The sequence below is a fragment of the Cervus elaphus genome, chromosome 30, assembly GCF_910594005.1.
Source record: "Cervus elaphus chromosome 30, mCerEla1.1, whole genome shotgun sequence".
Classification (NCBI taxonomy): Eukaryota; Metazoa; Chordata; class Mammalia; order Artiodactyla; family Cervidae; genus Cervus; species Cervus elaphus.
Window position 1 is genome coordinate 18,804,068 of NC_057844.1, and position 72,089 is coordinate 18,876,156.

Sequence of the window (72,089 nt, forward strand, 5' to 3'; positions counted from 1 at the left end):
CCAGCCTCCAACCTCTTACTCTGAACAGATGGTTTATTTGTTGAGTATTGCTGATAAAATCTGAGGCAAGATGAGGTTTTTTTTTTTTTTTTTTTTTTTAAGATGAGGTTTAAGCCAGAGAAGGGCTCAGGTCTGAGCGGATTCTGTCCGTTGGACTATCTTTGTGCCTTCTTGCCATATCTCTCATTTCCTCTCTGTCATTTATTTTTTCAACTTGCTTTTCTTATGGTTTCTTCCCACCCCACCCCCCCGCCCCGCCCTGTGTTTTAAATGTGAAGACTCATATCCTTAGCATGAATGGACTTGATAGCCAGGCTTTGGAGGAGGGCAACAGACAGATGGCAACTAGAAAACTAAAGCACTGGGAGTGGAACATACCTACTCTTCTCACACTCAAACTGAAATACTGTAAAAATGTCAATGCCACAGTCAATCGAATCAAAAGAGAACTACATTTATAAACAAGACAATTCCCAAAGGGTTGGCGTATTACAGGTTGACTTCCCTAGTGGCTCAGAAGGTAAAGAATCCGCCTGCAATGCAGGAGACCAAGGTTCGATCCCTGCGTCGGGAAGATCCCCTGGAGAAGGAAACGGCAACCCACTCCAGTATTCGTTCCTGGAGAATTCCTTGGGCAGAGGAGCCTGACAGGCTACAGTTCATGAGGTTGCAGAGTCAGATATGACTGAGCGACTAACACTGGCCTATTACAACACCCCTAAGAACTAATTTAGTTCATCAGGGAAAACAGTGACATGGTATAAAATTAAAAAATTGGAAAACATTTATAGGATTGAGGACAGGAGGAGAAGGAGGCAACAGAGAATGAGATGGTTGGATGGCGTTGGACATGAGTTTGAGTCAACTCTGGGAGACAGTGAAAGACAGGGAAGCCTGACATGCTGCAGTCCATGGGGTCACCGAGTCGGACACAACTTGGTGTGTCTGAACAAAAACCACAATTGAGGTGGGGAGGCAATAAAATATATAAACTTGGGAGGTAAGAAATTTAGAAACAATAAAGGCTATCTGAAGTACTGCTGGGGGAAATAGCAACAACCTCAGATATGCAGATGACACCACCCTTCTGGCAGAAAGCAAAGAGGAACTAAAGGGCCTCTTGATGAAGGTTAAAGAGGAGAGTGAAAAAGCTGGCTTAAAACTCAACATTCAAAAAAACTAAGATCATGACGTCAGGTCCCATCACTTCATGGCACATAGATGGGGAAACAATGGAAACAGTGACAGACTTTATTTTGGGGGGCACCAAAATCACTGCAGATGGTGACTGTAGCCATGAAATTAAAAGACGATTGCTCCTTGGAAGAAAAGCTATGACCAACCTAGACAGCATATTAAAAAGCAGAGACATTACTTCACCGACAAAGGTCTGTTTTGTCAAAGCTATGGTTTTTCCAGTAGCTGTACAGATGTGAGAGTTGGACCACAAAGATAGCTGAGCGCCAAAGAACTGATGCTTTTGAACTGTGGTGTTGGAAAAGACTCTTGAGAATCCCTTGGACTGCAAGGAGATCAAACCAGTTAATCCTAAAGGAGATCAGTCCTGGGTGTTCACTGGAAGGACTGATGCTGAAGCTGAAACCCCAATACTTTGGCCACCTGATGCAAAGAACCAACTCATTAGAAAAGACCCTGATGCTGGGACAGATTGAAGGCAGGAGGAGAAGGGGGCCACAGAGGATGAGATGTTTGGATGGCATCACTGACTCAATGGACATGAGTTTGAGCAAGCTCCGGGAGATGGTGGAGGACAAGAAAGCCTGGTGTGCTGCAGTCCATGGGGTCACAAAGAGTCGGACGTGACTGAGCGACTGAACAACAACAACAATTTTGAAATTAGGAAGGAGTGAGGAAAACAGTGCTTGCTTAAGTCTAGAGAGAAGCAAGTAGATGCCTTCACCTTTTTGCCTAGAAGAAACACCTTTAAAAAAAATAAATAAAAGCTAAGACAAAGCCACAAGGTGTTCAGCTATAGTCACACACTGGGTTAAGAGGGATGTTGTCAAGAACACATTTTAAAGGGCATATTCAGGGATGTTGTTTCACTAAGGGTCCTATATTTGCAAAAATGTTTTCCTGATCAACCTGCTAAATCTGAAGGAGAATGCACAGAAAGTATAAAGATGTAAAAGAACCCTGGGGCAGGCAGGGGTAGGGGGTGGGGCGGGGAGGGATTTGGCCCACCGAATCCCTTTCCAGCACATCACACAAATCTAAATGATCTAAGATCCTTGAGTTTATTTTGCTGACTCTAGTTTGTCCTCCCATCACTCTCTCAAAATCAACATGGAAAGGGAAGACGGAGGTCTTCCAAGACTTTCTTTACGTTCAGTAGTTAGTGGTAACTTATGACTATGTTTTCAACTTTCTTCTGTTAAGTCATTGACTCCTCCTCCCCCACTCTGTTTCCAGGGTCATTGGGCAACCCTTTATAAATCACAGGACTGGATTTGCTTTGTTTGGTCTTGTTCCAGCTTCTTCATTATCTCTTCTGTTGTGTACTACACAGTTTTGTAGACACACCGGATAAAGTGGAGAAACAAAGCCAGATTAGTCCCAGACTGCTTGCCAGCTGATTTTAAACTATTGCTTGCTGCTGGTACACAAAACAAGGAATAGTGTTTTATTCCTGAATTTTTAGACTAGAAATGGGAGGGGGTAGTTAATTTTTGGTTCTGTCAAACATCTTTGTTCTTTCTTTGCCTCAGTTTCTTAATTTGTTTAATAGTGCTGTTCATAATTTTGTTTTCTTCCCTAATTCTCTATAGTGCAAAATGCCTTGGGTATTTTTCCACCATTCTAGTATCATTAAAAGAGGAGCAGGAAGGATATATGTATAACCTTTTACAATCATCTAGATCTTGCTTCCAGAATTTCTTGGTCTTCAATTGTAGAGTTTCAAGAAACCTCTGAAACTATGTCAGTTCACAGAGTCAGCCCCACAGAGTTGATCCCCGGACTAGGGAAACCCAGGGAGTTTAAATAAATCACTGCAAGTCATATGGCTAGCTAGGGTCAGGACATGGCAGGACTTGAACCTAACTCTTAGTATTTTCAACTGAACACATAACTCATTTGTACTCGAATTTCAGGATGCTTAAGCAGACTCAAGGTTTGGGCTGGATTTCTACCTCAGTCCAGGATGACTCTTGTAAATATATGATCTGGAAGATTCTGAGATCTTGGTATGATTGCAGGGAATTATGGTCTGATTATGGGCTTCCCAGGTGGCCCTAGTGGTAAAGAACTCACCTGCCAATGCAGGAAACATAAGAGACCACATCTTCCATCCCTGGATTGGGAAGATCCCCTGGAGGAGAACATGACAACCCATTCCAGTATTCTTGCCTGAAGAATCTCATGGACAGAGGAGACTGGGGGACTACAGTCCATAGCGTTGCAAAGAGATACGTCTGAAGGGACTTAGCACTCACACATGGTCTGATTCTGTGGAGAGTCTAAGAGACCTAACCCCCTCCTTGAACAGAACCAAATCCCCAGAACCTCACACTCAACCCACTTTCTTCACGGTTGACTCAGAGCAGAGCTGACACAGCTGAAACATTCGAGAGTACGCCCACATCTCTGGTTTACTGTGGACAGAGTGGAGTGAAACAAGGATTCAAGATCAACCATTCGTCCAAAGGGTCGTCTGTTGATCATCATTAACAGTATCACTGCAGGCCCGTATCCTCTCTCGAATTAGTTGTAAGTGAAATCACTTCAAAACAAAATTTTGCTTTATCCATATTTTTTTCTAATTTTGCAGAAAGCAGCTAAAGACTCATCAGCGAATATGAATCACAAATCAGCCCCGTGTGCATGTGGGTTTTGTCCAAGTCTACACAAGAGGGGAACATTTTGTTTTAGAAATGTGAGATGTATGAAATACAAATCTGCCAAGAACCTTCCTCCGAATTGCTCTGGGACTAGGCAGGGCAGCCTGGGACCTTGCGAGGGCGGGGAGGGGGGCAGAAAACAAGGCAAGTGTGAGTCAGGTAACGCCCTTGGGTGGGGTCCGGGGAAGATAAAGAAGTGAGATCATAAGGACAGAGAGCACTGAACTTTTGTGTTCCACTGAGTCGGATCCATAATAAAGTTAGACAGTGGAGGTATGGAGGCCCCCAGAGTCCACAGCCTTTAGGTTCACGGTGGGGGCAACAGGCAGGGAAGGGTCGACCTGGTTCTGCCAGAGGTCAACGCACAGTTAGGGCGGACCCAGGAAAGTTCACCTGATTTTGCTAAAAAGCTGCAATCCTGTGCACGGAGGTAAACAGGGTTGGAAGCGAAATCGGAACTGCAAAATCCAGGCCCTCGCCCAAAAGCACCTCCCCTCCCCCACGCCTTTCCTTCCCTGCCCGATCCCCTCCTCAGACTCGGGATGAGGGCAGGGGTCGCCGACCCCCCGCTATCGGTTGGTCACTTGCGGGGGTCAGACTGCGGGACCCCGCCCATATGGCCTCCGGCCCCGCCCCTGGCCCCGCCCACCTCGATCGGCCCGCCCCCGTTGGGGAGAGAGCCGTCTCCGCCCTCGCCCCCGAGCTGCGAGGCTGCAGGACTGGTGCCGCAGTCGCCGCCTCGGCCACCGCGCAGCTGCCGGTCCACCTCCGCCACCGCTTAGCCGTGCTCGGAGCCCGGCCGAGGAGGCTGCCGCCGCCGCCAGGAGCCCGCAGCCTGCGCCCCGAGCCCGCCGCCGCCGCCGCCCTCCGAGGGCGCCCCAGGCCGCGCCATGGTGAAGGTGACGTTCAATTCGGCTCTGGCCCAGAAGGAGGCCAAGAAGGACGAGGCAAAGAGCGGCGAGGAGGCGCTCATCATCCCTCCGGACGCCGTTGCCGTGGACTGCAAGGTCCGAGGGCCGGGGCTCGGGGAAGTGGGCCGGCTGGGGCCCCGGGAGAGCTGCGCCAGGCCAGGGCGGCTGTGCGCCCAGGGCTGCGCGGGGTGCGCGCGGGACGGGGGTCCCCGAGAGGGCCGAGCGCTCCCTTCTCTCGGGCTGCTCCCCGTTCTTGTCCGGCGCAGCTTCTTTGTAAGAAAGTGCGTGTGCAGAAAGCGGTGCCCGGCGCGGGATCGGGGGCTTGGGGGGCTCCGGGGGAGGAGGGTTGGAGAAAGGGGCCGAGTGCACGGTGCTGGGTGCAGTCGAGGAATGTGTGTGGGGCCGGGCCGGGGTTCGTTCCGCCTGGAGACCGGCAGCGACATGCAAAACGACAAAACAACAACAAGAGTTTGGCACGTCCTCCCAGTATAAATAATGTCCCTAAGATGGCTGACATCATCACAAGCCTAAACCGCAGTTGCTTCCTTACTTTCGTTTCCAGGCTGAACTGCACTGGGACTAAGTCCGGCTCCTGTAAGCCTCTTAATTTTAAAAGCGTTTTTTTCCCTTTAACCTTCTCTTTCTTCGCGGCCCTTTGGTAGCGGTAGGTGAACTTCGCCGTGGGGTCTGGAGAGGGAGGGAGCGGGCGAGGGGAGAAGGCAAGGTGATGGTCTGCTCAGAGTAGGTTCTGGCTGTTCACTTTATAACTGAAATATTCCTGGTAAAGGTTACTAATTACTATCTGGATGTTAGTGTAAAACCGACAGTTCACTTTTAAATTATATCAGCAACTTTACGAGAACCCCTTAAGCTAAGTGAAACTAAACAAACTTGTCCTGCGTCTCTTTCAAAATTGTCCTTCATCCCTTTTAAAATTGTCCACCGTCCCTTCAAAAACTCTTCTTTATTTTACAAAATCCCCCTTTTAGCCCTAAGCAAAAATCCGGAGAAGAACTATTATCGTGCCACAGTAATACTCATTTAGGATGTGATTGTAATTGTCTCAGAAGTTGAATAAACAGGAAAGGTTCACAACCTTTCTACCAGATCTTCAGGCTGCAAATATTTAATCCTGTAGAAATTAGTTGTAGAATTATTTATGTTCTGTAACTTTTAATTTTTTTGTTAGCATTTTTGAAGACCTGCTGTAAGTAGGATAAACTTAGTTTTAACTCTGAAAAACCCAGTAACTTGTGCAGGTATAAACACTGTTTTTTAATATATTACTACTACTGGGAAACGCAGTGTGAAAAATGTGTGAAAATACAGTGTTAATCTGCACGTGCCTATACTGGGTTTTTGGAAATGTTCTAGTTAAAAACACAAATGTCAGGAGTTGATTTTTAAATGACTGTCTTGCCTTGAAATAGGAAGTGGACAGATTCCCTAAAAGGATTAAGCGTTTTGGTATTGGTATTTGTTTGCCTGAATCCATTGCAAAGTCTAGGTTTTAGAGAAAATGTTTGGAATCCACAGAGGATAATTCCAGCCGTAAATTATTATCTGAGCTCTGTATTTGTCTAACATTCATTGTACCTAAATTAGATTGATAGTCAAGTACCCTGTCATAACAGACTGAAATACATATATAGAGATTAGGTAGATTTTAATCCTATTACATATCTTTTTAAAAATCCTATGAACAAATACAATTCCTCTCATTAAAAAAGAGAGGAAGAAAGGATCCGATGATGTCACTTCAGATAGCTTTTCCCAGTTCCTGTTGTGAAGGAGATTTGAAACGCTGGACAAAAATCAGAAATAATTTGCTGGGCAGCTGTAAATCTGATTTTGGACATTTATTGTCAGTTCTGAAATGATGACTGTGTTTTCAGATTCTCAGAATTTCTCACAATTTCACCATATTCAAATATTGTGGTCATAGCAGCAGTAAAAGAAAAAAAAAAGTAACCATTCCTAGCTGTTTTCTCAGATCCCCATATCCAAAGAAAAATGCTAGAACTAAGCTGTGAGGGCCTGTCTTCCTTTATAACCACACAGCAGTCATGGATGAACTGGCAGATACAAAATGACTAATTCTTTTTCGAGCTGTGAACTCGAAGACCTATTAAGTGAGTGACAGAATATTGCTGTATGTTAGGAGAATCATAACCCGTCAGTCACTTAACAGTAAATGCAAAGCTTGCTTAGTAACAGGCATTTGCAGACGGTCTCTTAGAGCTCGGACGGTGGTTACATAATGTTCTTTGACTCCTCTGGTGACTGTACCGTGACCGCTGAGTCTGACTCCGACCGCTGAGTCTGACTCCGAATTCTGCACAGAATCTGTCTTCCTGTGTTTGCCTCGGGCATTTCCTTGCCTGGTTGGTCAAGAGGATCCGGTTTAGCTAGTTAGCAAAAACTCCTGAATAAGAATTTTGAGTATCTTTAACTCCCCCAGACCACGGTGTCCTGAAGGCCATTGTTTCTCCAGTTGTACCCTTAAGGATCACCTGGTATCACCTGGGATTCTGGTTTAAAAATGCAGTCTTCAGACCTTCTGCAGTAAAGAATTCTGATCCCTCCAATCGGCTGGCTTATGTAACTCACATTCCAGTACTTTTACACTGCTCCTGTCTTTTGTTATTTCTTTAACTCTTTTCTCTGGAAGCTGTTGCATTGTCCCGTCTTTCAGATTTGTCTTTTCAGTGGCTATTAATCCCAGCAGCCACGTCTGTGGATTGTATTGTCTCAACTAGCTTGCTGTTTATTATTCTTTCTCTACATTTCCCCCTAGGTTTTATGTAATAGAGGTGAATTTGAAATTATGAATGTTTTATGTGAGAGGCAGCAATTCATTCATGAACTTCTGTGTTTTTACTTTGAACTTTGAAACATTGTTTGTTATATACGTGTAAATATCAAAGAAAATACTTAATGTCCTGAGTCAGAAGTCCCAGTTTTGTCAGTACACAACTGCTTGATCTTGGGTTTAAGTTTGTTTTTTTTTTTTACGAGTTCTTTATGTGTAAGATGACAGGGTAGGACCAGATGGTCTATAGAGGACTCTTCCAGTTTTAAAATTCTATGAAAATGGCAAGAATTACATAATTATATTTGGCAGGAGTCAGATTGTTTTAGCTGTGAAAAATAATAGTTCCCCTCTCACCCTAACTAGACTGTTCCTTTTTTTCCTCCCCTTGTTCAGCTTGTTACATGCCTTCCTCTTATTAAGTAGCTGTGGGTCACGGAGAAAGGAGATGGCTTAGAGGTATTATGTAATAAGCTAAATTTTCATTTTGGGTTACCTCATTGTAGAACAGTAGCTGTCAATAACTCCTCTTGTCATGCCTGATTATGAAATGCCTTTCCCAGTATCAGGCCTCGAAGAAGCTCAAGTTTTCTTCGTAGATAACCCTGTAAATTGTTTTGCTGATAAATAATGTTGCCTCTTCTCTGCAGTGCATTGTAGTTGTAGACATCCTTAAAAGGAAAAGTGAAATGCTTGTGGAGGGGAAAGAAAGGGCAGGATGGAAGCCTAAGTGAAGGACTACTAACCCAGTAAGTTCTGAGTCCACCCATCACAAAACGGCTATCTCCCTCCTAATTCTTTTCACTTTCTGGCATTTCTCTCTGCATAAAACAGGACTGGTCATTTAGCTTTTTGGTGATGTTGGTGTTCATTTTATTTTTTGTTCGGGGAGAGGTAGAGGGGAGGAGGAACATAAAATCTGATGCCATATACTAAAATGTTTTGGTCTTTAGAGAAGGGATGGGGAGCTTGGTTCCCTTTAACAAAAGTGCGTATCATTACCCCGTTGTATAATTTAGTGTCAGTAAAACATTGGCCAGCAAAAACTTTACAGTCACTGCATTTTAGTTCTTCGTGAGGGTATTGATATCTGAAGTGAGGATTTACTGCTGGGAGATAAATTAATTGCCCCTATGCATACCAAGTGACCTTGGCAGGATCTTGTGTGTACACAGGCCTCATTGGGCGGCTGCTGCTCCAGAGGGTGGAAAAAGTGTACGTTGTGCAGCTGGAAACTGCCCCAAGACCCTTTTTGGGGTCTTCCCAGTGTCACCTTAAACATAATCATCTTTGGACTAGATAGAACCGAGTATATTATCCTTGGCAAAATCATAAACCTGTAAGACATTTTGGAATTCAGCTCAGCCATGTTAGAGATTTAGGTGAATAGAAGTATTACTTTAACCAGAAACATCTCTCGGAACACATGGTAAGGCCTATTTAAATTGACTTAGAATTTAACTTTAAAAGTTTTCAATATGTATTGCTAGAGCTTGATGTAAGGTGGGACATTTTATTTCTTATTTGTTCTTTCATACTCTAACTTAAATACCTGGGATGTCTATTTAAAAGGCATTTTTTTTTTTTCCACCAAAAGGAAAATGCTTTCTGAATTCATGGCATAAATAAAACTTCTTGAACTCTTTTGTTTATCACAGTGTCAGCAGAGGGAGAGCCAGAAAAAAAATTTGTGTCTTTTCAAAATGACATCAGTGAATCCATCCTCTTAAACTTTTTGGTAAACTTGTCACTTTTTATTAGAGCTTCGACTGAAGGAGTTAAGGACTCTGCCATCAAAGGACTTTTTCAGGCCATAGCTACTGCCTGTTAAAAATAAAGGATTTGACAGTGCTGAATTTCTGAATGTGGTGGTTTTTGTCAAAATGCTATAGAAAGCAATAACACTGGAGTTATGTTTTCAAGAAGCTTATGTGTAAAGAGTTATTTCCTGTCTTTCCTATTTACTTTGCACGGCTTAACAATGAAAATTTTACAGGGTAGACAACTGAAAGTTGAAGATTAGAAATTTTGTTATAGATATGACCCTAAGAATATCATTAAAAATAATTCAATTGTGATTTTCCCTTTTAAGCAGTGTTTATGATACATATACTTAGTAGCTTTAAATAATCCTATTTTATGTTACCAACAATTGAGCAAAATTGTTTGTAAACAACTGAAGTTTTTTTGAACTCTTGAATTGATCATTGGGAAAAAAAGAACTTAATAACTTAATGAAGTATTTCTATAATTCTGTCATCTCGGGGAAAAACAAGTAAAATGAACATAGACTTATGCAGAAGAATTTCCAAAAAATGAAAAAATTACTCTTGTTTTTATGATAGAGGGATAGTCTAATTTTTCATTTAATATGTATCAATATTTATCATTGATAAATGATAATATTAACATTGATAAATTTCTAGCAGTAATTATATGAGCTCGAGCTAAGATATATTTGTCAGAAGATAAATTAATGTTGAAATTAAATTTGCACAGTTTATAAATCCTAAACATTTTCAAATTAAATATATAGGGAGTTTATTTGGGAAATTGATACTAAGTGGGTGTGAGGTATTTAGTACTTTTAAGATTCTGAAATATTTGCATAAACCTTTTTTGGCATAGTTGAATTTCATATTTTAAAAAAGAAGGTTTAACGAAGTTTTGTATGTTTGAATGTTTTTAACTTTTAATGCCAAAGTTAATCTTGGATTGTTTTCTCTGCTTTAATTATGATTATGATGTTTAAAATTTTGTAATATAAAAACCTAAAAGGTAAGTTGCATTATTAAGTCACTTACTGCAACATCCAGAAGAGGAATCATCTTTATGCTGGGAAAAATGACTTTAAAGGGTCAGTCCATCTAGGTCTGCAGTTTTTTTGGGGGTGGGGGTGGGAGGACTCTGTGTGGCTTTTGTGGGATCTCACTTTCCCGACCAGGATTTGAGCACCGGCCATGAGAGAAAGCCTGGAATCCTCACCACTACGCCACTAGGGAACCTAGTCTTCATTTCTTAAAATTCATTATTTTTTCAGCCAGCCTCTCTAGTATTTCATTTCTGCTGTATATACTATGGCAGTTTTTTTCATTTTTCATCTTCTAGCTTTCTCTTCAGTTTATTTTACCTTGCTTTCATGCTAGGAAGAGTTTCCCAATCCCATCAGTTTTAGCTCGAGCAAAAATTAGGAATGTTAAGCAGAGATGGCAAACTTAATGCTCTTGGGCTCGAGTAGATATTTTAGTGAAGCTAAGCTTTTTTCTTTTTTCTTTTTTTTTGCATATTAAGCAACTTAGAATATTCTTCATTTTCATTTAAAAAGTGAAGGATCCAATGTTGCTTGATCCTCCAGGTTTTAAAGGCAAGCTGGAAGCAGTTTCATTTAAAACTTGATTTTTAAATATTAACAACTAATTCATACAAGAATTTCATGCAGAAACACGGGTGACTGACACAGGCCACCGTTTTACAGTCTCCTTTACAGTGGAGAGCAGAACTGGCAGATTATGGCCTACTGCCTGTTTTTGTATAACCCATGAGCCAAGAATGATTTTTTAAAAATATATATTTTTAGATGTTTGGGGAGAAATAATCAATTTCCCCCATTTGCTCCAGTTCCCTCACAATCGAAAAAAGGGTATCGTTTGGGGAGCCACACTGTCTACTTATTGAGAACTCAGACTATGCAGTTTTAGATTCTGTCTCTACCATCTACTGCGATACTTCGGGTAAGTTACTCCAACTCTCTGTGTCTTTCTGCATCAGCTAACTAGGGAATGAGATAATTTGTAAAAAGTGTATCACAATACCTGGAACAGCGTATGACTCAGTAGATGCTATTATTGCTACTACAGATTTTTTTTTTAATGATTCAAACTTTTATTTGGCACTGCTGCTGCTAAGTCGCCTCAGTCGTGTCCGACTCTGTGCGACCCCATAGACGGCAGCCCACCAGGCTCCGCCGTCCCTGGGATTCTCCAGGCAAGAACACTGGAGTGGGTTGCCATTTCCTTCTCCATTTATTTGGCACTGCTGCATCTTAGAGATTTCTGGAAGTAGACTTCAGGGTGGATGTGGCTGTGTGCTCAGTCATGCCCAGCTCTTTGCGACCCCATGGACTGTAGCCCGCCAGGCTCCTCTGTCTGTGGGGTTTTCCAGGCAAGAGTACTGGAGTGGGTTGCCCTTTGCTCCTTCCTCTAGGGGATCGAACCTGAGGCTCCTGTGTCTCCTGCATTGCAGGCAGACTCTATACCCTCTCAGCCATAGCAATACACAGGTAGAAGTAGAAAATTAATGAAGCAGGGCAGTTACTCATTTTGTACTGTTTTTTATAGATTAATACCTCAAACTCAACACTGTTTTCAGATAGTGTCAGAGCCTACTGGCAAAGATTAATATTATTACCTGGATCTGGTAACTTGGGCAAGTCCCACAACCTCCCAAGCCCCAGTTCCCTCACTTGTAAAATAGAATAATGGCACTGACCTTAAATAGTGTTCTTGTGGTAGAATTAACAGTCCCTGGTACATAGAAACTCAGTAAATGTTAGCACTTTTCCCCAGTCCCCATCTGTTAAAAGTCCCATTTTTACCCCCTCATCATTCTTTTGTTGGAATGTTACTTCTTGTGTTACTATTATTGCTTATCCCTACCTCACATGTCAGTTAAATTACAGTATTGTTGATAAGTAACACCCTGCTCCCCCTAGATATTCTGCCAAAGAGTCATTCCTGCAACATAAAAATCCTTAGCATTCAGTAGCTGTGTCCATTTTTGTATAGAAGTATTTCTTATTACAGAATAGAATGTTGATAAAATTTTATAAATTTAATTGGGGGTTTAACCAAAGTAATACTTAGTTTTAAAATGCAAATAACTGTCCTGCCCTATCTCTGAAGAACGCACCTTTTTTGGGAACCCACTTTGTACATTAATGGTTCTCAAACTTTTTGGTCTCAGGACCCCTTTGTACTGTTAAAAATTGTTGAGGGTCCCAAAGAGCTTTTGATTTATATTGGTTGTATATATTGATATTTACTGTATTCAAAATTAAAACAATATTTATTGATTTAAAATAATACAAAACCTATGTTAGCAAAAATAACATTTATAAATAAAAATTTCCATATAACCAACAGATTTTAAGAACAGTAAGAGCAACGTCGTTTTAAATTTTTACCCTTTACTGATGGCTTTATAGAAGACAGCTGAATTCTCCAGTTAGCTTCTGTGTGTGTCACACATTCAGCTTCTGGGAAACTCCACTGCACACTGTCCAGAGAGTGAGAATGGGGGGGAAGTCTTACTTTTATTACGAAATTGGTTTTGACATTATGGACCCCCCTGACATTGTGGTGTCTGTCCCTAGAGCACATTTGGAGAACTTCTAAATACTTGCTATTTCATGGTTTTTGTTTTCATTTGTGTTTTTTGCAATTTTAGATATTACCTCCTGGCTTCCTAAAATGGGAAGTGACTATTTAGCCTTTTCTATTTGTTTATGTAGTATATACATAGTCTCTTCTGGTGTAGTTATAGTAATGTCTGGTTAAATTTCTGGCCCATGCTTTTATTGTAATTGACATGAAAGTTACATCAGAGTAATGTAGTATAACTTTTTCTACTTCCTTTCTTGTACAAAGCCATTTTTATTTTCCCTGAATTTGATAATTGGCTTCTTGAGTCAGAGAGGGTTACTTAATTTTCTGTGTATTGCTAGTTCATCCTCAGTGTCTCTGACAAACTTTCAGATAATAAACTTTCATATCTACAGACTTACCAGATAATTTACCGAGTTTTCAGTTTTTCGTGGTGATATTTCACTTGTCATTCTTCAGCCTTTCCACCCAGATGGTTGTACTCTAGGTATGTGGCTGCACAGATGTCCTGAGAGTAATTATTATCCTCGAGTTTTTCTGCCTTTTCCTCCATCCTCCGTTGGCTCTTCAGTTTTATAAATCCAAGAAACAGCATTTGAGATGAATTTTTTTTTTAACCTGTCTGAGAATCTTTACTCTGTTTTCACATGTAATTGATAATTTATCTGGGCATAAAATTCTAGGTTAGCTGTAATTTCCTTTCAGCATTTTAATGGCATTGCTCCGTCTTCTAGTCTGATGCCATTCTGATTCCTGGTTCTTTGAATATGACCACTTTTGTTTTACTTTCCCTCAAGAAGCTTGAGATTTTTTTCCTTATGCTTTCAGCTTTTAAAATTTCTATTGACATACTTTATCTTCTGTCGTTTCCATTTTCTGGCTTACGGTTTATTTGTTGATCCCTTTACAATCACTCTGTCGAGCTTTCAGGAGGAAGTAAAGATGACTGTTTAACTGGAAATCAATAACAGGACTTCCAACTCAGCTGTCTTCATAGCTTTAAGACTTACTAGATCGTTTTATTTAACATTGAAAATGGACTTTTAATGATAATAATAGATAACAATAGGAACAGTAGATAATAATAGGAAACCATGTTCATTTTTATTAGCATCAGTTTAAGGTCTGACAGGATAACCTATAGAGAGGCATTGACTTGTCTCCTTTTTTAATATTCCAAAATTGTCTTTTCATGAGTAATTTTAGACACAGCTCCCTCACTGCCAACCTCATGATTTTTGCTTTGTGACTTTATTTCTCTGACTTTACTAGCTTCATTTTTGTAATAACATCTTGCCTTTTTCATCTTTGAAATGTTTATATCCTAGTGAGCCTGAGTTATTTTCCTTCATTGTTCTTCCTTCATGTGCATATGATTTAAGTACTTTTTGTTACTATACTTTGTGTTAATTCGATGAATAATAGAGAAAAATTCTATTAACTTTGTCAACACATTAATAACAACAACACTACTGTTGTAACAGTTAACACATTGTGCTTCCTATGAGTGTGACTCAATTTGAGTAAACCTATTATGATGGGGAAAAGCTGTAGAAACTCAGATCATTTCTGGTTGGATATTTATCTGTAAAATGACGTATTGGACTAAATGACCTCTCACGGCTCTTGCATAGAGGATCATTTCTTTCTAAGAGCTATCTGTATCTGTTTTCACCAAAGAACAACCCTCCTGGATCCAAGAGTGAGGTGAGTAGTAGGATAAGGGAGCGAAATCAAATGACTGCTGAATGTTTATACTGTACATGTATTTGGTGCTAGGCATAGGTTCAAAGCACGTTTTACATGTTCACTATACAGATACAAATATCTGTGATCTCAGGAACTGGAATTATTTTTTCTAATAGTCATTTTGTATAACTTCCAAATTTCTGAACTTGGACGGAAGATATAGCTTTCCACCTTCGAATTATTTTATGCTTTTAAAAGACTATACTTGGAGTTTTCTTGTCAAAAATTCTGCATTTTAAATGGAATGACTCATAGTTGAATACAAATGTATAATTATCTTGTTGAATGACGTTAAAATCGAAGATTTATAAAAAAATGAGTCCAGAACAGGTTTGCTTTCCCCCCTCTAATCTTGACACATAATTCTATGATGAATTATGGAGTAGAGCATTCCTATCATACTTGAAAATTTTTGGAAGATGGTTGATACTCTCATTAAGAACAGTATGAACTCATGACTCAGTCAGTAGCAGAAGAAATCTGTCGTGACCAGTCTGTCTATCCCTCGTAAAGACTGTTACTCACAGTAAATGTCATGTGTATATTATAGTGTTGTTTACAAACATCTGTCTGTTAGTGCTCTAGGTTTTTCTTTTGACTACCCACTACCTTTATATCTCACTCATATGAATTTGAAAACCTGATGAAATATTACACTTCTCTTCAGTGTAAATGCAATAAACACTACATAGAAATGGTCATCTTTTAAAATAAGTAGATAAAAGAATAGAAGATTTTAAGGTATTCCTATATGAATATTCTGCTATGTACCAGATACTCTGCTTGCTCCTGATGATGTAAAAAGTGATTAAGTGAGAATCCAGCACTAAAAGCATTTACAGCCTGATCTTTTTCTTTTTTATAGCTCTGGCCTATTTTTTTGTTTAACCTCGGCCTGTGCTAAGTTTACATAAAGCCAATAATTTGGTTCAGATTTTTTATCTCTCACAGTAGTTAAATTGTTATGCAGTGGATTTAAATTGTTAATATTTTAATTCCTGTTTTGCTGTTTGTGTCATAGGATTTGTTAACAAATAAAGGATGTTAAAGAGAAATTGGTTTTGTAGACATTATACTTTTAGATTAGTTTCTATTGTGAAAAATCTCTCCCTACTCAAGTGTAAGATAATGCAATAACCATATTATCCATATAATGCCAATCACTTGGAAAACTGCTCCCTTTTTGCATCTAATACACAAGATTTCTCATGTGGACTTTCTCACATGGTTGAGATAGTAGCAGTCTTACTTACTTGAAAAGTCAAATAAGAAGATAAAATTCAGTTTTACTTATTTAAATGAGCAAGAGAAACTGCAAACAGATGTTTGGTGGCTTTATAGATTTTTTAGCTTCTTAGCCATAGATTTTTGTGTTTTACATATAGCAGAATATATTTGGTAACCAGTTAATGCTGTTAATGGTGAACAGCTTGCTGGATCGTGTCTTTTTGATGCTTCCATGATGGGAAAGAAAGCTAATGTAGAAGCCAGGTGACTAGAACAAGTACCAGTGGTAAATGAGTGACACTGCTATTCTACATGATAGTAATCAGATGGAGCAATTGCCTGTGTTACTTCAGTGGTTTGAAGAGTCTAGTTAGGAAATTATTTTGGAAGTATTTTAAAATAGATCTTAAGTGATGATCAAGGCTTTTATTTTTATTTCTTATTGGAGTAGGAAGTCATTTTCTTTTCCTCTCTAGTAATGTCTTTTTTAATTGGCTTTTTCAGTACTTTGTGTTCAGTCGCTCAGTTGTGTCCGACTCTTTGTGACCCCATGGACTGTAGCACGTCAGGCTTCCCTGTCCATCACCAACTCCTGGAGTTTGCTCAAACTCATGTCCATCGAGTCAGTGATGCCATCCAACCATCTCATCCTTTGCCATCCCCTTTTCCTCCTGCCTTCAATCTTTCATTTAATGGGGTCTTAGGAAAAAATCCTCTCCTTGCTCCTCATAAGCTGGGAAAGGAGAGGAATTCAGATTTATTGGAGTATTATATACTGAAAGTTTCAGCCCCTCGAACTTTATACAGTTCTGTTAATTTTGACCAATATATGCAGTTGTGTGATCATATCACTTTGTAGTTTGTTCCAGTTTTCTGTTTCTATAATTTACCCTTTCCAGAACCTCATTCCGAGGGTATTATACCGGGAGTGGCTGTCCGTCATTCTCATTGTTCTTGTCCTGAGAACTGGGCGTCATCTCGAACATCTTTGATGCCCACAGTTCTTGGACCATAGCTTTCTCTGAGCTTAGCCGATACCTGGCTCCTCTCTGTCACTGTTTTTGCTTATGCCATTCATGCTTGGATTTATTCTTTGCAAAAGAATATCTGTTCCGTCATTTAAAGGATTAAGATGCTTTATTCACCATATTAATCTAGTCTCTAAAACCCAGAACTCTAAATCCTTTTATGTGGAGAAGTGGTTTAAAATTAGATACTCAGAAGGAATCATACATACCTAATCATAGGTATGGAAGTGAAGATTGAAGTTCAAAATTAAGTGACTTTGTAGAAAAGAACTTAGTATATTTGGCCTTCACTAGGAAGAAAAATACGACTGAGCGACTTCACTCTCACTTTTCACTTTCCTGCATTGGAGAAGGAAACGGCAACCCACTCCAGTGTTCTTGCCTGGAGAATCTCACGGACGGGGGAGCCTGGTGGGCTGCCGTCTATGGGGTCGCACAGAGTTGGACACGACTGAAGCGACTTAGCAGCAGGAAGAAAAATGATGAGGGAGAAGTTGAGAAAATGAGAACATAGATGAGAAGTTTATTTATGAAAATTTGAATTATTAGATTTTTTTAAATGTTGGCAGCTAATTCTATATTTTGTAAAACAGTATATAGGCTAAACAGCACACCCATGGGCAGCCAACCTGTGCATCCCCATATTTATCCATATTACTGAATGTGTTAAAAAGTACATATTTTGAAATAAACTAAATCTGACGCTGCTCTGAGATGAATAAATTGTATTTTTTCCCCTGTATTTCAGTATTTACATTAAAGTGTTTTTACACCATCACGTTCTTTTTCTTTTTTGTAATACGATTTTTAACTCTGAGAGGTATTTTCCTCTTTGGTAATTCTGGTTCTTACAGCCCTGTTGCATTTGCTCTAATAATGCAAAGTAATATTTCTGGGAGCTTTGAAAAAATGTCTCCTCATTCATTGTGCAAAGAAGGCTCGTGAAGTGAGCTGTTAGTGTGGAACAGAATAAAAATTATACGAAAACCCTTGCATCTTGTCTGAGTTCAGTTTATAACTGAAGCACATTTAGTAAAGCCTCTTAGGGAATTCATTGAGGTGACCTAATTCTTAACTAATTGAAGTATCAGAACTGAATTTATCCTTCATTTTGCTTAAGATATAACTGGTTAAATAATTTTACTTTATAATACGGTGATAAGATTCATTTGAACCAGAGATTAGTAGTGTCGGAGTGATAATGCTTTTGAAGCAGTTTCTTTCTGTTCCTACTGTGAAGGGTGACAAGGGTGATTATGGGCCAGTGTGTGCTTCAGCATCTTCATTTATAAACTGGGATAAAAAACTTGAGGTTTTAGGAAGATTAATGAGATGATAATTGTATAGCACCTGTGGGAGTTCTCTTACCTTATCAGCATAATTTAAGGTGCACCAGTTTTATTGCAGTACCAGGGGAGGAAATGTCTGTTACTTCTTTAAATTAGGCCAAGTAAAGTTATAGATCTCAGTGAAGATGTTCTTGTTCATGAGTGGTTTTCCTTTTTCTTACTGTGATGGTTAATTATGAAATAATCCAAACATACCAAAAAGAAAAAAAGAGTTTAGAGTGCCATTTATGTTTTTTAAATGTTAAATATGTGGTGTCATTTTTTAATCCAACTTGACTTTTTTTGGTTCAGAATTCTGTTTCTAAGATTAATCTCAAAGTCAGCAGTGCTAGTTGGTTTCATTTAGACTTTAATTGTATGAACCTATAATACTTTATTCTTTACTTGATGGACATTTAAGTTATTTCCAATTTTCTTCTTAATGACCATTCTGCAGTTACCGTTTTTGAGCCTCTTTCTGTGTACAAAAGTGTTTATCTAGGGTTATAGTGCCAGGAATGGAATTACTGGCTTGTAAGATATACACATACCTTTATTTGTATTAGATCCTGCCAGATTGTCATTCAAAACATTTGTACCAGCTCCTGTCTTTAGCTGTGCGAAAGTTCTCAATTCGCATTGTTCCACACTTTCTCCAGCACTGGTGGTGGTAGACTTTCTTTTATTGCCAAGTGTATAGGAACTCAGTTGATGTTTTTTTCTCTCACTCCCCATATTGAAATAAGCATTACAGGCAGTAGGACTTGCTTGGTGATCTAGTTGCTGGGAGTCTGCCGGCCAGTGTGGTGGACACGGATTCAGTCCCTGGTCTGGGAAGATTCCTCATGCCAAGGGGTAACTAAGCCTGTGCACCACGACTGCTAAGCCTGCAGCAGGAGGAACCACCGCAGTGAGAAGCCCCTGCCCCAATACTAGAGAAAGCCCACGCACAGCAACGAACACCCAGAGCAGCCAAAAAAAAAAAAAAAACACCAAGAAAAAAAACCTTTACAGACAGTAAAATACACTTGTTTTAAGTATATAATTTGATTGAAATTATGGTCATTGTATAAAGTCATATCCACCACCACTCATGATATGAAACATTTCCATCACCCTAAAAAATTTCCCTGTGGCTCTTCTATCTTCCTTTCACCCTGACAGCCACTAAGCTGCTTTCTGTCATTGTAGTTTTTCCTTTTCATAGCTAGTCTTTTGATTTGGAATTTTTTCACTCCAATGTTTTTGAGATTCACTGTGATTAAACCACACTTTATTTATCCATGCATCAGTTAGTGGATAGTTACGTTGTTTCTGGTTTGGGGCTATTATGAATAATGATGCTATGACTATTTATGTATAAATCTTTGACCTGTTGATTTTTCATTACTGATCTTCAGCAATTTTGCTGAACTCTAATTAGTTTGAATAATGTGGCTTTCTCAGATTTTCTGCATAGACAGTTATATCACTTAACGTAATGACAGCTTTGTATTCTTTTTTCTTTTTTTTGTATTCTTTTTTCTAATCTTCTTTTCTGTTCATGTTCTGTCATTTTTGAACTATGTAGGATCTCTAGTACAGTGTTCAAACAGAAACAAAGAATCAGTTCTAGTGAGCATCCTCATATTCCTGACTTGAAAGGTTATGGTTTAACTCTGAAGCTTAATCGTTACATGTGAGGCTTGGGACAGATTTTTGATCATTAACCTTTTTCATGTTAATGAATTTCAACTGTTCTAGTTTGAAAAGAGATTTTATTATGAATGGGAGTGAGAGTTTATCAAATGCATTTTCTACATATTTTGAGATGGTCATGGGTCTTTTCTTTAATCTTATATGTGGCTTTTTTTTCCTCTGAGCTTTTTCAAGTTTTAAAATTTAGTTACTAAAAATACATTTTTTAATCACTTAGGTTAAAAAGTTTTCTATCTTGGATATACTTTCATCCCTTCTCCATGACTGACTAAGACTGTAATAAAGGAACATCATTTAACTGTCATGCATATTGTTAATTTTGACTGTAAATTGCTTAAGGCCTCAGCCATATCTTAATCACATTTGAATTTCCCACAGGATGTAGCACAGTACGTTGCAAATAACAGGCCCTTAATGTTGAACTGGGCTAAGTACTTAGGGCTACTATTTCTTTGCTAAAGAGCCACAGTCTCTTGTGGGTTAATAAATTCTTACGTTGCCCCCAACTTTCATTACCATGCTGGCTGTTGATGTAACTTTGGGGGTCATTAAAAAATAACCAAGTTTTAAAGCTTTTAAATTTTATCCACTCATCAGTTATTTATTGAGTGCCATTGCCAAGGTTGGCTTGGAGCTACCATACTAACCTTGTAGGAATTTAGAGAAAACAAGAGATTAGTTAGACTTTGAAGACCTGAAGATTCTTTTATGCAATAAATGATTGTATAAGTTAGATTCTTTTGAGAAATTTAAATTTTTATTGCCGTAGCCCTGAAATGTGGTTTTTGAATGAATAAGAGATAGCATGTTACATAAAGTACCTTTGTGACCCGCCCCAGTAACTCCTCTGTTCTCCTCTCTGCACCAGTTGCCACCATATTGGGCACTCTAGCCATACCCCAGGTGACTGGGGAAGTAACGCGTTCTGGTTATTCATTCTTTGCCCTACAAAAGACGCCCTTTAACTCCACTTTCTGCACAGTTAATGAGTATTTGTCCTTCATTCCACTCCAGTATTTTCTCCCCTGGGAAGTCTTTCCCAAATCAGTCCTCCTGTGTTCTCTACCTTCTCCTGTTAGAGCTTGTATCATATTTATGTTCTTTTTTGTAGATTGATTTTCCAGGCTGACCTGAATGCTCTCTTTCTTGGCCGTGGCTATATACCCATAGCACTTGGCCCATAGTAGGCATTTATAATTTAGTCTTGAAAATATTGCTTGTTGACCCGTTAAAAATGAGAGAGCAAAAGACCTGGAAACTTGTCATCCAGTTACCAGTTGGGACTGCATATTCGTTTCCAAGGGTCTCCCCATGCTCTCTGGCTGCTGCTTGAAGTGCTGCTGCTGAAGAGGGCCTGCTGAAACGGGGGTGTTATACACACATCTGACGGTCTCAGCAGCTGATACCAAATGTTTAGAAGTTACTGTTTCCATCTGTCATTTTCATCTGCCCACCCTGCCTCCACCCTAAAATTAATTATCCTTGGAACTGTTTCCTGTCTTCTTAGATATTTGTGTCAGACAAGGGCTTAAGCAAACACTATATGTTCTTTGGTATTCGGGATTCATAATACCTGATGACTCCATGGAATTCTGGTAACTTTCTGTTCACAGATGGGATGTCTTACCTGACCTGATAAATTCCTTAGGTTTATTCTCTGGTACATTCTAATTCCTTGCAATGCACTTGTCGTCCTCTAAGTATACATACAGTCTGTTGACAGGTACACCTACCCCAGCAAAGTGTGATGATCTCACAGCATCTGAGTTAATCCCTAGATTGAGAGACATTTTTTCTACAGTGTTTAAACTTCAACCAACCCAGGTGCCTTAAATTGTTCTTGGTTGGCTGGGACATCTGGGCTTGGGCTTTTCCTAAGTGACATCAAGTTAAGATTCCTCATCTTAAGAGTTGAAAATGTAACTTTAGTTTTCATTCTTTCCTATCTGAACTCTTGCTTCAGTTATATCCAGTGTTTGTTTTGCTGTGTTGTTTTGTTTTGGTTTAGTTGTGCCACATGACTTGCAGGATCCCTTTTCTCCAAGCAGGGATCGATCCCCGGCCAAGGCATTGAACGTTCGGAGTCCCAATCACTGGACCACCAGAGAATTCCCTCCAGTATGGTTCATACAGTTTTCATTCCTAACTCTTAAGTTATATCCTACTTATCTATGTAATTGTGGGGTCAAGTCTACTTTGTCCTTTAACCCATCCCATAATGAGTTTTCCAAGTAAAGGTCAGAGTTACATACAGTACTTGAGAGGTGCACACACATACTACTTACTAGATCATCTTTTATTATGTTGGTTTCAAGTCCATTGGAGCCTCTCTTTTGCTGTCTGTACTGTTTTTTGAGTCACTGGTTATATAACACCAGCAGCTAATCTCATTTATTTGTTAGCTCTTTGCACATAAACCTGGGTACAGATAAGAAATTAGCTGTAACTTTGAAATGGCAGGGTGGAAGGACAGAGTTAGAAGGGCAAGTGTATCTAAGGGCTGTGCACATCCTGATCCTTGGTGATGTTTCAGGGCTAAATTACCTCCTTGAATGGGTCGGAATCAGAATTCTAACAATTGCATACTAGTTGTATGTCTCTTAATCATTAAGTTTTTCTTACTGAGTCTTTCCTCAATTTTCTACTCCTTCTATCTTTAAAGTGAAAAACTTTGTTACAAACTGGGATTCTTTAGGGTAGAGCAGTGCATTAATAGGATTATTTCTGAATATGTTTGTCCTACTTCTTTTGAGATTCTGATTACTTAAAGAATCTGTTTAATATTATTTGGTCTGTCCCAGTTTTCCTGTTAATTTTTCTTGTGTTTGGTTAGGAATGGCTTTGTACCTAGTGTGAAATATTAACTACCTGCAGCAGGCTGACATATAATTTTGTGAATAACCTCACATACCCTGAAGTTGTAATACATAAGATGTGTGTGTGTGCTCAGTCATGTATGACTCTTTGTGACCCCATGGACTATAGCCCACCAGGCTCCTCTGACCATGAAATTTTCCAGGCAAGAATACTGGAGTGGGTTGCCATTTCCTTTTCCAGGGGATCTTCTCGACCCAAGGATTAACCTGAATCTCCTGCATTGGCAGGCAGATTCTTTACCACTGAGCCGTAGGGGAAGCCCAGTACACAAGATTCAGCACCATAATTTTGCATGACAAGGTTGTAGCCTTTTCTGAATTTTTAAATATTAGAAGATATTTTAACCACAAAAATTAATGCACAGAAAGTAGAAATTGTTGAGTGTGTTATTGATTGCTCTAGAGGTATGGGTGGCAGGTGGGAAGTGATAATTCTTAAGGTGTCTTTCAGGCTTGACATTTCTGTGGTTCTGACTGGAGATAAGATACTGACCATCAGTCTTTCACATTTCAGGACCCAGATGAAGTGGTTCCAGTTGGCCAAAGAAGAGCTTGGTGTTGGTGCATGTGCTTTGGACTGGCGTTTATGCTCGCGGGTGTCATTCTAGGGGGAGCGTACCTGTACAAATACTTTGCACTTCAAGTAAGTGGGAAAATGCTAAGGACACTTCTGCCTTTCCTGCACCTGTACTAGAAAATTGGCCCAAACATTCTAAGTCTGCGCTTTTTGTCCGTGGCCTTTTAGCCAGAGTGGTGGTTCTGTTTTCTGGTTATGTTCAAAAATTCCCTGAGCATAAGTTCACTGAGCCTATTAGACAGTCGTTAAAAGCAGAATAACATTGTTTTGAAATGTTGCTGACTGAAGGATATAGATTGCTGGATGATTTTTCAAAACTGACTAACCCTCAATTTTCCTACCATAATTAATCACTAAGTTATAGGATTTTTCAGTTGCCAATTGAATAAATACACCAGCCTCAGATGTCATGTTGATAAACTATAATTTATTGGATCGACATTTTGGGCTTTCCCACAGTAGCTTTTTGCTTCTGGGCCCAGGGTACACTTGTTGCATTTCTCTCTGCCTCTTTTTTTTTTTTTTCTCTCTGCCTCTTTCTCAGCCATTGGTTTATCTTAAGAATTGGGACTTTGGCAATAATGCTGATGTAATTTAGGATGAAAGTTGTTTGTAATTTGTTATAGAATAGGAATTCCAGTGGATTGAGGCAGTTTTTTTCTTCTGATTACAATTATTAAGATTTATGATCTCTCTTTTGTGACTTATTTCTCTGGCAATAATCTAATAGGTTTATTTCTTTTAATATACCAGAATTTGGAGAAACTGTTGACAGATAGATTTTATTAAAATAATGAAACATTCTATAGAGGATGTATAAGTTTTGTTCTCATTTTCTGTATGTTTGAGATAATAGCATGGTGATAGACTTTAGTGAAATACAAGTCATCTTAATGCAGTTTTTTATAAGAAATATATTTTTGATATAAAAAGTCGTTGCAGTTCCAGTGTCTACAGATATTTGTTGATCTATCTTTTTGTTATATGCTCATAATCTTTATTATATATGGCTACTTTAAAAAATCTTTATGATTGGCTATAATCTGATATTTTCCACTTAATTGTGATATATTTTAAGGAAAAATGAGAGCTACCTGTATGCCTGCAGAAATGACAGAAAAACCATCCCTTTTTTAGCTAATAAGAGAAAAATCATCTAATCAGTGAATCACAGCAAAATTAAAAGTATATTCTTGAAGAAAAATATTCCTGGTTTCTGAGTATATTCCTTTTATAAAATTAAGGTCTACAGGTAGGAAGAGGTGTATGTTTCTTCAGATTTACTTGTCACCAGATGGATAATTGCTTTTATAGTCTATTTTTAATCAAATACAAAAAGTAAAGGAGAAATCAACTGCTTTTTTCCTTCTGAACCAGTTTTTTTAACAATGCTTCAAAACCTGATCTTAAAGAATGTGTTAACTCTGTAATTAAACTGTCTGACTTGTCATCTAAAAGTAGGAGTTTGCAAGCAAAATGCTGTTTAGATAAAGGTGGCAGCTTAAGTAATACTTACATTTAAAAACCTGTCTCCCACTGCATTGCTGAAATAGTGTTTAAACTCTCTATAGCCAGATGACGTCTACTACTGTGGAATAAAGTACATCAAAGATGATGTCATCTTAAATGAGCCTTCTGCAGACGCCCCAGCCGCTCGCTACCAGACCATTGAGGAAAATATCAAGATCTTTGAGGAAGACGAGGTTGAATTCATCAGCGTGCCTGTCCCAGAGTTTGCAGATAGTGACCCTGCCAATATTGTTCATGACTTTAACAAGGTGAGCCAGGTGCCCTGAAGTGTAAAAAGAATGCAGGCCCCTTGATGGATGCTTTTGTAGTTTTAATATTGGCTAACTTATTCTATTTATGGTTTACTGTTTGAAAAGAAAATTTTAAAAAAGGCCTTCTGCCCTACAAGAAAAACTCCAACATTTGATGGGCTCTTTGTCTGAAGCTAACCCTCAGGAAACCTACTTTTTCTCCCTCTTTCCTTGTCTGTCTTAATGCACACCAGATGCTATTCCTTCTCTGCTGTTAAATTGCTTTTAGAAATCTAAATATTTATATGTTTTGGTGTAACTCATTTTAATCCTAAGAACCATCCTGTTGAGTTAGTCTTTCTGAATCATGGTTTCTCATCTGAACCATAAGAACAGAGTCATTTAATTGACTTATTTCAGTCAATTTCATCCAGTTCTCTGGTGGATGGTAGTAACTAGCCAATACTTTCTAGATGCATCAGAGAGAAGTTAATTTTTTTTTTTTTTTTTTTGAGAAGTTAATTTTTATATACAATAGATGGATGCCTTGGAGGGCATGATGGTTTATAAGTGCAGGGACTAAGTCTCTTAATCAGATGATAGGTTATTGGAGTTAGTTTTAATAGTTTGTTGTTATCTGATCACTATGTAAATACTAACTAGTAGCAGAATTTCCTCTCCCCTTATTACTTCCATTCCTATCCTACCAAATTCTTGATTTGTTGAAATGCAAGTGACTGACACATTCTAAAGCCAACCCATTTTAATGGTACAAATTGTTCTTAAAAATCTAGTTGCTGCCTGTTTACAAATATTATTACAAATATATTTGTAATATTTATACATGAATCTAACAAAAATATTATCTTTTTCTTCCCAGAAACTCACCGCCTATTTGGATCTTAACCTGGATAAGTGCTATGTGATTCCTCTGAACACTTCCATTGTCATGCCACCCAAAAACCTATTGGAGTTACTTATTAACATAAAGGTATAAAACTTTCAGATACTTCTTCTTATTGATGCTGTTATAGGATCTTGGAATTCCTTATTGAGAAATTAGCCCTATAGGAGCCCATCTTACTGACGGTGGAGAAGGAAATGGCAACCCACTCCAGTATTCTTGCCTGGAAAATCACATGGACGGAGGAGCCTGTAGGCTACAGTCCATGGGGTCGCAAAGAGTCAGACACGACTGAGTGACTTCACTTCACTTCACTTACTGACGGTATAACTAATAAGCATCTTATGACAAGTAACTGAAACTAGTGGTTTGGGTTTTTTTCCTTGTCTCTTGTAATATTTTATTTATTGAAATTAAAATGTGATTTCTTAATTATATCATATTTAACTTTTCCTAAAGGGTCAGAGAATAAATAGTAGGCTTTTAAGAAATAAGGTCTGTGTTGCAGCTATTCGATTTTGATGCCATAGACAATATGTAAACAAATGGGCACAACTATACTCCAATAAAACTTCTTAAAAATTATTTATTTATTTTTGGCTGTGCTTGGGTCTTTGTTGCCGTGTGCGGGCTTTCTCTAGTTGTGGTGCGTGGGCCTCTCGTGGTGGTGGTTTCTCTTGTTGCGGAGCATGGACTCTAGGGTGCTTGGGCTTCAGTAGTTATGGCTCTTGGGCCTCGTTTTCCTGTGGCATATGGAATCTTCCCAGAGCAGGGATCGCACTGTGTCCCCTGCATTGGCAGGCAGATTCTTAACCACTGGCCCATCAGAGAAGTCCTCGGTTAAACTTTATAGAAACAGATGGTGGGTGATAGTTTGCCAATCTCTGTTTTGTATATAATCTCTAAAAATTTTGTTTGTTTTCTTTGTCTGTTCAATGTACGTTTTGAGATATCCATGTAATATAATTCTTTTCCAAATGTAGGCTGGGACCTACTTGCCTCAGTCATATCTGATTCATGAACACATGGTCATCACTGATCGCATTGAAAACATTGACCACCTGGGTTTTTATATTTATCGACTGTGCCATGACAAGGAAACGTACAAACTGCAACGCAGAGAAACCATTAAAGGTAATACTTTTGAATGTTAGAGTGTTGGCAGAAAAGTTTGTTTCACTTCATTGTGTTAAATTAGATTTAGTTGTAAGCTTGTCATTGTTACCATTACATTGGCCATGAGTAAGAAATAAAACTGTATTGTACACTGTATAATATTTCTAGATTACTGAAGAATCACCTTAATTCCAAATCTACTCCTTTTCAGATGTAGAGAATAGGTGAATGTGAAATTCATTTCCTAGATGTGCTGTTAGCTCACTTTCCGTATGGTCACCCTGTCTACATTTCCATCCTCCCACTTTGGTTCAGCCATACTATGCAAGGGTTCTGCTTACCCAGAGAGTCTCTAAGGTAGCTCTCAGGCGTGTACTCAGGCTAAGCAGAGTGTGCCTTTGGATCACATTGAAGATAACCACAGTCAGGTTAGTTAGAAAGGAACTGGACTGAAGAATTAGAAGCATTGACATAACTAAGGTTTGTTTGTTATAACAGCGATTTGCCGAATCGCTTAACCTTTGTTTTCTCACGTGATGACATTATTTCATTTCTTTTCAAGATCATTGAAAAAATAAAATGAAAGTACAGGTGACAGAACTTTAGAAAGTAAGACATGCCATGCAGATACACTATGATGTGATTTCTTTGAAATTGTGGCACCTGGTTAAATGCATTCCTGGCTTTTTGTTAGCACTTTTGATGATTCTGATCTACTGTTTGATGATACTTTGATGATGAGTTAGCTGAAACCTGAGGCTTGATGTCTTACATTGTGAAATGAACTTCATGGTTCATAATTTTTTTAAAGCCATAATTTTACGTATAATAAAATTCACCCTTTTTTAGTGTGTAGTTCTGAATTTCAACAGATCACCGCCATATCAAGATATAGAATGTTTCTGTTACCTTCGGGGTCATAAATTTATATGTATGGCATTGTTATTGTTATCAACCTCTGTAAAGATACTTAGTGTAGAAAAGATCGGAAATTATCTTCTGCCATGTTAAATCAAACTATAGAAGTTAATGGACTATAGATAGAGTAAAATATTTGTATATGTCTGAATAATAGTTGTGAAGATTAATATGAATATTTATTACTGAAGAACCAGAAAATTAAACAACTTTTCCTTTCAAACAGGTATTCAGAAACGTGAAGCCAGCGTCTGTGCTACGATTCGGCATTTTGAGAACAGATTTGCCGTGGAAACTTTAATTTGCTCTTGAACAGTCAAGAAAAACATAATGGAGAGAATTTAACACCACAGCATAACCCCGCCCTTTGTATTTTGTGCAGTGATTATTTTTTAAAAAATCTTCTTTCATGTAAGTAGCACATAGGGCTTCACGATTTTTTCATCTCATTAACTCAATTAAAACCATTATCTTTAAAAATCTTTTTTTCTTTCCAAGTGTGGTGTCTTTTATCTTGAATTAGTTATATGAAGTCATAGGTAATAGTACATTTCATCATAGAGCTTAGGTATTAGGAAGTGTTTAAATTTCATTAATCCATGTACCCAGATTTTTGTGTTTTAATTATGCATTTTCAAGAAGAGAGGTTCTCTATTAATCACATATATGCATACTTAAAATGGACCACAGGGACTTACTTGTAGCTGTTGCCCTGCTACTTAGTTTGTTAGAGCATTTTAGCACACATTTTAATTTTCTCCTCTAATTAAAATGTGTAGTATTTTCAGTGTCATATTTAACTATTTAGAGTATGATTTCCACCTCGATGTTTTAATATTCTAGGCATCTGGTGTAATGATATTTTAGAAACTGTTTGGAATTTAAGGAATAACTTGTATTACTAATTTGTATAATCTCTACCTGTGCAATGGAATATAAATATCACAAAGTTGTTTGACTAAAGGACTGTGTGTTGTTTTTCCCATATAATAAAACCAAAGAGTAATTTGGTCCTTCATATCTTGAGGTAATCCATATTAAAGAAGAAACTATTTCTTAAAAATCCAGTTCTCTATATACAGTGGGTAAAGTCATAGGTTTCATAACTATGTTCTTCATGGATACTGTTCAAGTAACATCTAAGACTCAAGATGCTGTTTAAACATTTTGAAGGAATGTTTTTGTATTTAATGGAAGGGCTATCATTAAACCTAAACTTTCCAAGGAGCATAAACTAAAGTGCTTTCCTGGGAATATCTTTTCACAAATGGAGCATTTTGAGTTATCGTGGTGATTCTTATATTTCTGTTTGTTTCCTATATGAAATAATTTAGAATCCACCTCTATTTAAAATATCTAAGAGTAATTTCACTGTAAATTCTTGAGACAAATTCCAATTCTGAATTTAAGAAGTCAGATTTTTTAAAGCTTTACAAACCCATAAAGGATTTAGTCTAGGAACCAGTACTAGGTTAACAAGGATATTATTATTATTATTATTATTTTACAAGGATATTATTTTGAGTCCTGGCTCTTGGTTTCCTTTCAGTAATACTGTAAAAGCTTTAGGCTGGCTAGACAGATACTTGGGGATTGAAATTTGTTTTAGAAGAGAATATATTCTGATGAAATGAGAATTGCTTTTCCCTGCCTCCAAGGCACTAAAATTTCATGGTTTTTAGGGGCTATGAACACTTAGGAACACATTATTAATTCATTCAGCAGATACTTGGCATCCTTTATATGCCGTGCACATGGCATTAAGTGTTGAAGTTACACCTGTGAAAAAGAAAGGCAACTGTGCCTTAGTAGAGACGGTCAGTCTCATGAGAGGAACCGATTAATAACCAACTAATTGTAACACAGTTGTGATTGGTGCCGGAATATGGGAAGATTGGATCCAGAGGTTTTAGGAGCCTTTAGGAGTGTGAGATTTTTGGGGATGTGAAGTGCATGGGACCAGGTCATGGTGGACCTTTTCTGCCATCCTGAGGACTTCTTTCTAACAGATCATGGACTGATATTGAAGGTTTGTGTTCTGGAAGGAGCATCTTAATTTGTCTTTTCCTACTGATAATAGTAATAGGATAGATGAACTGCTGTAACAATTCCAACATCTCAGTGGTTTCGGACAGCAGGACTTTTGTCATTTTCATCATTACTTCAATGTGGCAGGAAGGTTCCCAGGGACCCAGACTTGCCCATCTTGTGACAGTGCCAGCTTCGAATCCTCAGACTTGCCCTGGAAGAAGAGGAGCTGGAGGGGTTTATGGGCAGGCCTGCTAGGGTATGCATCACTTTTCCCCATTTCCATTGGCCAGAACCCAGCCCTATGACCTCAGGCCAGTGGTAAGGGAGGTGGGGAATGTAGTCATCAGGTGTGTCCAGGAAGAGGACCAAAATGATGTGCTGAACACAAAGCATTGTCTTTTTTTTTTTACCACGAGTGGACAGTTCGCATGGATGAAGGAAAAAAAAAAAAAACTCACAAGAAAATAAAGATCCTCCCTCTATAATTCCATTACCCAGCAATAATCATAATAAGGAATTGAGTGTATATTTAAAACTGTATCATCTTAACTGTAATAGCAGCATGCTCTTTGTAGATTTGGAAAATACATAGAAACACAAGGAAAAGGGGAAATTATTCCCTACCAAGAACTGACTGTGATTTTTGTTGTTATTTTGATGTATGCACTTCTGTGTCTTTACTGTTGTATGGTCTTTTCCTCCACTTAACATAAGCACTTTCCCAGGTCATTGAACATTCTGCATCTTAAAGGCTGCATTATATTTATTGTGGGTGTGGTGTAACTTTCTAGTAAGTTCTCTCTTGTTGGACATTTTGGTAATGGATGACATTTTTGCCATTAAAAATGCTGAGGTGTGTATCCCTTATTTAGAGTCAGTTGAACAGAGGTGTCCCTCTCACCCAAACTTGGTCAGTCAGATGTGGCCCAGGAATTTTGGAGCTCCAGCTGAGATTCAGGATTGTACCCTTTGAACTCACGCCATGCCTGAGACTACAGTCTTGGTACGGTCGTGAGCTTGGGGAAAGCAGAAGGCAAAGGAAGTGAGTGAGAAGATGACCGAATCAGGCAGGCAGAGAGGACTGCCCGGTTTCCTGGGGTGGGGGAGGAGACTCATACATGCTTCCCTACCCTTGAGTTCTCCGAGGCTCTCCGTCTTGTGTATGTGCATGTTTATCTACGATTGCTCTAATCCAGCTCCCTTCCAGAAACATCCTATTGCATGGCTGAATAAAGAGCATACATGTCAGAAGATTAAAATCTTTGCACGTCATTAGGACTCTGGTCTGATCACTGTGGCAGAAGATGGAACAAAATAATAAATGTGAAAGAGCTTTGTACAGTGCCGTCTAGTTGTTGGTAACCCTTATCTAGTTTTTTGGGAACCCCCGTCACTGCTATGTGTTAGCAAGTAAACACTGATCCTATTTTTCAGTGCATGTTTTTAAATTTTCGACTTTTGCTGTGTCTGTTTTAGATTCTCCACATCCATGTTAAAATAAGTAGGATGCAAAAACAAAGCAAAACAAAACAGTGTTCTCAAGGGTATTTATCTCAAACAGCGGAAGTGGGGTGTAGACTATAAAGAAACTCAAAGGCAGTTTGATAATAAAACAAGAAGCAAATGGATTATTGGAAGGAAAAAGTCCAGATGCCACATTTGAATGCAGTTATGAGTTAATGCTGGCTTAATGGCTAACATCCTGCTAAGTGCACATTTAATGGTTTATTGGACACCTCCTTTCCACCTAGAGAGGAGTTTGTTGGCTGGAATTATGAGTCCTGCTCTGAATGATGGGCACCAATCCTTGCATGTTTAACTCTGAGATTCAGTTTTCCCAGGTGAGGACGTCATGTGTATGTGTTTATAAAAAGGACATCGTTTCAGCTCCACGAAACTGCAGAGCTGTCAGTTTGTTAAATGTCTTGTCCAAAGTCAGGGTTAGCTCTCTTCTCTCTCGGTCTTTCTCATTCAAGTATTACATGAGGGAAAAGTGTAGTCTAGTCCGCTGTCTCACTGTTGATCATTGTTAGGCTTTTATCTTACTGACAAAATATTAATCACAATTTAAGATTAAAAAAATACGCATGTGTACTCAGTCATGTCTGACTCTGCAACCCCATGGACTATAGCCCACCAGGCTCCTCTGTCCATGGGATTCTCCAGGCATGAATACTGGAGTGGGTTGCCATTTCCTTCTTCAGAGGATGTTCCTGACCCAGGGATTGAACTTGCATCTCCTGCATATACTGTAGCCTTTATTTGGTGTGGACTCTTAATCCCTCCAGTCTTCTATTGCAGATGACTCCCAAGAAGCAGGATGGGTGGGAGTGGGCTCTTCAGAGCTCAAAATCCATTTCTAAGTGCCATAAAACAAGGTAATCCTAGCTTTCTTGCTTATATTTGTAAATAATTTGATGGGGTTTCTATATTCAATTTTCGACTTACATTTGTATTCACATTTTTATTGTAAAAATCATGTAATATAGAAATGTTGATGGTAAAAGGCGAATGCCCCCCTCTTTCTACCATCCTCTTTCATCCCATTCCCACCATTGTTGACAGTTGAACGTATAATGTAGCATGTAATTTTTATTTTTTTTCATTTATTTTTATTAGTTGGAGGCTAATTACTTTACAATATTGTAGTGGTTTTTGCCATACATTGACATGAATCAGGATTTACATGTGTTCCCCATCCCGATCCCCCCTCCCGCCTCCCTCTCCATCCCATCCGTCTGGGTCATCCCAGTGCACCAGCCCTGAGTACTTGTCTCATGCATCCAACCTGGGCTGGTGATCTGTTTCACCCTTGATAGTATACTTGTTTCAATGCTGTTCTCTCAGAACATCCCACCCTCACCTTCTCCCACAGAGTCCAAAAGTCTGTTCTGTACATCTGTGTCTCTTTTTCTGTTTTGCATATAGGGTTAGCGTTACCATCTTTTTAAATTCCATATATATAGCATGTAATTTTTAGATGACCAGGGCAAGATGTAATTCTTGCCCTAGTGAGTAAGAAGGTGAGAACAGGGACTTCACCGGTGGTCCAGTGGCTGAGACTCCACGCCCCCAGTGCAGGGGGCCCGTGTTCCATCCCTGGTCAGGGAACTAGATCCCACATGCCGCCACTTAAGAGTTTGCATGCTGCGACTAATGATTCCACAAAGACTTAGATCCTGCATGCCACAGCTAAGACATAGCCAGCCAAATAAATATTAAAAAAAAAAAAAAGATGAAAAACTTCTAGTCAGGTGATGTGCTTTTACCTGTCATGAACTGGGAGCGTGTTTAAGAAGCCCAACCCAGAAACCCCATCCTCTCCCCAGTCACCAAGTCCTTTGCCTCCCAGCATCTTCATGGTTTTTGCAGAGATGGCTTAATATCCACTTCACCCCTGCAATCTATTCTTACTGCAGCCACAACAATCTCTTCAAGACAAAAATTTGATGTGGTTTTTTTTTAAATAATACACACGGCTTTAAAACATGTTCAGGGCTTTCCCTAGCTCTTAGATTAAAGGACAGATTCCTTACTGCTGCATAATACAGTGCTATCCCACCTCTGCAACCTCATCTTCATCAAACTCCCCTTTGCTCTTTGGAGTCTCTCACACTGGCTTCCTTGCAGTGTAAACGCTGTTTTTCCTCCCTTGAAAATTATTCCCGTTCATTTTTCGCCATGCCCTGTAGTTGACTTCTAGTCAATCTGCAGTATCTAGTTCCCTTTCTCAAAGGAGACCTTTTCTGAAGCATTAGGAGAAGTTGTTTCACGACTTCATGGTATCACATATTTCTCCTTTAGGGTACTATGACTGAAAGTTTGTTTTGTTATTCCTGCTTATTTCCCCCACTTGACTCGTCAGTATCTTAATAGGGCACTGGCATATAGTTGGAGCTCTTAATTATTTACTCAGTGAATCAATCATTCCTCCCTGTTCCACCTTCATTCCCTTGTCTTGCCCACCATCACCTTTACTACGTAATATAACATTGCCCACCCAGTTGTCTAGATGTCTCTTCCAAAATCTAAGTTGGCTTTCTCCAATCTGTCCATTTTGGACCTGAATGAGTTGGGTTAAATGTAAGTCTGATCATGTCTTTTTTTTGTTAAATTTTATGATGGTGTTTTGCTACACTTAGGAGAAAGGTCGAAATATTACCAAGCCCTAAAATTCTGCCCTCACTAGATTTGTCTTCACCAGTTTTCTGTTTTCATGCTAACCTGTTCTGGCTTTTGTATAATCTGGTGCCCCTGCCTAAAACAGTTTTCTCTCTCCCTAAACCCCTCCCTCCCCACAAACAAAACATTTAATTTCTATTCATCCTTTATATCTCAATTTAAACATTTCCTCAGAAAAAGCCATGATAACTCTTTAATTCTAATATTAATAACTTCCATATTTATTATCTATTTCCCTGAAACCTTCCAGGAGACTATCAGCAAAGCTTACCACTGTGTCCTCTTTACTTGGAACGTAATAAGTCTTAACACTGAATGAAGGAATAAACTGACTTCTTGACCATTGTATCTAGAGAACAAAAAGTTTAACATCAACTTCATTATAACCAAAGTTATTTGGGGCAGATAATCTTCATCATTCGAATGCACAATTCAATCAATATTTGTTGAATGAATGAGCAACATTTTGTGGGTTCAACTAATTCAGCTGGTGAAGATTTTACTTGGAGGTTGTTTCATCCTGGCAGGCTCATTGTGCAAAGACATAGCCTTGTTCTAAGTAAAATGTTCTGTGAGAGCCATATTAAGTTTTTGTATGACAGAAGTGGATAACTGATATTACATGTCCCCCAAATGTTTCAAACCAAGCTTATATCTATTTCTGTGTAATGTGATTCCACTGAATTTGGGATCAGATGCTCTTCCACATTCAAAAAGATACCAACTTTCTTTTAAGCCCCAGTGTTTCCCGAAAGGGGTGATGCTAAGTTTAAAAACAGAGCAGGACTATTTGGTTGTCATAAGGCTAAGGATGCTACTTGTACTTCCTGAGTGGAGCCAAGGATGCAAAATGTGTTAAAAGCTGGGAGTCCTGAACAACAAAGTACTGTGTGTGTGTGTGTATATGTGTGTGCACATGCTCAGTCATGTCTGACTCTTTGTGACCCCATGAACTGTAGCCCGCCAGACTCCTCTGTCCGTGGGATTTTCCAGGCAAGAACACTAGAGTGGGTTGCCATTTCCTCCTCCAGTGGGTCTTCCCAAGCCAGGGACTGAACCTGGATCTCTTAATGTCTCCTGCATTGGCAGGCAGATTCTTTACCAGCTGAGCCACCAAGAAAGCCCTAACAAAGTACTTCCCTGCTTAATTTTGTCAATTACAGCACTGCTGGGAAGCACAGGAAGGGGTTGTGGCAGAGATACCTAAATGCCAGAGAGGAAGTTATCCATTAAGTCCCAACAAAGCAGACCCAGGCATGGTTTTCTATTTGGGTGTGAATATGGCAGCTTCTTAGAACTTTTTTTTCTTTTAAGGGTTTTTTTTTTTTTTTAAATGGACCATTTTTAAAGCCTTTATTGTATTTGTTACAATATTGTTTCCATGTTTTGGTTCTTTGACTGAGAGGCATATGGGATCTAAGCTCCCCCAACCAGGGATCCAACCTGTACCCCTGCATTGAAAGTCAAAGTCTTAACCACTGGACCATGAGGGAAGTCCCAGAAAGGTTCTTAAACATATAATTAACCAAATACAAGTTCAGTAGCTGAACTCCATATATATAGTTTTAACCAGCTCCAGAGAACATTCCACTTTCGTTAACCCCTAATTATCTGATAACCAACTCCTGTCACAAACCCAGCTGAGGCATGCAGAAAAGTGAGCTTCTGAAATCTGAGAATCCTTTATTGCTCAAGAATGAGTCCCTAGATTCTATCCTTGCAGCTAGGTGGCACTCTAGAAAGCTACCTTGAATGCCTCCTTCAGGTTCCCCATAGAAATCCCTTCATAGTGAAAGTGGCTCAGTGTCTGACTCTGCAACCCCAGGCACTATAGTCTGCCAGGCTCTCTTTGTCCATGGAATTCTTCAGGGAAGAATGCTGGAGTGGGTAGCCGTTCCCTTCTCCGGGGGCTCTTCCTGACCCAAAAATCGAACCTGTATCACCCGCATTGCAGGCAGGTTCTTTACCACTGAGCCGCCAGGGAGGCCCTCCTTCATGGACCCATAACTTAATATTCTCTTACTTCTGTTGAGGACTGACAGAAATAAAAACGAGCCCAAAATGTTTCTTCAACTTTTAGGAAGGTTTTATTGAAAAAATTTGTAAGATATTTTTATCGAAATAGTCTTTTTTGTTTTTTGACTGCATTTTGGCATGCTGTTATCTTAGTTCCTTGAGCAGGAATGGAGCTCACACCCCCTGCACTCAAAGTGCTGAGTCTTAACCACTGGACTGCCAGGGAATTCCCCTGGATATTCTTTAAAATGTAGTGATAGCAAAATTTTTTTCTTTTAAACATGCTGATATTAGATAATAGAGCTAAATAATGTTTCCCTTTTGCTTTGATTGCTGGAAAACTCAGAACTCCCAGTTTGTGCTCAATTAGACTAATTGCTTTTTGCCTAGGTTTTTCAGTAGTATATAATCCTTTCAGCAGTTGGCTCATGTCCTGTTGTGTATTTTAGATAGAATTTACATTTAATAAAGTGTACATGTGTTCAATACAGTGAATTATGACGATTTTCTATGTCTGGGCTAACAATCACCAGAACAACTTCATTACCCCAGAGAGTTTCCTTGTACTCCTTTCCGATCAATTTTTCCTCCATCTGATGCAACTACTTGCTGAATTCTGTGACCATAGATTAGTTTTTCATTGTTCTTAAAATTTACTTGAATCATAGAACTTGTAATCTTTTAGTCTGGCTTTTTTCACTCAATATTTTTGACATCCATGTTGTTGCATGAATCAGTATTTGTTTTTAATTGCTGAGGAGTATTTTACCTAGGGGCTTCCCAGGTTGTGCAGTGGTAAAGAATTCGCTTGGCAAGGCAGGAGACGTGTTCTATCTCTGGGTTGGGAAGATCCCCTGGAGGAGGAAGTGGCACCCCACTTCAGTATTCTTGCCTGGAGAATTCTCTGGACAGAGGAGCCTGGCAGTCTACAGTCCATGAGGTTCCCAAAGGGTTGGACATGACTTAGCAACTAAACAATTTTACTTTTTAATAGATACTATAATTTGTTTATCATTTCTCCTGCATATGGAGTTATTTCCAATGCTTGACTGTTATGGATAAAGTTGGTATGAGCATTCATGCACAATTCTTTGTGGTTATCTCATGTTTTAAAATGTTTGTTTAAAATGTTTGTTTAATGTTTTCATTGTGAAAGTATCTTTATTGTAAACCTCATATCTGGATGGGGAGGGGGAGTGAAAATATAGCAGTCCCAGTATTAGATTTACATCATAACTTAAACACTAAAAACAACTTACAGATTTTAGTTTCCCATTGTTTTGAAACTGAAGGCCAAGGCAAATACATAACTTCTCCCTTCAAATAAACATCCGTCATTTGGAAAACTTCTCACTTAAATTTCCCCTAAGCTAAAGGTTGGATGCCATCATCGATTCAATGGACATGAACTTGGGCCATGGTAAGGGACGGGGAGGCCAGGTGTGCTGCAGTCCATGGGCTTACAGAGTCAGACATGACTTAGCAACTAAACAACAACAAAGCTATAGTCGCTATCTTTTCACACCCTCATTTTGCTTGTCCAGTAGGCATACCAGATTCAACATATTCAAAGGAAAATTTTATCCATCCCACCCATCCCCGCAAAAAGAAATAAAATAAACTAGCCTTTCCATATTCTCATCTCAACTCTCAGTTGCTGAAGCTAAAAATGTGTCTTCATCCTTGATACCTCTTTTTTTCAGAAACCTCGCACCTAATCAAGTAGCAAATCTGGTGTGTTCCATCTTCAAAACACAGACTATCGGGAAGCCAGCCCCTTATCGCTGTCCCTACTGCTAACATGCTCGTCAAAGCCACTGTCAGCTCTTGATTGGATCAGTGAAATAGCCTCGGTTAATAACCAGTCTTGCTGCTTCTATCTTTGGTCCCTAGAGCCGAGTCCAAACAGAGCAGCTAGAGTCTCAGGTACATCAGTCACTCCAATCCATTTTCATTCAGAATAAAAGTCAGAGTTCTCACATGTTCTGCAAGGCCATAAGTAATCCCCCGACCTCCCCTTCATTGGCTCTCTCTCCCCTTTCTCCTTCCTCTCCAGTCATGTGGCTGCCTCACCTTTCTTTAAACTACCTAGAGCAATCCTGCCTCAGAACTTTAACACTTGCTATTTCTGGGCCAGGAATTCCACCCTTCCACCTCCAGCCCCTACATATAGCCCAAGGCTCACTGCCTTACTTTATCCATGTCTCTGCTTAGCGTCACTTCACTGGGTAGGTCTGGTCTGAGCACCTTTTCTAAAGTGGATCCCACCTCCACCCTCAACACCAGCAATGTCAATTTGTACTGTGTTCTTAGCCCAACCCAGACCAGACCACAAAGACTGCTTCAAGTTGAAGGAAGGGCAAAAATGATGACAAGAACTTGACTCAATGCTCTTAAAACAGTTAATAAGTAATGCAAAGAAGAAAGAAGTAAGAAAGTGATTGGGGGGACTTCCCTGGTGGTCCAGTGACTAAGACTCCGAGCTCCCAGTGCAGGGGACTGGGTTTGGTCCCGGGTCAGGGAACTAAATCCCACATGCCACAGCTAAGATCTGAAGCAGCCAAATAAGAATAAATATTAAAAAGGAAAATTTATTTTTTCTTAGGTGGTTGGGAACACTCTCTACAGCCTCCCCTGTTTTCTCATGGAAGCTCCTCTGGGATTCTGTGGTCCCCTTAGTCTGTCTGGAGTGAAACGTCCACTAGGGTCGAGGAGCACAGAACTGTGGGCTTGCCTTAGCCGCCTCCCCTCACCCCTCGGCATCCAGCAGCTGGAAACCACCTGTCTTATCATTCTGCTGCACAGTGAGACCAATCATCAGGGCCTGTGCGTGGGTGACTTTGTGGCTTTGATAATCTCCTTTCATCTCTGCCTGCACGCCACAGGGTCTAAGAGTTTTTTGGTCTGTCCTCTTAGAAGTCATGAATTACCATAATGCCTTACCTTCTCCATGATTCTTATTATTGCCCGACCTATTATATCTTTGTTTTTGTGCCTATTTGTTGCTTGTTTCCCCAAGTAAAATGTTAAGTTCCCTGACAACAGAGACTCGACTCTTCTCATTCATGCTATATCCCTTCCCCAGTACCTAGAATGGCAGCTGGCACATAGTAAATAATAAAGATTTACTGAATTAATTTTGTTCAATGCATTTAACATCGTTCTATGTAGTCTCCCCCCAAAATTGGTATCATTGTAAGGACTTTAGCGGCTGTTAATGTCAAACCAAACCAAACCTCTCTTTTGGCTTTTTTCTTTCCTTTGAGTTTCAGAATGTTATTTAGGGGTTGAAATGGGCTACCTTGGTGATTCAGACGGTAAAGAATCTGCCTGCAATACAGGATACCCAGGTTTGATTCCTGGGCCCTGGAGAAGGGCATGGCGACCCACTCTAGTATTCGTGCCTGGGGAGTCCCATGGACAGAGGAGCCTGGTGGGCTACAGTCCATGGGGTCGAAAAGAGTCGGACATGACTGAGTGACTGACACTTTCTTTTCATGACCATGGGAGTGCAAGCCACATATACCTCAGACTTGGCACTGGTTTTGTTGCCATGTTAGGACAGTGAACTGGATACTGTGTCTTCAGTAGCCAAAGTATAAGAAAATTTATTTTCTTATTTAATGTTTAAAGTTCAAATTGCCTGTAATCTAGGGATCCCTTGAATGTGATAAGCCTGAATTACTTTGGAGAATAAAAGGCTGAAGTCCAGTCCAGTTGACAAGTAAAAGGCCTCTTGGAAGCAGCATTCTGAGAAAGATCCTGCTTATTCAACACTGAATATTCTGGGGTCTGAATGAGTGTGAATGTTATGGAGACTCAAAACAGAAACCGTAACTGCTCATTGATTCAGTTCGAGAGATAATTTTATCAAGGGTCTAGTATAACAGAGACTTCCTTCAAATATGTAATCCTACTTGTGATCTATTTTTTTAAGTTAACATTGCCTCTATAGTAAACTATTTTCTGCTAGATGACCCAGAAAATCCAAATCCCTGGTGGAAAATTAGTACATTTGTGAGCACTCTTGTGTACAGATTACAGCACTAAGCTCTGAACTAAAGGAGTCTGCAATTTCTGTCTGCCTGGAGGTACTGGTTGAAAGGAGCATGATAAGCTTCCCTCTCTTTCCCTATAAGTCTTATTGTTTCCAGCAGAAGAAAAGATGCTGACTGATAAAACTGTTTTATAGATCACCTCTTTCTGTATTTTGGAAACAGCTAAAATTTGTTTTGCAGATTTTGACAGGATCTATGAGAGTGATATAATATCACTTCGATAGTGTATCAGCTCAGTTTGGAGCCAAGGGTGGATCTCGTGGCTGGGAGGGTAGTGAACCTTGCATACCTGACTCATCTTCCCCAGATACTCAGAGACCATGGTCAGGAAGATGGTTACTATGGCTTTTGTAAGGGCATTCCACACCAAATTCTGGTCAGAAATAATAAGTATGGAAAACAGAGTAATCGGCTTTTTAAGAAGCCATGTACATATAAAAACTGAAAGTGCAAAGTCAAATATTTATATGGCTTCTGTGAAGGACTTTGCTAAATTAAACAAGTCTGGATAGATTAACTCTAGGCAGAGGGGTCTGGCCAAGGATCAGGAGTGCTGGCTCTGTTTGATCACAGAGCCACACAAACAAGGCATTGCAGGTAGGGAGAACTTAAACCAGAGCAGAAAAATAGCGTGAAAGAGTTCAGACCAGAAAAACCCTAAACAACAAAACATACAATTAAACAAACAAAAACCCACAAGGAAAACACAAGCTAATTGGTAGAAACTTCCTTGTTTCAAAGTTGATGACTGTCAGTTGCAATTCACTTAGAAAGATGAGCTTGAGACTAGGTATGACTTGTTGACCAGTTATTTCACAAAGAATCAATCTTTAGAAAACGGAAGGTCCTTTTCTCTGTAAGTCATACGTTTACCCAGAAGTCACAGGCTTCCTGGAATGACTATTAAAAATCTAAGATCTCTTGAAAATGACTCTGAAACTCAGTTTTCAATATTATTGACCCAGCCAGCCCTTCTTAGACATACAGATTGTACGGTCGCATGCTATGTGACTGGAACAGAAGACCAAGCCAAGAAAACAGCAAGGAAAGAGGAGGAAGAGAAGAGACATTTTGCTGTTGAACACTGCTTTTTTGTCTTTTAAATATCACAGACATCTTTTTTTTGTGTGTGTGGCTGTGCTGGGTCTTAGTTGCAGCACGCAGGATCTTTAATTTTCATTGAGGCATGTGGGATCTTCAGTTGTAGCATGTAGGATCTAGTGCCCTGACCAGGGATTGAACCCGGACCCCCTACATTGGGAATTTGGAGTCTTAGCCACTGGACCACCAGGGAAGTCTTCATCTTTGACTTTTAATTATGGAAAATTTCCAATACAGGTACAAAGATAGAAACAAAAGTATGATAAATTCTCATGAGCTCATCACTGAGCTTTACCTGTTAGCAATATTTTCTTTATCATCTCATCTATCCCTCCCTTGTTTTACTTTTATTTCTTTTGGAGTATTTTAGTAACTCTCAAACAAGTATCATTTCACCCATCAATACTATCTTTTTTCTTTTCTTAGCAAAAATCACAGGACTGTTATCCCCATCCTCAACAAAATTAACATTATTTTTTAATCAACTAATATATATCTAAATCTATGTTCAGATTTCTTCAACTGGCTTTTGATAGTTGGTTTGTTTGAACTAGGATTTAAGCAAGGTCCATACTTTGCATTTAATTGGTATATCCTTTCTAACAATTTTTAATTGGAGGATAATTGCTTTACAATATTGTGCTGGTTTCTGCTGTACAATAACTGTTATATCCTTTACATCTCTTTTAATATATGATTTCATCTTCCCTTCTCCACCCTCCTAACATTCATTGACTGAAACATTGGGTCAAGTGTCCTGTAGTATTTCTTAAATTTTGGATTTTTCTGATTGCATTTCCATGAAATCATTTAAAATTCTCCTGTATCTCTTGTATTTTTTGTAAACTGAGTTAGATTTGGATGAGGAATTAAATTCAGGTTATTTATTTTGGCAAGAGCATTTCATTGGCTGTGCTGTAATCTTCCTATAACATCATGTCAATAGGAAGTGATGATCAGTTTGACTGATGGGTTCAGGTAGATTTTTAATTAAAATCTTGTTTTATTTAAAATTTTTTAAAATTTATTTAAATAAATATAAAATTTTTAAAAAATAAAATTATTTATTTTAAATAAAATTCTATTTTAAAATTCTTAATTATGATATAATACATTCCCTGTGGAAAAATTAGAAAATACAGATGGCAATAAATACGAAAATAAAAAAGTAAGTGCGTTCCCACAATCTAAAGAAGACTACCATTTACATTTGGCATACGTCTTTCTAGGTTTATTCTGTTTTGATTGATCAATCTTGAAAGTTTTTCCCTTCTTTCCCTATTAGTCTTATGCTGCCTTTTAAAATATCATCCAATAAATTCTTCAGTTAACAAATATTTTGGGGTACCTATTATTATTATTGTGAATGATATTAGAAAGAAGAAAGGAAGGCAGGAAGAGTGTAGTCTGAGCACCTGCTATGTAGCAGTGCTTTTACATTATTTTCTTATTGAAGGATAATTGCTTTACAGAATTTTGTTGCTTTCTGTCAAACCTCAACCTGAATCAGCCACAGGTATACATACATCCCCTCCCTTTTGAACCTCCCTCCCATCTCCCTCCCCACCCCACCCCTCTAGGTTGCTACAGAGCCCCTGTTTGAGTTTCCTGAGCCATACAGCAAATTCCCGTTGGCTATCTATTTTACATATGGTAATGTAAGTTTCCATGTTACTCTTTCCATACCTCTCCCCATCTCCTCCCCTCTCCCCATGTCCGTAAGTCTATTCTCTATGTCTGTTTCTCCATTGCTGCCCTGTAAATACCATTTTTCTAGATTCCATATATATGTGTTAGAATATGGTATTTCTCCTTCTCTTTCTGATTCACTTCACTCTGTATAATAGGTTCTAGGTTCATCCACCTCATCAGAACTGACTCAAATGTGTTCCTTTTTATGGCTGAGTAATATTCCATTGTGTATATGTACCACAGCTTCTTTCAGAGAAGGAAATGGCAACCCACTCCAGTACTCCTGCCTGGAAAATCCCATGGATGGAGGAGCCTGGTGGTCTACAGTCCATGGGGTTGCAAAGAGTCAGACACGACTGGAGTGACTAAGCAAGCACCACAGCTTCTTTATCCATTCATCTGTTGATGAGCATATAAGTTGCTTTCATGTTCTAGCTATTGTAAATAGTGCTGCAATGAACAATGGGATACATGTGTCTTTTTCAATTTTGGTTTCCTCAGGGTATATGTCTAGGAGTAGGATTGCTGGGTCATATGGTGGTTTTATTCCTAGTTTTTTAAGGAATCTCCATACCATCTTCCATAGTGGCTGGATCAATTTACATTCCCACCAACAGTGCAAGAGTGTTCCCTTTTCTCCACACCCTCTCCAGTATTTATTGTTTGTAGACTTTTTGATGACGGCCATTCTGACTGGTATGAAGTGATATCTCATTGTGGTTTTGATGTGTATTTCTCTAATAATAAGCGATGTTGAACATCTTTTCATGTGTTTGTTAGCCATCTGTATGTCTTCTTTGGAGAAATATCTGTTTAGGTCTTTTCCCCACTTTTTGATTGGGTTGTTTTTCTGGCATTGAGTTGTATGAGCTGCTTGTCTATTTTGGAAATTAATCCTTTGTCAGTTGTTTCATTGGCTATTTTTTCTCCCATTCTGAGGGCTGTCTTTTCACCTTGCTTATTGTTTCCTTTGCTGTGCAAAAGCTTGCACGTTTAATCAGGTCCCACTTGTTTACTTTTGTTTTCATTTCCATTATGCTAGGAGGTGGGTCATAGAGGATCTTGCTTTGATTTATGTCATCGAGTGTTCTGCCTATGTTTTCCTCAAAGAGTTTTATAGTTTCTGGTCTTACATTTAGGTCTTTAATCCACTTTATCTTTGTGTATGGTGTTAGGAAGTGTTCTAATTTCATTCTTTTACATATAGCTGTCCAGTTTTCCCAGCACCTTTTATTGAAGAGACTGTCTTTGCCCCATTGTGTATTCTTGCCTCCTTTGTCAAATATAAGGTACCCATAGGTGCATGGGTTTATTTTTGGGCTTTCTGTCTTGTTCCATTGGTCTATATTTCTGTTTTTGGGCCAGTACCATACTGTTCTGATGACTGTAGCTTTGTAGTATAATCTGAAGTCAGGAAGGTTGATTCCTCCAGCTCCATTCTTCTTTCTCAAGACTGCTTTGGCTATTTGGGGTCTTTTGTGTTTCCATATGAATTGTGAAATTTTTTGTTTTAGTTCTGTGAAAAATGCCATTGGTAATTTGATAGGGATCGCATTGAATCTGTAGATTACATTTGGTAGTATAGTCATTTTCACAATATCGATTCTTCCTACATAGGAACATGGAATATCCCTCCATCTGTTTTTGTCATCTTTGATTTCTTTCATTAGTGTCTTATAATTTTCTGTGTACAGTTCTTTTGTCTCCTTAGGTAAGTTTATTCCTAGATATTTGATTCTTTTTGTTGCAATGGTGAATAGGATTGATTCCTTAATTTTTCTGATTTTTTATTGTTAGTATATATAAATGCAAGTGATTTCTGTGTATTGATTTTGTATCCTGCAACTTCACTGAATTCACTGATTAGCTCTAGTAGTTTTCTGATACTATCTTTAGGGTTTTCTATGTACGGTATCATGTCATCTGCAAACAGTGAGAGCTTTAATTCTTCTTTTCCCATCTGGATTCCTTTTATTTCCTTTTCTTTTCTGATTGTTGTAGCTAGGACTCCCAGAACTATGTTGAATAATAGTGGTTAAGGTGGGCACCCTTGTCTTGTTCCTGATATTAGGGGGAATACTTTCAGTTTTACACTATTAAGAATAATGTTTGCTGTAGGCTTATTATATGTGGTCTTTACTATGTTCAGGTAGGTTCCTTCTATGCCCATTTTTTGAAGAGTTTTAATCATAAATGGGTGCTGAATTTTGTCAAAGGCTCTTTCTGCATCTATTGAGATGATCATATGGTTTTTATCTTTCAATTTGTTAATATGGTGCATCACATTGATTTATTTGCATATACTGAACAATCCTTGCATTCCTGGGATAAACCCACTTGATCATGGTGTATGAGTTTTTTGATGTGTTGCTGAATTCTGTTCACAAAAATTTTGTTGAGGAATTTTGCATCTATGTTCATCAGTGATACTGGTCTGTAGTTTTCTTTTTTAGTATTGTCTTTGTTGGTTTTGGTATCAGGGTGATGATGGCCTCATAGAATGAGATTGGAAGTGTTCCTTCCTCTGCAATTTTTTGAAAGAGTTTTAGAAGGATAGGCATTAGCTCTTTTCTAAATGTTTGATAGAATTCTCCTGTGAAGTCATCTGGTCCTGGGCTTTTGTTTTTGGGAGATTTTTGATCATAGCTTCAATTTCAGTGCTTGTAATTGGGTTGTTCATAATTTCTATTTCTTCCTGGTTCAGTCTTGGAAGATTGAACTTTTCTAAGAATTTGTCCAATTTTTCCAGGTTATCCATTTTATTGCCATATGTTGTTCATAATAGTCTCTAATAATCCTTTATATTTCTGCATTGTCTGTTGTAACCTCTCCTTTTTCATTTCTAATTTTGTTGATTTCATTCTTCTCTCTTTCTTTCCTGATGAGTCTGGCCAAATGTTTGTCAATTTTGTTTATCTTCTCAAACAACCAACTTTTAGTCTTATTAATCTTTACTATTGTTTCTTTCATTTCTTTTTCATTTAATTCTGCTCAGATCTTTATGATTTCTTTCCTTCTATTAATTTTGGGTTTTTTGTTTTTCCTTTTCTAGTTGTTTTAGGTGTAAAGTTGGGTTGTCTATTTGATGTTTTTCTTGTTTCTTGAGGTAGGATTGTATTGCTATAAACTTCCCTCTTGGAACTGCTTTGGCTGCATCCCACAGGTTTTGAGTTGTTGTGTTCTCATTGTCATTTGTTTCTAGAAATTTTTTTATTTCCTTTTTTATTTTTTCAGTAACCTGTTGGTTATTTAGAAACATGTTGTTCAATCGCCATGTATTTGTGATTCTTACAGCTTTTTTCTTGTAATTGACATCTAGTCTCATAGTGTTGTGGTTGGAGAAGATGCTTGATATGATTTCAGTTTTCTTAAATTTACTGAGGTTTGATCTGTGACCCAAGATATAGTCTGTCCTGGAGAATGTTTCATGTGCACTTGAGAAGATGTATTCTTCTGCATTTGGATGGAATGCCCTGAAGATATCAATGAGCTCCATCTCATCTAATGTATCATTTAAGACTTGTGTTTTCTTACTAATTTTCTGTTTTGATGATCTGTCCATTGGTGTGAGTGGGGTGTTAAAGTCTCCTACTAGTGTTGTGTTACTCTCAATTTCTCCTCTTATGTGTTAGTGTTTGTCTTAGGCATTGAGGTGCTCCTGTGTTGGGTGCATAGATATTTACAATTGTTATGTCTTTCTCTTGAATTGATCCCTTGATCATTATGTAGTGTCCTTCCTTATCTCTTGTAATCTTTAAGGTCTATTTTGTCTGATCTGAGGGTTGCTACTCCAGCTTATTTTTGCTTCCCATTTGCATGGAATATATTTTTCCATCCTCTCACTTTCAGTCTTTATGTGTTTTCAGGTCTGAAGTGGGTTTCTTGTAGACAGCATATATATATAGGTCTTATTTTTGTACCCATTCAGCCAGTCTGTTTCTTTTGATTTGCACATTTAATCCACTTACATTTAAAGTAATTATCAATATATCTGTTCCTATTGCCATTTTCTTAATTGTTTGGGGTTGATTTTGTAGATCTTTTTTCTTCTGTTGTATTTCTTGACTGTATAAGTCCTTTAACATTTGTTGTAAAGCTGGTTTGTGGTACTGAATTCTCTTAACTTTTCCTTGTCTTAAAAGTTTTTTATTTCTCCGTCAATTTTGAATGAGATCCTTGCTGGGTACTGTAACCTTGGTTGTAGATTTTTCCTGTGCAGTACTTTAAATATATCCTGCCATTCTCTTCTGACCTGCAGAGTTCCTGCTGAGAGATCAACTGTTAAGCATATGGGGTTTCCCTCGTATGATACTTGTTGCTTCTCCCTTGCTGCTTTTACTTTTCTTTCTTTGTGTTTAGTCTTTGTTAGTTTGATTAGTATGTGTCTTGGCATGTTTCTCCTTGGGTTTATCCTGTATGGGACTCTTTGCACCTCTTGGACTTGATTGACTATTTCCTTTTTCATTTTGGGGAAATTTTCAACTATAATCTCTTCAAAAATTTTCTCATATGCTTTCTTTCTCTCTTCTTCTTCTGGGACCCCAATAATTCAAATGTTGGTACATCTGATTTTGTCCCAGTGGTCTCTGAGACTATCTTCACTTCTTTTCATTTTTTTTTACTTTATTCTGCTCTTCGGAAGTCATTTCCACCATTTTATCTTCCACTCACTGATTCACTCTTCTGCTTTAGATATTCTGCTACTGATTCTTTCTAGAATATTTTTAATTTCAGTAATTGTGTTGTCTCTGTATGTTTATTCTTCAATTCTTATAGGTCTTTGTTAATTGATTTTTCATTTTCTCCATTTTGTTTTCAAGGTTTTTGATCATCTTTAGTATCATTATTCTGAATTCTTTTTCAGGGAGTTTCCCTATTTCCTCTTCATTTATTTGGACTTCTCTGTTTCTAGTTTGTTCCTTCACTTATGTAGTATTTCTCTACCTTTATTTATTTATTTTTTTAACTTAGTTTGAGGTCTCCTTTTCCCAGTCTTCAAGGTTGAATTCTTTCTTCCTTTTGGCTTCTGCCCTCCTAAGGTTGGTCCAGTGGTTTGTGTAAGCTTCATATAGGATGAGATTTCTGCTGAGTTTTTGTTTGTTTGTTTTTCATCTGATGGACAAGATTGAGTGAGGTAGTAATCCTGCCTGCTGGTGATTTGGTTTGTATTTTTGTTTTGTTTGTTGTTTAGATGAGGAGTCCTTTATGGGGTGCTACTGGTGGTTGGATGATGCCAGGTCTTGTACTATAGTGTTTCCTTTGTGTGAGTTCTCACTATTTGATACTCTCTAGGGTTAGTTCTCTAGTAGTCTAGGGTCTTGGAATCCGTGCTCCCACTCCAAAGGCTCAGGGCTTGATCTCCGGTCAGGAACAAGGATTCCACAAGTGGTTTATTATGGCATTCAGTTCAGTTCAGTTCAGTTCAGTCACTCAGTCGTGTCTGACTCTTTGCAACCCCGTGAACCGCAGCACGCCAAGCCTTCCAAGTCCTCACCAACTCCTGGAGTCCACCCAAACCCATGTCCATTGAGTCGATGATGCCATCCAACCATCTCACCCTCTGTCGTCCCCTTCTCCTCCTGCCCTCAATCTTTCCCAGCATCAGGGTCTTTTCAAATGAGTCAGCTCTCTGCATCAGGTGGCCAAAGTATTGGAGTTTCAGCTTCAACATCAGACCTTCCAATGAACACCCAGGACTGCTCTCCTTTAGGATGGACTGGTTGGATCTCCTTGCAGTCCAAGGGACTCTCAAGAGTCTTCTCCAACACCACAGTTCAAAAGCATCAATTCTTCAGTGCTCAACTTTCTTTATAGTCCAACTCTCACATCCATACATGACCACTGGAAAAACCATAGCCTTGACTAGACAGACCTTTGTTGGCAAAGTAATGTCCATGCTGTTTAATATGCTGTCTAGGTTGGTCATAACTTTCCTTCCAAGGAGTAAGCATCTTTTAATTTCATGGCTGCAATCACCATCTGCGGTGATTTTGGAGCCCCCCAAAATAAAGTCTGACACTGTTTACACTGTCTCCCCCTCTCTTTCCCATGAGGTGATGGGACCAGATGCCATGATCTTAGTTTTCTGAATGTTAAGCTTTAAGCCAACTTCTTCACTCTGCTCTTTCACTTTGATCAAGAGGCTCTTTAGTTCTTCTTTACTTTCTGCCATATGGGTTGTGTCATCTGCATATCTGAGGTTATTGATATTTCTCCCAGCAATCTTAATTCCAGCTTGTGCTTCTTCCAGCCCAGCGTTTCTCATGATGTACTCTGCATATAAGTTAAATAAGTAGGGTGACAATATACAGCCTTGACATACTCCTTTTCCTATTTGGAACCAGTCTGTTGTTCCATGTCCATTTCTAACTGTTGCTTCCTGACCTGCATACAGGTTTCTCAAGAGGTAGGTCAGGTGGTCTGGTATTCCCATCTCTTTCAGGATTCTCCAGTTTATTGTGATCCACACAGTCAAACGCTTTGGCATAGTCAATAAAGCAGAAATAGATGTTTTTCTGGAACTCCCTTGCTTTTTTGATGATCCAGCAGATGTTGACAATTTGATCTCTGGTTCCTCTGCCTTTTCTAAAACCAGCTTGAACATCTGGAAGTTCAGGTTTCAAGTATTGCTGAAGCGTGGCTTGGCATTAAGTGAAATTAAAACAAATATCCAAAACCGAGAAGCCAAAGATGAACCCGAGACAAATGGCAGTTATAAAATCAGGCAAATAATAATTAAAATAATGGAACATACATTACATATACATATGTAATGTATATACATATACACCCATGAGCAAAGTAAAAACAGTCCAACAAAAATAAAGTACAGTAGTTTGACTTGGCCAACAAAGTAAATAAAAAATTATATCTACCAGTTAAGAACAAAACTAAGTAAAGCACAAAGTGGAAAACAAAACTAAAACAAGGTGCCAAGTGGGGAATAAAGCAATGAAAACCAACTAACAAATATGTTGAGAGGAAAGGAAAGAAAGAAAAGAAAGAAAGAATAGATATGCAAAGTTAAACAGTGGTAGATGAAGAAGATTTACATACATTAAAGATTAACTGCAAGGGGAAAAATAACAATAGGAAAGGCAAACAAAGGAATAAATGTAGAAAAAATATAATAGGTTTAAAAAAATTTTAAATTAAAACTATCAAAAAGAGAAAAGGAAAAAAAAGATGGAAAAAGAAAGAAAAAAGGGGGGAAAAAAAGGAAAACTCCACAGAACTGCAAAAGCCCAACGTAGAGGCAGAGGTTTATAGCAACAATAAAAATGTGACTGAATATACACATATACACCCATAAGCAAAATCAAAACAGTCCAACAAAAATAAAGTACTATAGATTGACCCAGCGAGCAAAGGAAACCAAAAATTATATCTACCAGAACAAGACTAAGCACAAACTGGATAACAAAATTAAAGCAAGGTGCCAAGTGGGGGATAAAACAATGAAAATAAAACTGACAAATACGTTGAGAGGAAAGGAAAGAAAGAAAAGGAAGAAAGAATAGATATGCAAACTTAAATAGAGGTAAATAAAGAAGATTTATATACATTAGATTAACAGCAAGGGGAAAAGAACAATAGGAAAAGCAAACAAAGGGATAAATGTAGAAACAATAATAATAGGTTTAAAAATTAAAACTAAAAAAACAGAAGAAAAAAAAAAAAAAACCCACCTCCACAGAACTGCAAAAGCTCAACATAGAGGCAGAGGTTTATAACAATAAAAAATGTGACTGAAATAAAAAAGCTCAAAAACTTAATTAGATTTCATAGTGCCAATAAAATCAACAACTACAACAGAGGGGATAAAAAAGGAAAAAGAAGGGAAAAAATCCAAAAGAATCTACAGAACAAGTCAAAACATAACAACAATAAATGTTTTTCCTGAGTCACTGCTGTCAGAGTCCTTTCCCTCACCGGGAGTCACAGTCCACCTCCCCTCCCTAGGGCGCCCTCTCACACTGTGCTGTTCTCTGGACCTGCTGTGGGGGCAGCTCAGATTCTGATCTGCTCCTACTCCTCTGTGTTCTTGCCTCCAATGTCCACAGCTATCAGAACTAGTGCATTTTCTTTCGTGGGAGCTCTCAATGACCTTTTTATATATTCTATAGACACAGAGTCTGCCTAGTTGATCGTGTGGATTTAATCTGCAGCTGGTATAGCTGGTGGGAAGGTTTTGGGTCTTCTTCCTTAGCCACACTACCCCTGGGTTTCAATTGTGGTTTTATCTCCACCTCTGCATGTGGGTCGTCCACTGGGGTTTGCTCCTGAGGCTGCCCTGGAAGACTTGGGTTTGCTCCTTTGAGGGCCAGGTGTGGAGGTGGTGCAGCTGCTTAGGTCGCAGGGGTTCTGGCAACACCAGGTACTCAGGGGAGTTGGCGGCCAGGGCAGCAGGAAATATCGTGCTCTAGAAGGGTATGGCCACTCATGTTGGCCAATACGCTTCAGTGTTCTTGCCTGGAGAAATACTCCCTGACAGAGAAGCCTGGCAGGCCACAGTCTAAAGGGTTGCAAAGAGTCAGACGCTACCAAAGCGACCCTGCGCACATAGGTCCAAGACTGTTTTTGCCTGTGGCAGCTCTGCCCCAGTGAGAATTGAGCATTAAGGTGGCGCAGCTGCTTGGCTTGCGGGGACCCTGGTGGCGCCAAGTGTGCAGGGACACGGGCTGCCTCCGCCGCAGGAGTTATAGCCCTATCAGAGTCTTTTTTCAAGCCTCTTGTAGCTGGTGATAAGGCTTCTTTCCTCAGTCTTTTTCTGTAGCTCCACCTGCTCAGGCACTTAGCGGGCTCCCTTGCCTGGGGTCCTTCTCTGTTGTTCAGCGAGTCAGGCACACAGAGGGCCCCCCTGGCTGGGGTCCTACGCTGTAGTTCAGTGCATCAGGCGTTTGATGGGCCAGCCTCTTGTTCAGCTGCTGATGGTGACGTGTGGTGATGGCTCCACCCCCTTCGCGTGACTCAGCGGTATCGCCTTGCTTCCATGGCTGCACAGCATTCCTCCACAGGCATTTCCCACCGCAGGCTCCTCCCTCACCTCCTCTTGATCCGCCTCTCCACAGTCAACAGCAGCCCTCACCCTGGGATGGCCCCACAATCCCCAAACTCTGCGTCCCTGTCCGGGGTAGGTATGGCTGCAGCAAGGACTGTCTGATTCTCATTCCATTCAGGCTGCAACAGATCAGCTGTTTCACTCAGCCTTAAATGTTTCTCCTCTGACTCAAGTGATTGCCCCGATGTGGGAATCAGACCCCTGCTTCAGTTCCCTGACCCACTGAGAGCAGGTCCAGTCCTATTAACATTCCTATTTTTCCCCCTAGTTCCTTCGTCCTACCGAGTTTTGCGTGGTTCGATATATTCTTTTCCTCTGGTCAGGTACTCCTGTCCACTCTCAGATGGTGTTCTCTACATTATTTTTTACTTATTGTCACAATGACCTTGTGAAGAGAGGTATTAATGTTATACTCCCATTTAACAAAAGAGGAGATTGACACTCAGGCTTCCTGGAGTCTTTAACTCTTGAGTCCAGACTCTTAAAGTCTTCTGATTCAAATCCAAAGTCCAAACATTCATTTCCTTCCTGAATTTTGTGATACTGATATAAAACAGGGCTATTCTATCTAGTCAGTTAAATATGTACTTGATGGGCACAATAAAATGTAATCATTGCTTAACACGTTTGAGAGATTTTATCTGATCTTTAGCAAGGCAAACCCATTTAGGCATAGAGAAACAAAGTACAGAAACTTTTCCATTTCTCAGAGATTAAAACAAAGTTTTACCTGTTTTCTGTGTTCTTCATCTTTATTATTTCTCTCTTTTCTTGAGCTTCCCTGAAGTGTCCTGTGGCTCAGATGGTAAAGAGTCTGCCTGCAATGCTGGAGATCTGGGTTTGATCCCTGGGTTGGGAAGATCTTTTGGAGAAGGAAATGGCAACCCACTCCAGTATTCTTGCCTGAAGAATCCCATGGACAGAAGAGCCTGGCGAGCCCCAGTCCATGGGGTCGCAAAGAGCTGGACACGACTGAGTGACTAACACTCATCTTTTCTCGTGGTAGTGATAGTTAAGAGTCTTAAAGTAGGTGTAAAGAATGGAAAAGTGGATAAAAATCTGTGATGGGGGAGACTGGGTTTTGAGTCATCTATAAATTTTGTCATATATATATATATATATAACCTGTTGCATGGGTTAATTCAAAGAAGCACAGAATTTTAGAACTGGATGGTATTTTAAAGCTCATCTCTGGAACATTCTTAATATATAACAAAGAGACTAAAGCCCCAATGGGTTCAGTGACTTTCCTCAGGTCACTCTGTTATAGGGACGAACTGACCTCAAGTTGAATCTGTTTCTTTTACTTTAACCTTTGCTTCTCCTTGCTTTTGTTTACTAAAAGGATATTGTCCATACATAAAGGCTTGCCTCAGGGAACCCTGCTTCTCTACCTGAATGTTAAACCAAAATGCCTTTGTTCAGGACCCTGTCCACTTGGCTACAGGAAGGACAAAATTAACACATCCCCTCCCCATGACTAGCCATTTCAGGAGATATTTGTAAGATTAATGCCCCTTCCTACTTCACCTCCTCACCTCTCCCCAGTCTCTGTTCTCAGAAGGATCCTGGCATTCAGACCCTGATAAGATGATTATTTTGAGACCATTAGTCTATCATCTTCTCAGTCAGCTAGCTTTCTCAATAAATTCATATTCCATGCCTCAGCACCTTGTCTCTTGGATGTTATTGACCTGTGTGGGGCAAGTAGAGCAAGCTTGGACTTGGCAAACAATCTCAACTGCTTTGATATCAAGACATGATTTGAACTCAGATCTTTGGCAGTGATAAAGACCACACCCAAGAAAAAGAAATGCAAAAAGGCAAAATGGTTGATCACCATTATGTGAGTTTAACCCATTTTGAAAATTTTTCCCTCTATGAACTGAAGGAAATGCTTGAACAATCTTTTCATTACACTTGCAGTGGGCGCTGGTTTTACCAGATTCTGAAGTGTCCTACAGTTGCAAAAACATGTGCCAAGAATGGCTTCCTGCTATTGTGTAAGCTGAGGGCCAGGATACAAAGAAGGACTTCAGACAGGGAGAGAAAACATATTTAAATAAGGCTATGATTATATTTTTTTCTAGTTTCTTTAATCCTTTGCAGGAAAAGTTTAAATAAGTGTGCCTTTTACAGCCATTTTAATTCCCAAATATAAGTAGAAGAATGTAAGTTTGTAATATTATGTATCATATTATAGAAATACTGAAATATAGAAAAATATAAAAATGTAAAACTCATTAGGGAAAATTGAAGCAAAAATATTTTATTATGCTATACTTTTAAATGCAAACATGAAAGTTAAAAATAAATGGCAGGAAATAAGTAATTGTTCACTCAATAACAAGCTCTTGGGACAATGGTTTGAAGCAGCTAGATGGTGTGTTTCATATCCAGTTTCCTACCATTTTGTATAAACATTGCCTCTCTGCTTCCTTCATGGATAAATTTAACCTAAAAATTCGTCTCGGTGTCTCCAGGGCTGTCCTGTTTGTAGGGCAATAATCAGTCCGCAGGTTTTGACACGCTGTGGCTCACATGATACCGTCAGCCGACAGACGTGCATTACTTACCCATTTTCTAATGATATTTCTGGACTGTGAACAGGGACTGATGGTGCCATGTGGTATATCACTATTTATTCTGGCTTCTAAGCAATTGGAATGTGGGGAACTATTTAGTTCCACAGCATTTGACAGAAGGGAACAGATTTGCTAGACAAGGTTGAAAACAAGCCTGTCATTGTAGGCTGAAAATAAATTGGCAAAAATTAGTGTCCTTCCTATATGTATATCCAGTAGTAAAGAATAATATCGACTACATTCAACTCAAAGAAGTATTTTAAAAAATACATAATGGGGGAGAAGGATCACTGATGTACCTATCAACTTACTTCAACAATTATCAACTCTTAGCTGATCTATTTTGTCAAGCTATTCCCTTGCCTTCACTGTATTAAAGCATATTCCAGACATCAAATTATTTTATCCATAAATATGTTAGCACCTATCTCTACAAGACAGGAATTCTTTTTTTAAAAAGCAACCATAATACTATATCTCATCTAAAACTTGGATAATAAAAATTCATTAAATATACAGTTACTATTGAATTTTTTTTCTTTTTTGGCTGCACAGCTTATGAGATCTTTTTCATTATTATTATTTTTTTTCATTATGCTTGTGAGATCTTAGTTCCCCAACCAGGGATGGAACCTGGGACCCCAGCAGTGAAAGAGCCAAGTGCTAACTACTGGACCACTAGGGAATCCCTCTTCCTCTGTTTTAAGTTCATGTGTATGGGACAGAATCCAAGTAAGATCCATACATTGCAGTTGGCTCTTTCTTAAATATTTTTTAAATTAAAATTAAAAAAATTTTAATTGGGGTAAAATACCCAAAACATAAAGTTTACCATCTTAACCATTTTTAAGTGTGCAGTTCTGTAGTATTAGGTGTATTCACCTTGTTATACAAACATCACCATCCATCTCCAGAACCCTTTTCATCTTGCATAACTGAAACTCTATGTTCATTACACCAGCACTCCCCACTCCCCTATTCCCTTGGTTGGCAACCACCATTCTACTTTCTGTCTCTATGAATTTGACTACTCTAGGTATCTCAAATAAGTGCAGTCATACAACATTTGTCGTTTTGTGACTGGCTTATTGCATTTAGCATAATGGTCTCAAGGTTCATCCATGTTGTGGTGTGTATCAGAATTTCATTCCTTTCCAAGGCCCAATACCATTCTATTGTACGTATATACCACATTTCATCTATCTATTCATCTGTTGATGAACACTAGGGTTGCTTCCACCTCTTGGCTATTGTGAATAATGCTTCCATGAACACAGGTGTGCAAATATCTTCCAGACCTTGCTTTAAATTCTTTTGGATATATACTCAGAAGAGGAATTAGTGGATCTTATGGTAATTCTACTTTTTTTCTTTTCAGGGACCACCAGACCATTTTCCTTAGGGGCCACACCATTTTACATTCCAGCAATAATGCACAAGGGTTCCAAGTTATCTATATCTTTGCCAACTCTTGTTATTTTCTGATTTTCATTTTTTTAAAAAACTACAGCCATCCTAATGGGCGTGAAGTGGTAACCCATTGTGGTTTTGATCGGTACTTCCATAATGACTAATGGTAAGCATCCTTTCATTTGCTTGTTGACCTTTTGTACATCTTCTTTGAAGAAATATCTATTCAAATCCTTTGCCCATTTTTAAAATAGTTTATTTTTTGTGGTTAAGTTGTAGGAGTTCTTTATATATTCTGAATATTAATCCCTTGTCAGATATATGATTTGTAAATATTTTCCTCCATTGCATAGGTTAAATTTTCAATTGATTGTGTCTTTTGATGGCTTCCCTGGTGGCCCAGCTGGTAAAGAATCCACCTGCAATGCAGGAGACCTGAGTTCAATCCCTGGGTTGGGAAGATCCCCTGGAGAAGGGAAAGGCTATCAATTCCAGTATTATGGCCTGAAGAATTCCATGGACTGTATAGTCCATGGGTTTGCAGAGTCGGACAGGACTGAGTGACTTTCACTTTTCACTTTGATGTTGTAGAAGGTTAAAATGTTGATGTATTCCAATTTACTTTCACTTTTGTTGCCTGTGCTTTTGGTGTCACATCCAACAAACCATTGCCAAATTCAAGGTCATGAAGCTTTCCCCCTATGTTTTCCTTTAAGAGTTTTTATAGTTTTAGTGCTTACATTTAAGTCTTTGACCCATTTTTAGTTAATTTTTGTATTTGGTGTAAAGTTAGAGTCTTAAAACTCTTTTAATCCATAGATCCTTCACTTTCTTCTTTTTCTATCTTCTGCCTATTGCTTTCATTTCCCCTCCTGCAATTTATTTGTTGAAGAAACTGAGTTATTTATCCCTCAGGCTGGGTTTTGTTGCTAGCACCCTTGTAGTTTCATTTAACAAGTTTCCCTGTTTCTCTTCACTGAATTTCCCTTAAGCTGGTAGCTGACTCTAAAAATGTGATTTGATTCTGGTTTCTTTTTTTTTTTAAGCAAGAATACTTCACAGATGATATAAACACATCAGGAGATACATATTATCTGGTGTCTTTTCTGATGTGATGGTAGTCACTACTGAACAATAATTACCAGGATCTATTCATTCATAAAGGGTTTCCCTGATAGCTCAGTTGGTAAAGAATCCTCCTGAGTCTGGAAGATTCCCTGGAGAAGGAAAAGGCTAACCACTCCAGTATTCTGGCCTGGAGAACCCCATGGACTGAATAGTGCAAAGAGTCAGACACGACAGAGTGACTTTCACTTTCACTCATTCATAAAGGTTACCAACAAAGTGATATTTTAATTCTCTCACTCCCTTTTCTTATTTATTGAAAAATTCTGTTTAGAGAAACTTATCATCATCAACTAATTAACTACCTTAGAGTTCATATAAGAAATAGGATAAATATTTGATTCTTTCCCTTAATTTAACAATTTTCAAAATGACTTACTTCCTTAGTAACCTCTAATAGTGAAAAATGTGTTTTCTTTTTTGTTTTACTATAAGCACATCATGAAAATGAAAGTGAAAATGTTAGTCGTTCAGTTATGTCCAGCTCTTTGCGATCCCATGGACTGTAGCCTGCCAGGCTCTCCTGTTCATGGAATTCTCCAGGCAAGAATACTAGAGTGGGTTGCCATTTCCTCCTCCAGGGAATCTTCCCAACCCAGGGACTGAACCCGGGTCTCCTGCATTACAGATGGATTCTTTACCTTCTGAGCCACCAGGGAAGTCCAAGGACATCATGAATTCAATGGGGGAAAAATGGTTGATGTATCTCAATTAACTTCAGTTATTAATTTTATTTGTGCTCAAGCTGTCAGATATTTTCAGTGGGAGATTTCTCAGTTTGACTCTTGATTCCTTTTGAAATAGTCATATTAATCTTTGATAGCTTTCTTGCTTTCTGGAATGATAAGCTACTCCAGGCTTCTTTTATTAATATTTTCTTCTCCAGATCAAGAATTTGTCAGTCTCTAAGCATCTCTAATTCCTTTTACTGAGAAATTTGGAGATGACAATTTAGGGTACAAAACATGCTCATTGCTACTGAATTGGGCATTATTTCTAGCTTGTGGGGTCTTAGTCCCTCAAACAGAGATCAAAGCCATGCCCCCTGCAATAGAAGCACAGAGTCTTAAACACTGGACCCCCAGGGAGATCCCTCAAAGTATTTTCTAGTTTTTCTTGTGATTTCCTCTTTTATTGGTGATATAGGAGTACAATGTTAATTTTCACATAATTTTTAGTATCCCAAATTTCTTTCTATATTGATTTCTATTTTCACTCCACTGTGGTTGGAAAACATACTTTCTGTGATTTCAATCATTTTAAATTTATTGAGTTTGTATTATGGCCTAGCAGATGTCTGTTCTGGAGAATGTTCCATGTGTATGTAGGAAGAATGTGTTTTCTGTTTTTGTTGGGTAGAGTTGATCTATAGATGTGTTAGGACTAGTTGGTTTACAAAGTTCGTCAAGTCTTCTATTTTCATGCTGACCTTCAATCTAGTTGTTTTATACATATTGAAAGGGGAGTATTGAATTCTCCAACTATTATTTTTGAATTGACTATTTCTCCCTTCAGTTCTGTCGGGTTTTGCATCATGCATTTTGGGGCTCTGTTGTTAGAAGCATACATGTTTAAATTATATCTTCCTAATATATTAACACTTTAATCATCACAAAACTCTTTATCAATAGCAAATAATTTTAAAGTTTCTTTTGCCTGATATTAATATAGCTGCTCCAGCTTTCTATGCTTATTTACATGATATATCTTTTTCCATACTTTTACTTTCAATGTCTTTGTATCTTGAATCAGAAGTGCCTTGTAAACAGTATATAGTTGAATCTTGATTCATGGCCACACCTGCTCAGAGTGAAGTTCTTTATACTGAACTGGAGAGGGGTGAAGAAGGGAGTGGGTTGTAACTCAAGTACCATAGACTCTGACTGTTCTTACTGAGGTTTAGTAGATTTTCTTGAGTAAACATTTCATTTGATGTATGACTTTAAGACAATTTACAGAGATTAAAAAAATTTTTTTAATATATATATAATTTTTTACCATTTAGGGTTGCTTTACTAGAGAGCAGGTCTGTATAACTCCTCACCCTGACATTCAGATCATCTCCTTATTTCTCATTGTAAAAGATTTCAAACATATCAAAAGGAAAGAAAAACAATATAATAAAACTTCATAAATTAAATATTCATTTTAAACAATTATGAAACATGTGATCATGTCTTATCTTTTTTTCCTCTTCCTGTAGATTATTTTGAAGCAAATCTTTAGTATCATATAATTTCTTCTATAAACACTGCTTTTTGAAGTTAGTCAGTCTCTTCCCCTCACTCTCTCCCTCTCTTCTCTCTCTCACACACATACCCTTCCCTCCCTCCCTGCTCTGCAGTCCCACCTCTGTCACATATCAAATATCCATACATGTTTGGATTATTTCTGGGCTCTCTATTCTGTTTCATTTGTCCTTTTATTCATTCCTGTGCCAATAACATGCTGTTATAGTTATTTTAACTTTGTAATCTTTAACACCTAGTAAATCAAGTATTTCCACCATTGCCTTCTTCAAAAGTATCTGAATGAGTCTTGGCCCTTTTCATTTCCATGTAAATTTTATAAACAGCTTGTCATATAGCTTTGAAGATTTAGAAAAATTTAGCTAACTTTTATCAAATTCAAAAACAATAGCATGTATGCTATTATTTTAATACTACTAAGATTATTTTAAATGACAGATGTGTAATCTAAAAATTAAACACATAAATATAGACTTAATAAATGTCCACTACTATATATAGTACCTATATATGCTATTTGTTAGATAGTCATTGAAATCAGAATGCACATAGCTGCAAGTTAATCTGTGGTCTTTGTGGAAGGGAAAATTGTAAAAGGTGCTTTATCTCCCTCTAGCCTCTAATTAAAAATCTGCAGGCTAGACATTTGACAAAAAAGGCAATTAGAATCTTAAAATTTAGCATTGACTTATGGGATAGCTGAGGGCTTCCCAGGTGGCGCTAGTGGTAAAGAACCTGAGTGCCAATGCAGAAGACGTAAGATCCATGGGTTTGATCCCTGGGAAGAACACCTGGAGGAGGGCATGGCAACCCACTCCAGTATCCTTGCCTGGAGAATCCCATGGACAGAGGAGCTTAGCGGCTATAGTCCATAGAGTGGCAAAGTCAGACATGACTGAAACAGGTTAGCATGTATGCATGCATGGGATAGCTGAATGAAGGGCCACATAAATACAAAAATATAGAAGCTGATTCAAATGTGGTATGCATGAAGGGGTACTAAAGAACCTTGAAGGAGCCCAGAGAAGGATATTGGAAATAAGAGTTCATTGCCTTATCTATTCCATCCCCTTTTCTTAGTTTTAAATCTGATTGAGTCCCCAATAACAAGTGGGATGTTCAGTTCAGTTCAGTGGCTCAGTTGTGTCCGACTCTTTGCAACCCAATGGACTACACCACGCCAGGCCTCCCTGTCCATCACCAACTCTTGGAGTTTACCCAAACTTATGTCCATTGAGTTGGTGATGCCATCCAACCATCTCATCCTCTGTCGTTCCCTTCTCCTCCCGCCTTCAATCTTTCCCAGCATCAGGGTCTTTTCAAACGAGTCAGTTCTTTGAATCAGGTGGCCAAAGTATTGGAGTTTCAGCTTCAACATCAGTCCTTCCAATGAATATTCAGGACTGATTTCCTTAAGGATGGACTCGTTGGATCTCCTTGCAGTCCAAGGGACTCTCAAGAGTCTTCTCCAGCACCACAATTCAAAAGCAATTCCTCAGCAATCAGCTTTCTTTATAGTCCAACTCTCACATCCATACATGATTAATGGAAAAGGCATAGCTTTGACTAGACAGACCTTTACTGGCAAAGAAATGTCTCTGCTTTTTAATATGTGGCCTAGGTTGGTCATAGCTTTTCTTCCAAGGAGCAAGCATCTTTTAATTTCATGGCTGCAGTCACCATCTGCAGTGATTTTGGAGCCCAAGAAAATAGTCTCTCACTGTTTCCACTGTTTCCCCATCTATTTGCCATGAAGTGATGGGTCTAGAAGCCATGATCTTAGTTTTCTGAATGTTGAGTTTTAATACAACTTTTAAACTCTTCTCTTTGACTTTCATCAAGAGGCTCTTTAGTTCTTCACTTTCTGCCATAAGGGTAGTGTCATCTCATATCTGAGGTTATTGATATTTCTCCTGGCAATCTTGATTCCAGCTTGTGCTTCTTCCAGCCCAGCATTTCACATGATGTACTCTGCATGTAAGTTAAATAAGCAGGGTGACAACATACAGCCTTGATGTACTCCTTTTCCTATTTGGAACCAGTCTGTTGTTCCATGTCCAGTTCTAATTGTTGCTTCCTGACCTTCATACAGGTTTCTCTGGAGGCAGGTCAGGTAGTCTGGTGTTCCCATTTCTTTCAGAATTTTCCACTTTGTTGTGATCCACACAGTCAAAGGCTTTGGCATAGTCAATAAAGCAGAAGTAGATGTTTTTCTGGAACTCTCTTGCTTTTTTGATGATCCAACAAATGTTGGCAATTTGATCTCTGGTTCCTCTGCCTTTTCTAAAACCAGCTTGAAGATCTGAAAGTTCTCGGTTCACGTATTGCTGAAGCCTGGCTTGGAGAATTTTGAGCATTACTTTACTAGCATGTGAGATGCGTGCAATTGTGCGGTAGTTTGAGCATTCTTTGGAATTGCCTTTCTTAGGGATTGGAATGAAAACTAACCTTTTCCAGTCCTGTGGCCACTGCTGAGGTTTTCCAAATTTGCTGGCATATTGAGTGAGGCACATATTTTAGGATTTGAAATAGCTCAACTGGAATTCCATCACCTCCACTAACTTTGTTCCTAGTGATGCTTCCTAAGGCCCACTTGACTTTGCATTCCAGCTTTCATTCCAATCCCAAAGAAAGGCAATGCCAAAAAATGTTCCAACTACTGCACAGTTGCACTCATCTCACATGCTAGCAAAGTAATGCTAGTGTGTGGGATATTAGAAAGGTTTTGATCTCTTGTCTAGATTTTGAGTTTTGTCTAAATACCCACTACATGGATCTGTTCTATTTTTTAAATTTTTACTTAATTATTATTTATTTGGCTGGTCAGGTCTTAGTTGCATCATGTGGGATTTTTTGCTGCAGGATCTTCTGGACTCTCTAGGTGTGGAGTGCAGGCTCCAGAGCTTAGGTTCAACAGTTGGGCTTAGTTCTTCCACGGCATGTAGGATCTTATTGCTCCAAGCAGGGATCAAACTGTGTCCTCTACATTGCAAGGGGGAGTCTTAACCACTGGACTACCAGGGAAGCCCTGATGTGTTTTATTTTTCAAAATGCCTACTGTTAAAGTGCTTAATTGGACATGGAAGCAACCTAGATGCCCATCAGCAGATGAATGGGTAAGGAAGCTGTGGTACATATACACCATGGAATATTACTCAGCCGTCAAAAAGAATTCATTTGAATCAGTCCTAATGAGATGGATGAAACTGGAGCCCCTTATACAGAGTGAAGTAAGCCAGAAAGATAAAGAACATTACAGCATACTAACACATATATATGGAATTTAGAAAGATGGTAACGATAACCCTATATGCAAAACGGAAAAAGAGACACAGAAATACAGAACAGACTTTTGAACTCTGTGGGAGAATGTGAGGGTGGGATATTTCAAAAGAACAGCATGTATACTATTTATGGTGAAATAGATCACCAGCCCAGGTGGGATGCATGAGACAAGTGCTCAGGCCTGGTGCACTGGGAAGACCCAGAGGAATCGGGTGGAGAGGGAGGTGGGAGGGGGGATCGGGATGGGGAATACGTGTAAATCTATGGCTGATTCATATCAATGTATGACCAAAAAAGATTTAAAAAAAAAAAGTGCTTAATTTGGTTGAACTTGGAATGACTATGGAAAATTGGAATAGCTCTGTGTTGATTATTGACCTTTGCCCAGAGCATTCTGCAGTACTTATCTCCTCTGCTTCTTGGACGATAGACTGAACTTGCTGCTTGCCTCTGTCTGTGATACCTGCCTCCCATGCTGCCAGCTCCTGCTTCTTCCTAGGACTTATGCTGTCTGTCAACTCCTAGGCTGGAGAAGCTAATCACATATCTAGCCACTGTACAGGCTGGAAAAATTCCATGTTGACACAAAGAAAAGACTTGTCCGCAGGCCCCACAGTTCTGATGCAAGACTTCTTGGCTGGCCTGCTAACAGCCAAACCTTATGTAGAGTCTTGAGCAGTTTGCCACTCCCAGATTCCTTCATTTAGCTGACAGGTGGCCCTGCCTCCTACAGCTGTGGCCAAAGTCTCACAATCAGCCTTTTGTTGGAGTGAAATGAAGACTGTTGGTTGCCTGTGAAATAACTAGAGTTCCCGATAGAGCCCTTTACATAGGGTTTTCAGGAGTTTAGTGATCCACCAGAGCTGGTAAATATTCCATGGTTCCATTCACCACAATTCTATAACTTTCATCTCCCGGACACAAAAAGAGATTGCCACAAACTTTACTGTGTGCCTAGTTTCAAGATTAATTCACGATAGCTGATCCACATTGTTGTACAGCAGAAGCTAACATAAAACTGTAAAACAATTCTTCTCCAATTAAAAAAATAATAAAGAAGAAAGGCAAAGGAATAATTCATGGATCCCACCCACATCAGTGGCAGCAACTTCCCTAATTGAACCAGGCAATAAAACCAGCTGCAGTGAAAGCCTGACATCAGTTCAAGTTTCCTTTATCCAGATCTCAAGTACTCAAGCCTGACATCCCTACCCCTCCATCTCTGAGGAGTCTTTTCCCTAAATCAGACACCCAGGAGTGAGTGAATGCAGCCATTCATCCCCAGGAGGCTCAGTCTGTCTCTATCAAATGGTCTTAGCTCCAAAGGCAGAGGTCCCTGTCTCTCTTACCTCTAACCATTCTCTTTGGCACTGTGTTTCCTGCAATCCGTTTGCAGAATTCTTGCCCCACACAGATCTTCAGAGGTTTGGGTGCACTAGGGGACTTCACTGTCTTGAAAGACTTGTGGACAAGGACTGACCTGGTGATGGAAGGATTTTCTGAAAGGCTTCTCTTTCATTCAGACCTTGAGATTGGAGGCCCAGACAAAAGAACAGTAGGATGCTCTTATCACATCAGGCACTAATGCAATGACTTCCTAAATGACCTCCTCCTGTCCATTATTTTCCCCTTTACAAGTCTCCACCCTGCAGTCAGGAAATTTGACTGTGTCCTTCGTTTATTTAAAACCCCTTCCTGTCTCCTGCACTGTGGCCTGCAAAGGCCCTGTGCACCCATGCCATCCTCTCCAATTCTACCCCGCGCCACCTTCCTCCGGTGCTGTGCTCCAGTTTTCTTTTAGTTTTTCACATGCCACGCTCCCTCCTGCCTCGAGGGCTTTCCACATGCCATTCTCTTTGATTCTTTAATTTATTGATTCCCACTCATCTTTCAGAGCTCAGTTCAAATGTGACTTTCTCAGGGAAGCTGCCCTTGAGTTCCCCCATGAATTCCCTCATTTTACCTTTTACCCTACACCCCATTCCTTCCTAGTCTGTAATTATAAATCTGAGTAATTTTTAATGTCTTCCTCTCAATCAGCTTGTAAGATTCATGAAGGCAGAATCTCAGCCTAGAAAGGCTCCCCCCTGAGTATCCACATAGTTGGGGCTTGGTAAATATTTACTGGATGAATAAATTAACAAAAAAAATATGTGAAAGTTACTGTTGAAGGCCTCACCAGCTGAGCAGTACAGATGTAGTGCTGTAACTTCATGCACTTTCAACAGTTCTATCACATTTGTGATGGATTTTTTTCTTCCAGATGACATGCAGATACTAGACAGCTGCAGGAGTGGGTGGCTGGCTTCTCCTCCAGTTCTTTCTCCTAAGTCTCTCTCTTTTCCCCTCTGGCCCACTCAAAATACCAAGGCAAGCGTGGACACACACACACACACACACACACACACACACGCATTCATACACACAGCATACAGATGCCAAAGGTAGGTTTAGAACTTTGGCTTCTTGAAATCTACAAAAATACTTATTTCTTTATTTAGTGAGATCTGTTAACTAGCCCCCTTCTGTTAAAAAATAATGTCAATCAAAAAACAACATAGCCCTTCTTTAACAGTTGTAAATTTCTCAAAAGTCTAATTCTTAGAGATTCGAATAGAAACTCGGACAGCTTGGAACAACCTTCTAAAAGTACGTTTTTCACTCCCACCCTTCTCTTGCTATTTAACTTTCACTTGTGTCTGGATTTTGTTTTATTAAAAGATCATAAGCTGCTTGAGGAGAGAGTTTATAGGTTTTCTGCTTTATATTCTTCCCATACCTGTGCATAAAGAGGGACTTAACAAATTTTTTCTCAATTGCTTTCAGAAAGAGACGTTACATTGAAAAGGGAAAGAAAATGAACTAACCCTTAGGAGAAGTTATTATAAAACTGTACATTCTAAAATTATATTTCTTGACATGACAAAGGAAAATGAAGGCTGTAACAAGAAGGTAAACCTGTACTCTAGCTAGTAGAAATAAAAGCCATGTTAACTGTGACTAAATAGAGTAATAAAGTAAATAAAAGTTACTATTCATAATGGAAAGATGACAGATTCAGAAAGCACCTTTTTAATGGAAAATTATTTTCAAAAGCTTCTCTGGATTAAAAAGTCCGTGAGGGAGTACTTCCCAGTAGTTAGGACTCTGCATCCACCACAAGGAGCACAAGTTCAACCCCTGGGCAGTGAAGTAAGATCCTAGGTGCTGCTCAGGGCAGCTAAAGTAAAATAATACAAATTTTAAAAAACTAAGTCCCTGTGACTTGGCCAATTTTAACTCATTAAAAAAAAAAAAAAAAACTTGTTTGGCTGCACTGGGTCTTAGTTGTGGCACATGGGCTCTGCTCTGCCACACGTGGGACCTTCTCTGTGGCATGTGGAATCTTTCAGGGGTGAATGTGGGATCTAGTTGCCTGCCCAGGTTTTGAACCCAGGCCTCCTACACTGGGAGTGCGGCATCTTAGCTGCTGAACCACCACGGAAGTCCCAACTCATTTTCCCAATTAACACTTTTTTACTTACCTCATGGAATCTTCATAAACCCTGAGAGGAGGACTCAGGGCATAAGCAATTAAGTAGAAGAAGATAATGAATCAGAGAAAAGCTTCAGACAATGAATCAGAGGAAATTAAAGACTGTTTGGGTTGAGAGGAAAGGGAAAGTCCGGATGGCAAATAGAACAAGAGAAGAACCTGCTCTATGGGTTACTGAAGACAGACTGATCCTGCTCCCAGTGGGGAGGACCAAAATGACAGAAACATCAGGTAAGTTTGTGGGATCCAAGAGAAGAGGCAATCTATATGTGTTCTTAGAAAGAGGCCCTAGGAGACCCAAGATTTCAGAGGCTGAAGGGCTGTGTGACAAGTCTAAAGTGTGGGACAGCTTACAGAGTCCCATGTGTTGCAGTGTGGTAGATGGATGGTTCCGTGGCCTGACAGTACCATATAAGTGGATGGGGTTTCAGGGAGCACCCCACTGTTTCCATGACTCAGCCTGGCAGTGGAATGAGTTTTTTTGTACCCCAGAGTCTGTATAGAAGTTGAAAGAATAATTGTCAAACCTGCAGGGGCCTTTTTAATGGACTCATGGGGATGATGCAGTGATTGCCTTGTATGTCCAGTAAACAAAGATGAAACCAGATGATGGATGGCTAAATGGAAGCCAAGCCAAAGATGTCACAACACCCAATGCTTTGACACTCCACATGCACCCCAGAAATTAGATATATGTCTTGGATGAATGTTGACTAAATATAAATTTTTGCCGCTTAGAGGGTGGGAACTCTAAGTGGAAAACAGTTCAGAGGAAAATAAAGTTACTATTTCTAACACAGCTGGGTTTGGGAGCTAAAAGTGAAACCATTACTTTTATTAATAGTATCCCCTAACCTAGTTTTGTGGTTGAGAAGCAGTTCTGAGTGAGATGTGAGTCTCTACTGAAGTAGCAGGAGAATAAAAGGTGTTTGTGGGAAGAAAAAAAGGAAATAGGAAAGAAGGGTTGAGAAATCCTCTTTCTAACTGTAAGAGAGAGTCAAGAGAAAAAGAAAGAAAACAGATGAATATCCAACATCGCTTTTGTTTTCATTATGATACTCATACTGACTCCCTGGGATTTCCTGTTTTTCTAGCATATTCAGGAAGGACACTTTAACCTAGACCACAGAAACTGGAATTTTATCTGAGATGAGAAAACAAGAATGTTAGACATGAAATCACAATCCAGGTTGAATTTCTGGCTTGGCCATAAATAGACATGTGACCCTGGACAATCTCTTAGCCTCTTCAAATTCAGTTTCAAATCAACTGTAAGTGTTAGTCACTCAGTTGTGTCCAACTCTTTGCAACCCCATGGATTGTAGCCCACCAGGCTCCTCTGTCCATGGCATTCTCCAGGCAAGCATACTATAGTGGGTTGCCATTTCCTTCCGCAGAGGATCTTCCCAACCCAGGGATCGAAACCGGGTCACCTGTATTGCAGGCAGTTTTTTGAGCCACCAGGGAAGCCCTCAAATCAACTGTAAAAAGGGTTTAATAAAACACATAGCATTGAATTATTGAGAGATGTGAGTCACTATACATGAAGGAGCTTTGTGGGGCTTCCTAGTGGTCCAGTGGCTAGGACTCTGCATTGCCAATGCAGGGGGCCCAGGTTCAATCCCTCCAAGGGGAACTAGATCTCACATGCTGCAATGAAGAGTTCAGATGATGCAGTTGAAGATCCTGTGTGCCGTAGCTAAGACCTGGGCAAGCAAATAAACAAACAAAAATTAAAATATTTTAAAAGAGCTTTGTAAGTGTAATCATACCCCATGGGGTATGATTTTGCGGGAGAGGTGACAACAGGGAAAGAAGTGTACAGGTGTAGATGGCACATGGGGGTGAACAGTGCTATTTTGCAGTCTCTGAACAGATAGTTCAACACGAAGAAATCAAGTTCACTGGAAAAACATGGTCCAGAAGAGAAGAAAAGAGGAGAGGAGTTATATGGGCATCAGAGGCAAACTCAGGTATCCTGACTTGAACTTCAGTAATAACATCAAACTCTTAGGAGTGTGAGGCTGTGCCATGACAGGCAGCCTAGATTAGGAGTAGGCCTGGTTTTCCAGGGTAACATGATTATCAGGCTACCTGGAGCCAGCCAATCAATATGCGCCCAGTAAGGAAAAGGGAACCTATCAGGGGAAAGCCGAAAAGCCTGCGAAGGAGCAAGTTTGAAAAAAAGCCCGCGAAGGTTTGAGCCAATAAGATTACTTTGCAAACATGTAACCAATCCACTTAAGCCAGCTACCAACTGCTTATGCACACCTTATAAATTGGGTAACAGCTCGGGCTCAGCGCTTTCTGACCCTGCACCACTGCGTTGGTTGCGGCAGTAAGCCCTGACTCGAGTCAGCAATAAACTTCCCTTTTTTTGCGAGTTGCATTGTCTTGGAAGCCCTCTCTCTTCCCGCTTGGGGATTCGGACATCGGGCATGACATTTGGGGGCTTGTCCGGGATCCCTTGACCGGGGAAGGAGAACACTTTCAGGACAGAGGGGAAGGATAAATAATAGCACCGCTGCTCAGGCAGTTCAGGAAAGTCCAGTGTAAAATCCGAGGCCCTGCTGAGAAGCAGGAAGGTATCTGGTGCAGGAGAAAGCTTTCTATAAAGGGGGAATGGATTGGACGTTCCAGCCGGCGCAAGACCGAGGCCAGCGAGCGCACTGGAAGGCAGCTGGCTCTGTGGGAAGGAGAGTTCCTCTCCTGATCCCGAGTCTGGTGAGCAGTGGACGCCATTCAGTAAGGTAAACATTGTACCGGGGGACAAGAAAATTCAGGGGGCCCAAAAACCCAGCGCTGTGTCGTCGGCTGACGTTTATCTGTCCGTGTGTTTGTCTTCGGCTCTCCGTGTTTGTGTGTGTGCTGGCATTGTCTCTGGTCTCCCTTTTCTGGAAGCCCAGGGAAAAGTCCTGTAACGCCTGGGTGTCTGTAGGTGGCAGGAGACGTCTGTAAGTCCACCCCTTTTGCCCCCCTTTCCCACCTCCTCCTCCTTCTTTCAACCTGGCTTCCTTTCCTCCTTTTGAAATCTTTGAAGACATCTGAAGTTTTGTGTCTCTATAGAAGGTTTTCTGAGAGACTGTATTCTTGTATTTAAGGGAGTATCTGATGAGGACTGCCAGGTTTATATGTGTGTGTTTTAACTCTGTTCTGTGTTGTGATTTGTGACGGCCATTTTGCTTTGTCTGGCCACCATTTAGACCTGCCGCCATTTTGTTAGAACTTGATTTTTCTTTTCCTGTGCCGTGAGACCACGGCTCTCAGGAACACTTATCTAGACCATCTCTAACTCCTGAGACTGAGAGAAAAAGGAAAAAAGCCTTTAAAAATGTTATTTATTTCAACTTTTTTTATAAACTAGTAAACTTTATATTGTAATATCTAATTCATGACCAAACTTAGAAAATGAAGCTAGCTCTTGCACTGTGTCTGTCTAAATATGTTTTGGTATGTCTTTGTCTCTGGAAAATATTTTTTAGGTTAATTTGTAAATGAGCTCTATTTAATTGGCTTAAAAAAAGGGGTAAGCGCTTACAAATCAAATAATTCTAAATTAAACAATAAATTCCAGGTTTAGGTAAACTGGGAAAATTCAGTACTAAATACCTGATATTAATGTTTGTTGACCTATCTAATATAGACATGTCTTAGAGTAATTAATATCAAGTAGAATATTTTCATTGTACCTAGGTTTAATATAAGTTAAATATTATACCTATTACAAGTTTGTCAACAAGGAAATTACCTCGAGTGAAAAAAACTTCTAAAAAATGTAAATGAGGTATGAGTTTGTATATAAACTCTATTAAGAATAATTATTCTTTAAGAATATCTGTCTACAATGGTCTCCCCAGATTGGCGTAACTTGAATTTCTAAGGGTTGTGTTAAACTAAGTATTGGAAGTCTATTAAATAATTAGGTCATTTCCAAATGAAATAAGATTTTGAAACATTTGCTACTAAACACTGATTTCCTTTTACAGAAAAACTAAAGAGATTTGGGACTATAAATGAATAATGCTCCATGCCATCCTAAAATGTTTTAAGAAAGCAAGAGTTTTAGAAATTATCACTGGTATTTATGATCACCAATCTATAAAATGCTAATATAAAAGTTAGCTCTTGATTGCTAAAGGAAAGCAGGAAGTGTGCTTTCAGTAAAGTATGAAAAAATAGTAAAAAGAGTTATGCACGATCAGGATTTTCTAAAATTGGATTACAATTAGTTAGATAAGTGGATTTTGTTAGGAATGACATGGTTGTAAGAAAACTGCTTAAGAGCCAATTAGGTCCAAGATAGCTGAGCTGATGTTCACTAGACCTTGAGCCTTGGTATTTATGCCCATTGTGACATATCAACAAGCTAAATGATACACCCATCAACATTGACTAAATCTGACCAAATGTTCTAAAGCTTTTAATTGATCTTTTCGATAAAACTTCCTAAATCGAATTCTTTTGAAGTTCCTTTGACATCTAGTTAACTTTGGGGTGTTTCAGAGGGCCCCTGAAACATCCCAAAGAGGGATATTAAACTGTTTATTTGGTTGGTTAAATTACATGAAAAATTATCAAATGAGTAATAAATCCGCTCATGTTATAATGTATGAAAAATTACTAATACAGATATCCTAGAAAGTATATGGAGTTCTTAACATTTTGATATGTCTTGGTATTCTAATGAAAAACCTGATGACTTCACAAAAGTTAACAAAGGACTGAATGAACCAGCGAATATGCTTATAATTTTTATGGTTTCTATCTGAGAAATTACAGGTTTAAATCATGTGTTTTCCGGGAATAGGAAAAACCTTCCTCTCAAACTAGTTATAAAAATAATTTGGTAAAATTACACGTTATAAACAAAACAATTATATTTTCTCTCTATCTGACTCCTCCAGAAATTTGAAACTCTTAGGTTTCCAGTAAGTTTATCAAATGAGCTAAGAAGGTTATCTCACTAACAGGTACAAAAATCTCAAGGAATTTTTGAGACCTTAAAAAGAAAAGAGTTCACCTAGATTTGTTAGGCAAAATCTGTGATAAGCCTTTGGTGTGAGTTTCCCAGCCCTGTTTTATATTAAAAGTTCAGTCTGAGATCCAATAAGTGTTTCAGCAAAATAAAAAGTCTATGATCAATTATGGTTATATAAATCATCAGACCAAAACCAGTGAAAACAGACCTATTTTGCAAGCAAACTAGCCTTAATTTGGTGGTACTTGATAAAAATGAGGGTAACTTTAGGGAGAAAAAGATATTTCAAAAAAATGTTAAATCCCAGTTTGTCAATGGATGTCTGCATGTAGTAAGACTCATTTCTCAGATAGTTCTTTGCTGTTATGTGATATTAATGTGAAAGTTTGTTTCTGAAGCTTATCTCAGTAATCTATCTTTGGATGAAGATCAGATGCCTCATGACCTGCAACCAGGACTGGAAAAAGACATAATTTAAGAGACTGTCTCCAACCTGGATGGAAGGACTTTTTATCAGGTACTCTTAACTAGCTCATGCACAATGAAACTGAAGAGAAATTAACTCTTAGATTAATTCCCACTTCCAAAGGCCCCTACACTGGATTGGTCTATAGAGAAGACAGCTGACCTGATCTC

The 72,089-nt window shown here is 39.0% G+C and overlaps 1 protein-coding gene and 1 long non-coding RNA gene across 2 annotated transcripts; both read left to right on the top strand.

The window, feature by feature from the left end:
- The first annotated feature begins 4,538 nt into the window (after window positions 1-4,538).
- ITM2B (integral membrane protein 2B) lies at window positions 4,539-29,108 on the top strand. The gene is made up of 6 exons (XM_043891643.1): window positions 4,539-4,867; window positions 23,385-23,513; window positions 25,019-25,225; window positions 26,088-26,198; window positions 27,095-27,245; window positions 28,372-29,108. The coding sequence occupies exons 1-6, from the start codon at window positions 4,751-4,753 to the stop codon at window positions 28,455-28,457; spliced, it is 801 nt and encodes a 266-aa protein (XP_043747578.1). The 5' UTR covers window positions 4,539-4,750; the 3' UTR covers window positions 28,458-29,108.
- On the top strand, window positions 5,160-9,434 carry LOC122686529. Its single transcript, XR_006338806.1, has 2 exons — window positions 5,160-8,332; window positions 9,242-9,434. It is a non-coding gene; the product is annotated as an uncharacterized LOC122686529 (long non-coding RNA).
- Window positions 29,109-72,089: the final 42,981 nt, after the last annotated feature.

Excerpts from the sequence above, each read along its gene's own strand:
- ITM2B (XM_043891643.1), top strand. The coding sequence starts at position 4,751 with ATGGTGAAGGTGACGTTCAATTCGGCTCTGGCCCAGAAGGAGGCCAAG. Across the intron at positions 23,514-25,018 it reads ACAAATACTTTGCACTTCAA|CCAGATGACGTCTACTACTG; the intron begins GTAAGTGGGAAA and ends AACTCTCTATAG. Across the intron at positions 25,226-26,087 it reads TTGTTCATGACTTTAACAAG|AAACTCACCGCCTATTTGGA; the intron begins GTGAGCCAGGTG and ends TTTTCTTCCCAG.